Source organism: Tauraco erythrolophus, chromosome 12 (assembly GCF_009769465.1).
Source record: "Tauraco erythrolophus isolate bTauEry1 chromosome 12, bTauEry1.pri, whole genome shotgun sequence".
In the NCBI taxonomy this organism is placed as follows: Eukaryota; Metazoa; Chordata; class Aves; order Musophagiformes; family Musophagidae; genus Tauraco; species Tauraco erythrolophus.
In genome coordinates, this window is record NC_141476.1 from 24,413,739 (window position 1) to 24,479,441 (window position 65,703).

Here is a 65,703-nt window from a genome sequence, read left to right on the forward strand (position 1 = left end):
TCAACTACATCAGGTTGCTCAGAGCCCCATCCAGCTTGACCTTGAACATTTCCAGGGATAGGGCATCTGCAACCTCTCTGGGCAACCTGTTCCAAACTTTCACCACCCTCAGTGTAAAAAGCATCTTCCTTATAGCTAGACTGAATCTACTCTCTTTTAGTTTAAAACCATTACCCCTGTCCTATCACTCCATGCCCTTGTAAAATGTCCCTCTCCAGCTTTCTTATAAGCTTCCTTTAAGTATTGAAAGACTGCAGTAAGGTCTCCCTGGAGCCTTCTCTTCTCCATGCTCAACAACCCCAACTCTCTCAGCCTTTCTTCATGGGAGAGCTGTTCCATCCCTCTGATCATGCTTGCGGCCCTGCTCTGGACCCGCTCCAACAGCTCCATGGCCTTCCTGTGCTGAGGACCTCAGAGCTGAATGTGGTACTGCAGATGGGGTCTCACCAGAGAGAAGCAGAGGGGCAGAATCCCCTCTCTGGACCTGCTGGCCGCGCTGCTCAGGATATGGTTGACTTTCTGGACTGCCAGCACACATTGCTAGCTCATGTCCAGCTTTTCATCCATCAGTATTCCCAAGTTCTTCTCCTCAGGGCTGCTTTCAATCCCCTCATTTCCCAGCCTGTGTTGACACCAGGGATTGCCCCACCCATGTGCAGACCTTGCACTTGGCCTTGTTGAACTTCGTGAGGTTCACATGAGCCCACTTCTTGTGCTTGTCCAGGTCCCTCTGGATGGCATCCCATCCCTCAGGCATGTCAACCACACCACACAACTTGGTGTCATCTGCCAACTTGCTAAGGGTGCACTCGGTCTCACTGTCTATGTCATTGAAGAAGATATTAAACAGTCCTGGTCCCAATGCGGACTCCTGAGGGACCCTAGTCATCACTGATCTCCATCTGGATATTGAGCCATTGACTACTACTCTCTGGATGTGACCATCCAAACAATTCCTTATCCACCGAACAGTCCACTCATCAAATCCATCTCTCTCCAGTTTAGAGAGAAGGATGTTGTGGGGGATCATGTCAAAGGCCTTACAGAATCTAGATAGACATCTGTAGCTCTTCCCTAGTTCATTGATGTAGTCACTCCATCATAGAAGGCCACTATGTGGCTCAGGCAAGACTTGCCCTTGGTGAAGCCATGCTGACTGTCTCGAATCACCTCTTCCATATGCCTTAGTATAGCTTCTAGGAGGATCTGTTCCGTGATCTTCCCAAGCACAGAGATGAGGCTGACAGGTCAGTAGTTCCCAGGTTCCTCCTTTCTACCCTTTTAAAAAATGAATTAGTGACCTCCACACCTAAAAAATGTGATAGATTAATTACAACTCCAACTGTAGAGGCTCTGTATCTTAAGGATCTATTACTGATTAGGCCACAAGGAGCATAATAGGCTACAACATCTCCAAAGAAGGTCATGTAATGCTGTGATACTTTCAAAATTACAAAGTTGAATGGTACCAGAGCACCTTCTAAGTCATAGGGTCTGCATTAAACAAGCAAGTCATATTGGTCCCATTGTATAAGCTGGTGAAGCCAAACACAGGAAGCATTTTTAAAAAGCCAAACCCCTGAATGCCACTTGGCAGCTGTAATAGACTAATCTCACTGGCATGTTTTATTGGACACTAGATGATAGACAAACCATTGCATGTAGTTGAATGATTCCCAGTGCACAAACATCCCCTACCTATAATCCCATACAAGGGAATCACAGGGACTGAGGAAGGATTCTCTCCAAAGCTGTTAATCTTGATGTTTTCTATATGTGGTTGATAGTTGCACTACATTGAGCGAAGGGGGGAGAAAAGACCACAGATAATCAAGGCTCGTACTTGGCTACCTCAAATAATTAGAAGGCTGGCTGTGATTTACCCTGGTACAGGCAAATCCAGGCAACAGGACCCCTGAGCTGACTTGGCAGATGGTATGGAAGCAGAGTGCTTTGCAGACTGTGGGGCAGATGACACACATACGGTCTGGCAACTCCTCGTTTGCAATCTCTATTAACTCTGACAGCTCTTGACAGCAGGCCGTGACCAATAGGGCCAAAAAATAAAAGTCTAACTCTAATGGGACATAACTCAGATACATGATCTGAGCACATGCAGAGTGAAATACAGACAACAATAGAAATATTTAGAGGCCATAATACTTTGTTCTTCTACTACAGTGTACTAGGTACCCACAAAGTTAGGAACTGTCTCAAGGAAGCCTTGGCACATCACAATTTGATTCGCATGTACATAGAAAGTAAGACCCCATCAAAGATAATCCCTTTGACAGTTTCCCATCAAAGGGTTCTGTTTTTGCTGAAGAATTCCTGAGAGAGGGAAACTTGCCTGAGAAAGGAAAGCCTTATCAGGTCTCCCTTTTCAGTACACACAACCTACACAGGACTTCCAATCAAGGCTTGATTAATGCAGCACATCCCACTTTCTACTTAAGGACATAAAAAGATAAGAGGCTTGTTTTTATTTTTAGTTGGTGACTCATTCTTACCTTGCATTTATTTAGAAATATGGAAAGAGAAACAAACTGCTCAGATGTCTTTTTTTGGTTTTCAAAACTAGAAACAATTGATATTGAATCATCACGCCAATTCACACTTGGTCTTACTCTGGTTCTTTTTTTATGAAATGGGTCTTACGAACTCCATCTCAAATACCCTGAGAGCATCTACACCCCTTACCTTTTTTTTCTTTTGATTTGACTTGTTAATTTCCCTGGAAATAACCCAAGTCCTAGAGCACTGCACTGCAGCTCCTTTAGCGCACTGTGTGTGTGTTAACTGAGGGTTGCGCTGCTTCTCTCCCACCCCAGGGGCTGGCGTGCTGGAGGGAAGGCTCAGCTCCACACCATCCCAGCAAATCCATTTCAGGGAACAAGGTACAGTCAGCCAAGAGCAAAACGGGCTCCTAAAATCCTCCCATGGGTAAAACAAAACAGCAGGCATTTTACCATTTCAAAAGTGTTCCTTTTTTGGGTGAAATTAGCACTGCCAGCTCTGTTTCACTACACTTTTCCTAAAAAGCCTCCTGCCTTTTTGCAGAATCAATGCAAACATGAGGGCAAGGGATGCAGGGGCAAACAATTACTGGGTTTCTCTACACCATGTTGGCCATTTCTTCTCTCTGCAGGGCTGTCGATGCAGTTGAAAAAAACGCTAACAAACAACTGCCTGAATAGTCACCACCTCCACACTGGTGACAGACCCCAGGCACTATTATGAGTTATGAACTTTGTGAAGATGGAGATAGTGTCACTGGAAATCCGGACAGAAACTCTCTAACGCATTTTGCAGTGTTGGAAAGCGGCATTGATTCATTGCGGCGCCGGGTGCACGGGGGTGTCTCCTCCTGGTTGCACCCCGGCCCCTGAACACAACCTTAGTTATACACCGAAATCATGCATATTCATGGCATGTTTACATATTCATTGTTATTCTCCTAAACAATTGGTTAATTTTCTCTCACTTTACATGTAAATTCCTTGGAAAGGTTAGTTCTCTTCCTCCGCCCCTTTCTTTTGGGTCTGGGGTATGTTTAGGGCAGGTGGTCCCTGAGTCGGTGGTGGCGATCTCTCCCTGCTGGCATTACCTTTTCCCCAAGTCACTGCTGCGCATGCTCACAATTCAGAAAAACGATATCAAAGTTGATACATTTTCTGGGATGTTCCCTTCAAGGACAGCCAGTTCTGGATAAAAAGTCTCCCTCCTAATCACTTCTGGCAGCTTCAAGGATGCTCATCTTGTTTTGTTCCTTAGGTGTGTGCAAACAGCTGCTAAACCCTTCATGAAATTCTCACACAAAAAATTTAACCCCTTCATTGTTGGATAACAATATTGCAAAGAGGAAACAGGGCCTTGGCTTCAGAGTGCTCCAGCAATGCTGTCTGAAACTTTGGAGTACTTTGTAATGAACCTCTGCACTGAGTCTTCATCTTCACCCCTGTTTAATCAGCATCCCTTACTAGCACTCTAATATTATAGCTTCTTAGTATTGATTTAAACTGTACTTCCATTTGGGCCCTTTAGTGCAGGCTTTTGGACAAGTTTCAGTGCTTACCTGCTGCCTGGAACAAACAGAAAGAGTCTCACCAAGAGACGTAAACGATCACAGAAGTCGTTTTGGCTCAAAGTACCTTTCTGGCTTCACACAGGGAGTCTTACAGTTCTGTTCCTACTGTGTGGGTACACAGGCACCGAAAGATACCACCACATCTGTTCGGAAGCAGCTAAAAGGCTAATAAGCTGTTCCTACATCTGGCGCCCATGTTGTTACCTGACTCCCTTCCAGTGCCTACAGTTCACTAAGGTGAATGAGGTGCCCAACATGCCATGGCAATGTTTCTCATCAGTTTTTGCTTCTCAATGATGGAGGTGGCAGTGCTTCTCGAGCTCCTTGACTGAGTGCTGGTTCTGAGCCATGGGGGCATTCTGGATGTAAGTTTTTGATGTCCATTTCCTTGCAGGAATAAACACTGACTATGTGGCAAGAATTTATCCATATGCAATTTTACTTAAGGTGCTGTCAAGGTTGATGGCTTCCCAACTTCTTGGCCTTGAGCCTCAGGGCTATCTATGTCAGGGGAAGGAATGAACATTTACTTTTTAATCTTCTTTCCATGTGAAATGCAAGTCACTCCTTTCGTGGCCAATGTACAGACACAGAGAAGGGCAGAAGGGGAACAGATCAGGCTCAGTGATGTGCCCGGGATACTTTGCCTTGCCGAGCTGTCTTTGCCAGTCCCTCCAAGCCTGAGCTACTACTGGTGCCAGCTGCCAAGGCAGCGGGCTTTTCGGGCTTGAGTTTAGAGCTGGTGTGAGCTCCAGGGACTACTTTCTCTGCGTGGTTCGTTTCATTCCAGCATGGTGCCACTGCAGGCATGCGGTAACCCTTTGCCCCATGCTCCTGAGTGGAAGGGAGAGACGAATGCCACGGAGTAATCCCGCCTCTGGATGGCACTCCATGCCACTCCTATCTCAAGGAGTATCTTGAACGGTGGGAGCTGTTCTGTCCTGTCCTGTGCTTCTTTGCAGCCGTGCCTGTTGGTGAAGGTGATCCAGCCTCCTGGCTGGGTTCCACGACCGAGCCTCTAGGAGATGGTGTGGGTACATCATGGCTTTTTCCTCCCTTTGATACTGCCAGCTCGATGCCCAAAGGTCAGCCAGCTGGGAGCCTCTCCCTTAGAGATGTGCTCGTAGGGAGGACTTCTCCAGCTCCTCAGCTGGACACTGCACCACAGCCCGGCTGACGTCGCAGGGGTGAGTAGTTGTCTCTGCTGAACTCACGGGCTGAGCACTGGTTTTCTGTAACCTGTTCACGTCAAACTCAACCAACTACTTTCTGTTAAGGTCCTCCAAGAGGAACGTACCAAGCTGAAAGAGGCAAAAAGTCCCTGGAGCCATCTGAAGTCCTCAGGCAAATCCTGGAGGCATGGCAGAGACAACACCATGGGTATGGTTCACTCTGCCTTAGCCGTGAGACTTGGCAGCCGGAGGTTTTAGACCCACCTCTGGACAGGCAGTAGCCTGCACAGCAGGAAGGGACCGATCGAAGGGAGCCTCGCAGCAGCGATGCTGGGTTTCAGGCCTTGCAGGGGCTGGTGCAGAGCCTCTGCTGCCAGTTGTGGCTCAAGCTGAGTGCCAGGGGCAGCTGCTGCCCCAGGTTGACCACTGTGGCTCAGAGCTGGTTCCTGCAGATGTTGGTCAGCAGGTTGGGGGGCCTGGCGCGTGCTGAACTTGTGTTCTGCTCATGTGCAACACTGCTTGCCCGCAGCGCCAGTTCCAGGCGGGAGCAAGGTCCCAAGCCACGCTGGCTGCCCTTTCCTAGTGCTGGAAGTCGGGTGGAGGTGCTGATGCAGCAGGCTTTTTTGGGTGTGCTCAATTTCCCATCTGCAGACCGAGACCTGGGATGGGACGAATGTGACCGTTGCTGGTGCTTAGAGGAAAGGGCATGAGGGCCTTGCGGAGGAGCCCTTCTCCGAAGGGCTGTTTCCTCAGCTGGTCTGGCTGCAGCTTCTTCCCGTCCTCTTTGAAGGAAGGCATTTAGCATCACCCGGCAGGTGGCCCAAAGCGCACGGTGGGCACTGCAAACTCGAAGATTGCATGTGATTTCCTGGGCTCCCAGCAGCACAGATGTGGCTGCTGTTTCGAGCAGTGGCTAGGCACAGCCCCAAAAGCTCAGCTGTTTTTTTCTAAACCTCATCAATGTCTTTGAAAAGTGTTGACTCCTGAAGATGCCATCTCCCTGAGGGGGAACGCTTCCATCTGACCCAACTGTCCCGCTTGCTTTCTCAAGAGATGGACCAGGAGGCTGTGTAGAACGAGGCGTTTGCAGAAGAAGCAGGGGCTCACTGCCAGCCTCGTGTGTAGAAACGGAGGCGACGCAAGCCACCGGCACGCCAGGTAATTGCTGTCCCATGGCCAGCCGCTGTCCCCCGTCAGGATGGCTGTGTGTCATCTGGCTCTTCCCCCAGTGCCCGCTCTTGCACGTCACGTCAGCAGCCAAAGCTGAAACGGTTAGTGCAGGGTGAGTGTTGCCAAAGGAGCCAGGAGTGGCTGAGGATGTCTGTTAGCTCTGTGCTGTGGATGTTATAGCCAGCGGTGTCCCAGAGAGGCGCTTGTAAACCTCTGTGGATGTGGTGAGTTATTGCTCATCTCTCACCACACCCAACTGCCAGGAATTTTGGAAATTTGTCCTCTTGGGAACGAGGCATCTGGGCCATGTTCCGCAGAGGATGGGAAACATGGGAGTTCTGGTTTCTCTGCTGCTTGGGACACCATTGTGCTGTGTAGTGGGCTGACAGAGGAGGAAGAGAAAAGAGTCAGTCTCTGCCTTCCCCACCATTGTTTTCTTAGATGGCTGCTTGGAGCCGCAGAGCATTTCTAGTCTAGAGAGTCCCTGTGTTCCATCTGCAGCCGAGGGCCTCAGCAGCCTCCTTTCTCCACAGGTGTCTCTCCATGGCTCCAGTAGCCCTGACTGACTGCAGTGGCTGCCCCTCGCGCCTGGACAGCTGGACCAACCACCCTGGCGCACCCAACAGCCCGACTTGACACCACACCTGGAAAACCAGCACACCCTGCCTCTCCCTGGCCCAGCCCTGGCTGCCCGGTGACTGCAGGCCCAGTCCAGCATCCTTCATCCCCAACATAAACAGCCCCCATCTCCTGCACCCACTGCCCCAGCTTCCTGAGAGAGGGACAGGCTGGGCATGCAGTGACGGAAACCCCACTGACAGCTTCAGGGATCAGCCATTTCTCTCCAAATAAAGACAAAGTGCCACTCAAGACTGTGTGACACTGTGACACAGAGCCATCACACAAGTGTCTGGGTGCTATCAACAGCAAACCCCGCCAGGCACCAGCACTGCCTGAGCTCCACGCCTGGGCACAGCCATGGATGCTCATAGTGTCAGCAGGCAGGAGTCAGGCCCGGGGTTTCTCTGACCAGCAGCGGGGCTCCAGAGGGCTGGGGAAGCCCATGGCCATGGCTGGTGACAGACAGTGATGCTGACCTGACTGATGCACGGTGCGGGAGGTGACGGGAGCCTGACCCAGCCAGTCGCACAGATGGGGAGGGTCCGTGGAGTGAGGGAACGTTTCTTGCAGTGGGATCAGGATGCTCTGGCCATGGAGCTCCTCAACTGGGATACCCGAGAAGAGAGGGAAGCCATCAAGAGCATCTCCAGGGACACAAGCCTGACAAGCAAATGTGATGTAGACAGGAGAAACAAAGGTCCTCACTCGAACTAACTAATTGGCCCTTGATGGGTCCTAATTGATGGGCACTCACCAACTGAGGGTGCTGTAAAGTGTCTCCACACCTGGATGCTGAGCTTCGTCTTAAAATGCTCCCTAAACTAGGCTTTTGCTGCATTTTTCACAGCATAGTTTAGATAAAAGCTGCACACATAAGCAAAGCAAAATAAGGAATTAATTCACTACTTCCTATCGACAGGCAAACATTCAGCCATGTCCAAGAAAGCAGGACTCCGTCACACCTAACGGTTACTTGAGAAGACAAACACCATAACTCTCAACATCATCTGGTGCGGGACATCCCTTTGGTCAGCTGGGATCAGCTGTCCCAGATGTGTCTCCCCTCAACTTCTTGTGCACCCTCAGCCCACTGTTCAGTGGGCCAGCATGAGGAGCAGAAAAGGTCTTGATGCTGTGTAAGCACTGTTCAGCAACAGCTGAATTAGCCCTGAGGAGAAGCGCATGGACAATGTGTCATGACTGTAATTGAGAAGCAATTTAATGAAGGTATGATAGAGGTTGCTCTTGTTGCTCTGGCTTCTCAGTTGGTCCCCTAGCATAACGTTCAGATGACTGAAAACAGAGGGCAGTGAGCAGTTCATTAAGCCCATGGCCTCACTGATGCCGAGACTGGACTCATCACGTTTTTCAATCTTGCAGCACTGAGGCACCAGGCTGTTGTTCAGACGTACATGATATTCCCCATTCCTCGCCGTTTTAAGATCTGGCCTTGTTTTCTTTTTTCTCCTCTCAAGTAACCGGTTTCGTTCCCTTATGTCTCCTGTTAAGTAACTGTTAATAAATTGTTTCGTTTTATGAAGAAAGCCTCAGTCATGTTTTGCCCGGGACCATGGTTGGTGGGTGCTCCCTCTTGGTTCTTGTCTCGACCCTCAGTCCAAAAACCACGACACTCGCCATGAAAAAGTGCAGCGGTGCAGAATCTGCAATAGCAGAAAGTGAAGGCACCTCAATAAACAGGCTTTTCTCAGTGCTGCTCTGTGCTGGGACACCTCACACAAATCCCGCTGGGATTTGGTACATTATTCTGAGGAGTGAGGAGCGACAGCCATCCTTTTTCAAATAGATTTCATTTTCTAGTGGTAAAACATGACCTTTTTCTCTGAGTATTCTGTTTCTTACTGTTATTTTTCTTCCTCTTGAGGGTGGGACATGGCTCTCTTTCTTTTTCTTTGAATATAAGCAAGAGCTAAGCTCTCCTCATCTGATGACGTTTCCAACTTATCCATGATGCCCTTGGAAACATAGCCAAACATCTTTTTTTTTCTAAACAATTTCCAACCCCTTTTCAAAAATGGGATGGCCTTTCCGAAGAGAGGACAACACCCATCACCCCACGTCACAGGAACACCTTGAAAACCAGGAAGACCAATGCCAGCCTGGGCCTCATGTACAAGCACAGGTGTCCATAGCTTTACTCCACTACCATTTTGGTGTGGTTTCTTAAAATATATGAGGTTTATTGAGCCAAAGAGGCACCTTCACAGCCACATTACTAAAGCAAAAGCAGACATGCTTGTTCTGGTCAGTCTTTATTTCAATGCTGATTGTGTGGCTTATTAGATCTTGTTGTTATTACTGCTGGTTGGAACACAGTACAATAAAGGAAGTGTAAAGGCCCTGACAAACTGATGCTCTTTGAGGTTGAGGTAGCAGCAGAGTGAGTTAAACCTTCCTGTGATGTCCACCACTGAGACATTTTTTTGCAGCAACACCTGGAGGAAGCTCCCAAAATATGTGCCAGATCCCCAGTTGTAGAAAAAGTGTAAGACTTTTCATCCATTTTGCACTGTTTTCCATAGCTTGTTCATGTTCTTGTGATGTCACAGGTTCCTGAGTAGATGATAGGGCAGGAACAGGCACCTGATTTGTGCAGGTGGTTGTGATGTCTCTGATAGCTGACTACATGATAGGGTAGGATCAGATGGCAAAACTGGCCTTTTTATCTTCATGGAGGTGGTCATGATGCAGGGGATAGTCTGACCTGACCTTGGTGACTCCTCTAGCGTAGATGAGGATGTGACTTCTCCTCATCATGTCCCTGTCCTTACAATTCCAGAGCCTCGTATCTGTTGCATAAGGGCACCTGAGAAGGCAAGGTAGGCGAGAAGCTTTTGCCACTGCCCTGCACAGAGAATTTTTTCCATTCACTGCTGTCCCTAAAGTGATGGCTTTCTGCCTGATGGAGTGTAGGATCCCCCCTTGTCATGTGTTGTGCCTAGTTGACATTCTCTTCCTATGAGGGCAGAGTATGGTTCCACCAGTCGACCTCCTTGGACTCCTGGATGCTCCTCAACCTGTCCGCTTCCTCCCAAAGCTCAGCCACCAAGCTGAGCAGTTCTTCTACATGGGTGCATATCTCCCACAGACATTCTTGCTACTTCCCAGTTTCTACACCAGTAGAAACCTTGGACACACTCTGCAGCTGGAGATCTGGGTGGCTGCATGTTCCCTTGAGAGCTCTGTCTGGGTAGCTGCACCGGACCCAGCTGGTGCTAATACCACAGAGGATGCAGAGGACACAGCTTTCTGCCAGGTGGTCACCATTGTTTGAGTTCCCTGGGGAGAGAGGAGGAATTATGACCAGTGATGAGGGCCTAAGGGAGGGTCGTCTGGTTGGTGAAGCTGCAGTCCTGCACAATCTTGGTGTCCTCCAGCAGATGGTCATTCTTACTGTCACCTGTTCCCTCCCCACTCACACAGCCCAAGGATTTCAGGGGCCCAGAAACTCTCTCAGACCTTACAAGCCTTGCATTCCTCTCAGCACATGTCAACTGCTGTTGGTGCTGCTAGTGTCGGATTTCCATGGTTCCAGATTTCCAACTGGCTGCTGATAGCTCAGGAGGAAAAACCTATCTTGTGCAGGTCCTCATGATGTCCATGGTGGCTGAGTAGCTGATTGGGCAGGAGCAGGCACCTTGTTGTTGTGGAGGCTTGTCATAGAATCACAGAATATCCTGAGTTGGAAGAGAGTCATGAGGATCATCAAGTTCAACTCCTGACTCCACACAGGGCAACTTAAAAGTTATACCATATATCTAAGAGTGTTGTGCAAACACTTCTTGAACACCAACAGGCTAGAGGCCATGATCACTTCCCTGGAGAGCTTGTTCCAGTGCTTGACCACCCTCTCAGTGAAGAACTTTTTCCGGAGAGCCAATCTGAACTTCCCTGACGCAGTTTTAAGCCACTCCCTTGTGTCCTAGAGAGAAGACATCAGCGTGTCCCTCTCTGTTCTCCTTCATGAGGAAGTTGTAGACAGCAATGAGATCATCTATCAGTCTCCTCTGCTCTGTGATGAACAACTTATTATTCTCAACAACCCTAGTTGCCCTCTGGTCCACTCACTGTCTTTGTTGCACTCCTTTGGACACATTCTAATATTTTTATATCCTTCTGATATTGTGGAGCCCCAAAACTGCTCACAGTACTCAAGCTGAGGCTGCATCAATGCTGAGTAGAGTGGGACAATCACTTCTTTCAACCGGTTAGCTGTGCTGTGCTTAATGCACCACAAGACAGAGTTCACCCCTTTGGCTGCCAGGGCACATGGTTGACTCATACAGAGCTTAGTATCAATCAAAACCCCCAGTCTCCTTTCTGCAGGGCTGCAGTCCAGCCTCTTCTATACGTACATCCAGGATCATACCATCTCAGGTGCAGAATCCAGCATTTGTCCTTGTTAAATTTCATACGGTTGATGATTGCTCAGTGCTCTAATCTATCAAGATCTCTCCATAAGGCCTCTCTACCCTTGCTACCTGAAGGCAGCGGTCATACCTGCAAGAGTCCCAGCTAAAAGAACTCTTCAAACTAGTAGCTATGTTACAAAAGGAGCCCAACTGGCAGCGCAGTGTCTGGAAATGTGAGGAGGAGATCGATATGAGGTACTGTGCACTCTCCCAGGCTGAGTGACAGCCCTGCCTTAAGGCTGTGCAAGGTGAAGTTAAGCTTGAATTAATCTCAAGCTGACTGACACAAGTAACCCATGAGATGAAGGAGAAGGGACCCTTGTTTCTGCTCAGGGCAGAAAGACCCTTCTCCCTTCCCCTGAAGTGTCCCTACCTAACAGACAGGATGCTCTCGGGCTGGAGAATGAAGAGCACAATAGTAACGGACAGGATCCAGGAAATGCTGACCATACAAAGTTGATCCAACTTGATCATTCACTCCTACTATTCCATATAGGGTTTAATAACACTGCAACAAGGCAACTTAGATTCAGCAAAAGAGACTTTATGTCCCTCAGAGCAACATTAAAAGGATCAGGAGCATAGGTAGTATTCTCTGTCCTCCTAGTCTGAGTAAGGGGATCAGGAAGGAAGGAAGGAAGGAGGGAGGGAGGAAGGAAGGAAGGAAGGAAGGGAGGAAGGGAGGAAGGAAAGGAGGGAGAGAAGACAGGAAGGAGGAGAAGAGGACTGAAAGTTTGAAGGAATGAAGGGGTCTGCAACAGTGTCTGAATGTGCAGTGGTATATGCTACGATATATGCACCTGGAATATACGTGCTTGTGTCTGTGTTGAGAACTTGTATCTGTAATTGTATGTATAATATATTTATATCTGTAATTGCATCTGCAATTGTATAGGTGATGGTGTCTGTGAAAAATGTTCATTTGATTCATGTCAATAAGGGACAATGGATGTGCAAATAGGTGGCGAGGAGCAGGGTGTGCCTATTCAAGATAAGTGATTGTCTTAGTTCAAGATCTCTGGGAAATGCAAAAACGTGAACCTGCGAAATGCCTCGTGATGCTGCCGACCACCAGAGTGACACGCAGGATGCTCTGTCACTGCAGATTAGAGAACTCTGGTGACAGTTCATCATGATGCAAAACAAGAAAAAAGGAAATGGTGAAAAGTAGAAAAGGATGGAGAGCATAGATGTTGGGAAGCACTCTTTAGATGGTCACCCTCCACTTCAGGATTTTTCAGTCATTTAGAACATCCTGTTATAATACTGTTAATAGCTACAGCTGCTTTAATATTGTCACTAACACTGCTGTACATATGGGTTTGGTGCATGTTTAAGAGGGTATCTTCAGTGCACAAAGTGTTATATCAATCAGGAAACTTACGCAAGTAAAAGAATTTACTTGATTTAATAAAAAGGGGAAACTGATAGAAGGAATATAGGAGTAGATATAAAATCACATAAGAGGATATATATATTAGTTATTGTTTAAATATTAAATAATAACAAGTTATTGTCTAAATATTAAATACTAACTGCTACATTAACTATTATATGAATTATTGATTGCCTTTATTGAGTTGTGAAGTCATAGTCCCTGCTGGCTGCCCAGGAAGGAGGCTGGTGAGAGAAATAAGGCAAATACCAGCAAAATTGTAACTCAGGACCCACACATTTGTAAAGAGGAAGAAAAAACAAAAACTAGCCCATGTAGGCAAGATAAGAACTAACAAAAACTAACATTTGTCTTCAGACAGTGACAGGAAAGAAACAACCAGATGTCCACTCAAGGATAGGCTAGGCTGGAACCAGTTTGGCTTTGCGAACACAGCCAAATAATTTTAGGGAAGAGGTGAAAAGTGCACAGTGAGGAAGTCCTCCGGCCTTCATCCTGAAGACCCCTGCCCACGATCACCAGATGGTGTGTCAAGGAGGAGCCTGAGGCAGGGACTATGGAAATGATTTCCTGCGAGAGACTGACCTTTTGGGGGGGCTATGAGTGTGTTTGTATAAATACAAGAAAAACTGCCACGGCGGGTGTGCGTCTTGGTGGAGCGGAGACTCCCGGCGCACCCAGTGCTGTTTGCTTGCTTTTATTTGCCTAATAAATGGTAAACTTTAATTGGAGTTCTGTTTGGGACTCACTCATTTATCACAGTGTCTGTGACTGTATGTGTATCTGTATTAGCATGTTTATTTTTTTCTTTATCTTTAATTGTGTCTGCAATTGTACATATTTTATGCCTTTGCAATTTGCAATTGCGTATTTGCAATCATATCTGCAACTGAGTGTATATATGTGTCTGAAATTATATCAGTTTCTCTGATGGTATCTGTGATGGTACCAGTCTCTGTGTTCGTGATGGTACCTCTGTCTCTAATGGTATCTGTGTCTGTATTGGTAATAGTGTTTGTATCTGCACATGTGTTTATATTTGGTTTCTAGATGTGTACATGCAATTTTATCTCTACCTGTAATAGCATCTGCAAGGGTACCTCTCATGGTACCAGTATTGACATGACTATCTGCGATGGCATCACAATCTGTACTGGTGCTGGCACTGGTATCTATAACGATATTGGTATCTGCATGGCTATGTGTATCAGCATGTGAAGTGTATCAACTGTATCAATAGCTACAACAGTATCAACGTCTGTGATGGCATCTGCAATGATACCTGCATCTGCAAAGGAATTTGCAGTGGCTGTTGGCAGCTGAAATGGTATCTGCATCTGTGATTTTGTCTGCACTGGTATCTACATTTCCAGTGATATCTGCATCTGCTGTGGTGTCTGAAGTGGCATCTAGTAATGGTATCTGCAGTGGCACCTGGAAGGGTATTTGCATCTGCAATTGTATCTGCTATGGTGTCTGCATCTCCAATGGCATCTCTGTCCCCTTTTGCATATGAAATTATATCTGTATTTGCAATGGCCTCTGCACTGGTACGTGTATCTGAGATGGTATCTTCAGTGGCATCTGCATTGGTCTCTTCATTGGCATTTGTAATAGTATTTGCAATGGTGACCCCATCTGTCTGCAACAGTAGCTACATCTGTAACAGTATCTACATCTGTAACAGCACCTGCATCTCCAGCGTTATCTGCAACTGTATCTGCCTTTGTTTTCATCCCTGCATCTGCAATGGCACCTACATCTGCACAGTCATCTGCAATGCAGTGTGCATCTGCTATTGTATCTGCAATGACACCAGCTTCTGCAATGGCATCTGTGATTGTATCTGCATCTGCAACGGCACCTGCAATGGCATCTGCAATGAAATTTGCACCTTCAAAGGTATCTATCTACACCTGCAATAACATCTGCTTTGGCATTGGTATCTGCAATTACATCTGTAGTATTGTCTGCAGTGGTATTTACCTCTTCAGTGGCCTCTACATCTGCAATGACATCTGCAATATTATCTCAAATAATTTTGTCAGCCAGCCACGCTGATTAGAAAAGATGCAGAGGTGCAGCAGGAACTCCACTAAGATGGTAGTAGCAGTGTTAAAGGGTGTATTACTGATGACCTCCTGAAAGGCACTTACCTTGAGTACCACAGGATGATTCCTAGGACAATACAAGGTTCCCAGAAAATACCGAGGGGAGATTTCATTGAATACTAAGACATTTATGTGGAGAAACATTAAACTGAGCAGGAAAGTGATACTGAAGTTAGGATGAGTGGAACAGCTGCCTCACTCCATGGTTGAGAAGCAGTCTTCAAGCCACTAGAGATTTGAAATAGCATTGATTTTTTTTTTTTTTTTGATAATACAGGACTTAGATGGTACACGACAAAGTGGAGAAATTTTAATGGTAAGAGAAAAAAAAAAAAAAGAAAAGAAATAAAACACAACCTCTTTCAGGGTGGCCCATTAGTAGCTTTTGTTCTCTTGCCTCAGACTTTGTACGAGTCTCCTAGTACAGACAAGACCTAGGTGAGAACCTGGAGATCTCATTGCCCACAGGGCCCCATAATGTCCCAGTTCATCCAAGTGAAGCAAGTTCACCCTGGACCGAAGTACTCAAGCCCATGGACCACAGGTAGAACAAGGATCAGCATGGTGTGCAGCACATTTAAGACTCCAATGGCAAAATCAGCTACAAAGCCACTTCTGTTTTCTCCAAACCAGGAGGAACAGTACTGTGGATACAAAAAGGCTAGAAGCAGAAATTTTCCAGCTACTGCAGCGTCCCGTGGAAGTTCTTTTTCCCACGCAGGCTGGCTGAGAAACAGTTTGAGGTTTTTGTAAACTAAGACTTTATCTTGCACCTGTAGCTTGTTATGCAGTCTTGTTTATGGCACACTGGGAAAGTTGTTTTGAAATGGGTGTTGTAGCATTCAGCCCATCACTCTGGGAGGTGGATGGTCAAGTGACCAATTGCCTTGGCCATCCTTGTGAACCATGTTATATATATATACGGATTTGTAATTAATAAACGGCTGATGCTGCTGCTGCCGCTGCTGATACTGCTGCTGCTGCTCCTGCTGTTGGCGTTGGCATTTTCTCCTGCACCTGAATTCTGTGTCGTTCTTCTCTCCGTCCCCGAGGCGGCAGCGACACAGTACAGTGTCTGTACTCCCAGGTACAGCAGGGAGTGGGAGAAGGCGGCTTATGCTGCTAACGCTGCTCAGGATAATGCAGGTCAGAGCGGCCTGATCCTGCTGAACACAGGATTGCTCTCATACCTCAGCTGCCCCTTAGCACTTTGCTACTTCAAAATGCCGCTGCTGCATCCAGGCTTGGTAGTTTGCCTGCTAAGTGCTCGGGACAGATGCACCAAGAGAACTCGGAAATGTCTCAGCTCAGTTCTGCTGTGAGGAGCTGGGGTCAGCCTTGGTGTTCAGGATCAAAAGCAGTTACTCTCCAGACAGCTGAAGACAGGACTGACTGTGTACCTTCCTTGCATGTGAAATTGCACAAAAGCATTTACAGGAGGAAGCTTGTCTTGCATCTTTGCACTTGACTTGTTGCTCCCACCTCATCATTTCTTCCCTTGCCAGGGATCAGGTTAGGAAAGCTAAAGCCCTGATAGAATTAAATCTGGCCAGGGACCTCAAGGGCAACATGAAAAGCTTCTATGGTATGTCAGCGATAAAAACAGAACTAGAGAAAATGTGGGCCATGTCCAGAAGGAAACAGAAGACCTGACTATCTGAGATATGAGGAAGGCTGAGGTACTCAATGACTTTTTTGCCTCGGTCTTCACTGGCAATTGCTCTAGCCACACTGTCCGAGTCACAGAAGGCGAAGGCAGGGACTGGGAGAATGAAGAATCACTTGCTGTCAGAGAAGATCAGGTTCGAGACCATCTGAGGAACTTGAAGAAGCACAAGTTTGTGGGACCTGATAAGATGCATCCGTGGGTCCTGAGGGAGCTGGCAGATGAAGTTGCTAAGCCATTATTCATCCTATTGGGGAAGACATGGCAGTCCAGTGAAGTTCCCACCAACTGGAAAAGGGGAAACATAGCCCCCATTCTTAAAAAGGGAAAAAGGAAGACCCGGGGAACTACAGGCTAGTCAGTCTCACCTCTGTGCCTGGCAAGATCATGAAGCAGATCCTCCTGGAAACTATACTAAGACACATGGGAAATAAAGAGGTAATTGGTGACAGCCAACATGGCTTCACTAAGGGCAATTTGAGCCTGACAGATTTGGTGGCCTTCTACAACAGGGTTAGAGCACTGGTGGATAAGGGAAGAGCAACTGACATGATCTACTTGGACTTGTGCAGAGCACTTGACACTGTCCCACACGACATCCTTGTCTCTAAATTGGAGAGACATGGGTTTGATGGATGGATCAATTGGTGGATAAGGAATTGGCTGGATTGTCGCACTCAAAGAGTTGCGGTCAAGAGCTCAGTGCCCAAGTGGAGGCCAGTGACGAGTAGTGTTCCTCAGGGGTCAGTACTGGGGTTGGTGCTATTTAATATCTTTGTCAGTGACATGGACAGTGGGATCGAGTGCACCCTCAGCAAGTTTGCTGATGAGACCAAGCTGTGTGGTGTGGTCAACATGCTGGCAGGAAGGGGTGCCATCCAGAGGGACCTTGAAAGGCTGGAGAGGTGGGCCTGTGCAAATCTCATAAAGTTCAACAAGGCCAAGTGCAAGGTCCTGCACATGATTCCGGGCAATCCCATGCACAAATACAGACTCGACGGAGAATGGATTGAGCGCAGCCCTGAGAAAAAGGACTTGGGAGTGCTGGTGGATGAGAAGCTCAACATGACCTGTCAATGCATACTTTCAGCCCAGAAAGCCAACCGTACGCTGGGCTGCATCCAAAGCAGTGTGGGCAGCAGATCGAGGGAGGGGCTTCTGCACCTCTGCTCTCATGAGACCCCACCTGGAATACTGCATTCAGCTCTGGGGTCCCCAGCATCAGAAGGACATGGAGCTATTGGAGCAGGTCCAGAGGAGGGCCACAAAGATGATCTGAGGGCTGGAGCACCTGTCCCATGAAGACAGGCTCAGAGAGTCAGGGTTGTTCAGCCTGGAGAAGAGAAGGCTCCAGGGTGATCTTGTAGCAGCTTTCCAGTACCTAAAGGGAGCCTACAAGAAAGCTGGAGAGGGACTTTTTACAAGGGTATGTGGTGATAGAACACGGGGCAACGGATTTAAACTGAAAGAGGGGAGATTTTGATTAGATATAAGGAGGAAATTCTTTACATTGAGGGTGGCGAGGCACTGGAAGAGATTGCACAGAGAAGTTGTGGCTGCCCCATCCCTGGAAGTGTTCAAGGCCAGGTTGGATGAGGCTTTGAGCAATTTAATCTAGGGCAAAGTGTCTCTGTCCATGGCAGGGGGGTTGGAACTAGATGATCTTTAAGGTCCCTTCCAATCCAAACCATTCTATGATTCTATGATTCTTCCCTGTAATAGCAGTAATTTTCAATTTCTTGGCTACGTATTATTAAATTGCTTTCATTACACATATGGAACCTACAATGTATAAACATAATACATATGCTGACCTGACCCACTTACCTGGACCTCCCTGGGGTCCAGGTTAAAGATGTGGTGATAACACTTCCTGCTCTGGTACAGTCCTCAATTATCCATTGTTGTTCTTTCATGTAGACAGCAATGAAGCTGCATAAGAAGTCCAAGGGCAATTAAAAGAGACTTCAGAGCTTTGGAATGATTGGCTAAGGGATCAGGAGCACAGGTAGTGTTTTCCTTTCTCCTTCCATTTGCAGGGAATGGTGAGGAAAGAAGCAAGAAGACCCAGCTGATTAATGCCTGGCTCCTTGACTGGTTGTCGTGGTTTTAGGCTGATCCAGCAACTAAAACTCACACAGTCTCTCCTTCTCCAGTAAAGTGGAGAGGAGAAAAATAGAATAAAGGGACTGAGGGTTGAGACAAGAACAGAGGGAGCACCCACTGACCATGGTCCCGGGCAGAACAGACTTGGCTTTCTTAAAAGCAAAACAATTTATTGACAGTTGCTTAAAAGGACAAAGGGAAACAAAACCAGTTACTTGAGAGGATAAAAAGAAACAAAACCAGATCTTAAAACTGACACCTTCCTCCCCCCACCCCCTTTCCTTTTCCTCCCGGCTCTACCTCCTCCCCCCGGCAGCACAGGGGGCAGGGACTGGGGGAGTGCAGGTCAGTTCATTCCATGCTGTTACTGCTGCTTCTTTCTTAAAGGAGAAGGAGTCCTTACACCCTTTTCCCCTGCTCCAGTGGATCCCCTGCCCACTAGGAAAAATCCATGAACTTCTCCAGCGTGAGTCCAGCCCACAGGAAACAATCCTTCCCCATCGGATTTGCCCCAGTGTGGGCTTTACCACAGTCTCGGGTACTTAGGGAGCTGTAGCCACTCGCTCCGGCGTGGGTCGTCACGCAGACTCCAGATGCCTCTCTGCCTTGTCGTGCACCCCAACATGACCATCCTCAGGCTCAGGCATCTTCTCCCCACGGGCTGCGAGTGGGTCTCTGCTCCACCGAGGCCGTCCTGGTTGCAGGGGGGCCGCCTGCTATCTCACCACCAGCTGCAGGGGAAACTCGGCTCCGGCACACCTCCTCCCGCTCCATCCTCACTGACCTGCTGTCGATGCAGCTGTTTCTCTCAGATCTCAGTCCTCTCCAGGTGAACTCAGCCCAGTGGGCACCCCAGGAGTGGGGTGCCCCCGAGTTCCCCAGCTGGCTCCGCCGCCGCCATTCTCCGTGGGCAGCGCCGGCCCGACGCAGGCAGCTGCCTGGCCGGGAGCCAGGGAGCGGGGGCAGTGCCCTCCTCCCTTCTCTGCTCGATCCTGGGCGAAGCACCTTTTCCGGTTCCTTTGTCCTGACTTAAATAGGGCAATTCGCAGAGGCACTGATTGGCTCAACCCCGAGGGGGATGGCAGTCCGATCTGGTGGCCAGAACCAAGTCTAACCCAGTTCCAAAACCAGGGAGGTCACAGGGAGCAAAGCCCCTCTCCTGCTACCAGAACCCCCACCCATCAAGCCATGACACTGGTGTCACCAACAGACTTTTGGGTTTTTTTTATCATGGGTCAGTTTATGCAACACCAGGCCTGCAGGCGACAGACAAGGTACACCTTTCTTAGTGGGGGAAACGGATCTTTGCATGAGATTTAGCAGGGCTCATTGAAAGAGCTTTAAACTACATTTGAAGGAGGGAAGGGATAAAACCAGGCTCACTAGAGATAAGCCTGGAGGTGATACACCAATGTTTGAGGGACAGTGTGAGGCTAGTGAGGTCCTTCAGCCTACTCCACAATGAGTGTACTGGAGCTCATTTGAAATGCGTGCAGTATGAGGAATAAACAAGAGGAGTGAACAGTGTTGACCCAGTTACAGATCTATGACATCATTGGCAAAGAATTAAGGGATATCTCTAGATCAGCTAGATCAGCCCTTGTCCTATGGGTGATTTTAACTTCCTAGACATCAACTGGGAATATCACACAGTGGACGCAAACAGGTCCAGGAAATTCCTGAAGCATGCTGAAGATAACTTCTTGGTGCAGATACTAAGGGAGCTGGCTAGGAAAGGTGGTCTCCTAGATTTATTTTTTGTAAACAGAGAGGGATCCTTGGGCAAAGTGGTGATTGGTGGCTGTCTTGGTCACAGTGATCACAAAGCAGTCGAGTTTCAAATCATAAAAAAACTTCAGCCTTGTGGCTCCTCTTTCTGGTTTGTACATGTGGGGGTGCTGCTGTAGCTCCATCACAGCTCGACTCCATACGTCAGCCCTTTGACTGAGGCAGGGGCTGCAGGAAAAGGCTCAAAGAAGCACTTCAGTCTTGGGAGAGAATTTATTTTTAAAGTCTTGCCTTTTTCCGGGATACTTTTTTCATCATGTGACAGCAAGAGAGGTGAATTCCTAGGACAGCCTTTTTGGAAACACTGGAGGACCTTGTGCTGGGCAAGAACAAGAAGCTTAAGTTTAAATTATCACATATTGATTAGGAAGGCACACACAATCTGTCCAAAGGTTTGCTTGAAGACGCAAATTCTATTGGTGAATGGGCCGTAGCGCGGCCAATGACACCGTGGGGAGGGCGGGGGCAGGGGCACCACTGCCGTGCCGGGTGGTGGGAAGGGCCCGGGATCTACATGGCGCCTGGTGATGTCATGTGCAGCACGGGTCGCCATTGGTGAGGTGCTCCGGCGTGGTAAGGCCGGGGCAGGTGTCAGACCACTGCCGGGGACCCTGGGCCTGGCACGGTCTGGGGGGCAGCGTGATGGGGTGTGCGGGGGGCAGGAAGGGGTCCGCGGGGACTGAGCGGGGACAGTGGGCCTGTGGAAGCCCACTCCCATCCCTAGAAGTGTTCAAGGCCAGGTTGGATGAGGCTTTGAGCAACCTGGTGTAGTGGAGGGTGTCCCTGCCCATGGCAGGGGGGTTGGAACTGGATGATCTTTGAGATCGCTTCCAACCCAAACCGTTCTGTGATTCCATGATTCTATGATAAGGGGAACAGGGAACGGGGAGTTGAGGATGAGGAGGTGGGCCGGTGGCAGGGCTGGGGATGTGTAGGGAGAGGGAGAGGCGATAGGGATGGGGTAGGGAAGCAGTGGGAAGGGGGATGAGGAGGGGTGCAAGGGCGAGTGCCTGGGTGGGTGGATAAGGGAGCGCCCCCTACCCACGGTCACTCAGGAGAATGGGCAGGCAGGGCTGGGGCACCCTGGCCGGTGGCCGTGAGTGCTGGGGGAATTCGGGTGGGAGCACGGCCATCCCCCTGGCTGCAGGTGGGCCCCCATGGCCACGGTGGCACCGTGACACCTGGAGCAGTGTGGGAAACCTGTCCACTCTTTCCAAACCCTGGCTGTGGGCTGCGTCCTCTGTCCCTGTTGGGAATGTCCTTCGTGGCTGCTTGTGCACGGCACAGACGTCTCTGTCCCCTCTGTGCCGCTGCCCCCAGCACTGAACCAGGCGGGTTTGCCCCAGTGTGGCTGTGTTTCCCACGGGCCAGGTGAACTCTGTTCCCACAGCTGGCCACGTGTCGGGGCTCCCTGTGCCCCTGAGCTGTGTGCTGGCCCCGCGCCTGTTTGTCACCATCCCCTGGTCTCAGAGACCGGGATCTGGTGCAGAGGTGCCGATGTGGCCCCAGAAGGGTGGGTGGGGGGAAGATGGTCCTCCCTTGCCCTGTCGCATCACTGTCTCAGCCTGTGTTGACACTGGCTTGAGTCCTGCTCTTTTACTGGTGTCCCCCAGGACTAGGGGCTAGGGCCAGGGACACTCCGTTGGTGTTGGGGAGCTGTCCCGGCGTTTCACCCTGGTATGAGGCATGCCCCTGTGCCACACCAGGGGTCTTCCCATCTGTCCTGGGGTGGGCAGGAGCCGCATGATGCCATGTTCTTGTGGGTACTGGGCATGGCACACCAGGAGTTCCCACATGTGTAGGGGATGTTAATTTGTAGTTTATTATGAGGGAGATGTTGGGGGCCAAAGTGGCTCCGGGGCATCCGCGGCATGGTGTGTCCGGTGCTCTCAGCTCCTACAGGAGAGGAAGAGATTAATGAAGCTGGACAAGGGGAGGCAGCCCTGGCCAGGCAGCTGCCACCCGCCATGGCCTGAAGCCAATGAGGCTGGTGCAGCTAGGTGAGAAGGAGACCTCACCTGCGCCTGTAACACCAGATGGCCCCAGTGAGGGCTGCAGCCATGGTCATCAGCACTGCAATGGTGATACCAACGCCAAGAGCTACCTTGGAGCTGTCTGGAGGAGAGAGAAGAGAGAGGGTTGTGGGTGCACAGGAGGCCTTGGCCAGAGCTGCCAACGAAGCTCGACCCACTATCTTCCAGGGGCTTGCATGGAGCCAGGGTCCTCTGCCCACACCTTGTGCCCCATCCCCACAGGTGGCACCTACCCCACGGGACGAGGAGGCTGCGAGTGCCCAGGCTGCGGTGGCGCACGCGGCAGGCGTAGCTGTGCCCGTCGCGGGGGGCCACGGCCAGGACGCTGCGTAGCTGATAGGTGAGGTCGGCGCTGGGCAGGATGGCGCTGGTGTTGGGCGCTGGGCCCGGTGGCACCTCCTGGCCATCCCGCAGCCAGACCACGCTGATGGGCCGCGGGTAGAAGCCTGTGACACGGCAAACCAGCAGGAGCTGGGCTGGGCTGGGTGTGCGGGCGAAGACCGTGGCCAAGGGCAGCTCTGGGGGGCAACAGCCAAGGGTTGAGGGGAGCCCTGGTGAGGCACTGCTTGGCCCCAGTGTGGGGGGCTGTGGGGTGGCCATGCCAGGGTTGGGGTGGTCTCACCTTGTCTCTCCAGAGCTGACTTCCCATACCTGATGAATTTCTTCATGTGGTCAACACAGGTGACATTGAGAAGGTGCTGCAGGTTCGCAGAAAAGTCAGTGAAGGTGGTGAACTGCCTCTCAACTTGTGCCGCCAGCTCACTCTCCTGCCGCCTCTCCCAGCGGCTGTTGTCCACGTCGAAGCGAAGGAAGTCCTTGCCATTGTAGGCGAGGTGGTAGAATTTGGTATAGGAGCCATTGGGGTACAAGTCGCAGCCAGCCGCGCCCTGGAACACGAAGGGATCTGGAGGGAATGATGGCCATCATGAGTGCAGCTGGAGCTGGAGCCTGAAATTGCACTCACTGCTTTGGGCACAGCCCTTTCCCCTTCCTCCTGCACGCCAAGTCATTCTTCCCCAGGGAGAAGACAGGGAGAAGGGCCAAAGCTCGATTAGAGTTGAAGCTGGCCAGTGTTGCGTCAGACAACAAGAAAGGCTTTTTAACGTATATTGATAGCAAGAGAAGGTCTAAAGAAAACATTGGACTGATACTTGTTGAAGATGGTCGCGTGAACAATAGGGATGAAGAAGAAGCAGAGGCATTCAGTGCTTTTTCTGCCTCTGTCCTTAACAATACTTGTAGACCTTGGGCTGCCCAGTTCTCCGAGTCAGAGGTCCATGACTTCAAGAACACTGGCTTTCCATTCGTGGACAATGAAATTGTAAGGGACCAGCTGTATCAACTGAATGTTCACAAGTTCATGGGGCCTGATGGGATTCATCCCAGCGTACTGAAGGAGCTAGTGGATGTTATGGCAGGACACCTCTCGACCATCTCCCAAAGGTCTTGGTAGTCTGGAGAGGTCCTCACTGAGTGCAAGCTAGCTAACGTTATTCCAATTTACAAGAAGAGTGTGAGGGAAGACCCAGGAAACTACAGACCTGTCAGTCTAGCCTCAGTACCTGGAAAATTATGGAGACCGTACTGGGTGCTACTGAAGAGAGCTTTCAAAGGACAACGCAATCATCAGGCACAGTCAACATGAGTTCACAAATGGAAAGTCTGTAAATAATTCGATATCCTTCTATGATAAAGTCACCCACCTAGTGGGTGAAGGGAAGGCAGTGGATGCAGTTTTCCTGGATTTTAGTAAGGCTTTTGGTACTGTCTCTCACAGCATCCTTCTGGACAAGTTGTCCAGCTGTGGAGTGAGTGGGTTCACCGTGTGCTGGGTGAAGAACTAGCCGAAGGGCAGGGCTCAAAGTGTTGTAGAGAATGGGGCTGCATCTGGCTGGTGACCAGTCACCAGCAGCGTTCCTCAGGGCTTAATCCTATGGCCAATGCTGTTCAATATTTTGGTCAATGATCTGGATGCAGGAGTGGAATGCACCATTAACGAGTTAGCTGATAATACAAACCTGAGATGTGCCATTGAGTCTTTTGAGGTACAAGAGGCCTTGCAGAGGGATCTTGACAGGTGGGAGCATCGGGAAATCATCAACGGCATGAAATTTAACAAAGGCCAGAGCCTGCACCTGGGACAGATAACACTGGACACAAATGTAAACAGGGAGAGAAATGGCTGGAGAGCAGCCCTGCAGAACGGCATCTGGAGGTGCTAGTCAGCAGCAGGTTCAATAGGAGTCATCAGTGTGCCCTGGCAGCCAAGAGGGCAACCCACCTCCTGGGGTGCATCAAGCACGGCATAAGCAGCTGGTCAAGAGAGGTGTTTATCCTGCTGTATTTAGCACTGGTGTGGCCTCACCTTGAGTACTGTGTGCAGTTCTGGGCCCCACCGTTTAAGAAGGACGTGAAGGTACTAGAATGTGTCCAGAGGAGGGCAACAAAGCTGGTAAAGGGTCTAGAAGGTATGTCCTATGAGGAGCAGGGGAGGACTCTGGGCTTGTCTAGTTGGCAGAAAAGGATGAGGCCTATTCCTTGCCCTGATTTGGCAAAGCTGTTGGTGGTGGCTCTGAGCTCCTTCTCACAGCTCCCTGCCTTGAGCTAGGAGGTGCTGAGCACTTGGTACTCACTGGATGTCTGGTACAGCCTGGCATCATCAGACAGGGACAGGACGAAGTTGTGCAAGTAGATCCTGAACAGGTTTTGCAAGTTCTCCCACTCTTCTGCAGGCAGGGCTGGGTAGACCCATGGCTGGAGGTAGACGATGTTCAATGTGTCTTTCTGCATGGCAACAATGATGATGTCCTCCAAGGTGGCCCAGGCCGAAATGTCCTCAAAGGTGGTGTTGTGGAAGACAGAGGTTCGGAAAAGGTGGAGTTTACAAGAGCCTGTGGGGAGAAGGGAGAGAGGAAGCTGTGTTGGTGTGCACGAGGATGGAGGAGGACAGGTGCATGAGGTCAGGGGACTGCCAGCTCCAGTGCTGGAGGGAGAGTGGCTTGCAGCATCCCTGGGGACAGGCAGCGCAAAGTGGGGCAGACGGGCAGGGTGGGGAAATCCCCTGGTTTCACTCAGTTTGCAGTTTCCTTCCACAGCCTCTCTAAGCCTCTCCCTGCTTCTCCTCTAATTTCCTTTTTCAGCCAACCACCTCCCCAGTGTGACCTTCTGGGTCACACTTTTGTCACTTAGCCGTGTGGAAGGGATGGCAGGGGGAGCTGGGTGCTGGTTTGGGGTGATGCTTCCCCCAGCAAGGAGCATCCGTGCCGGGACCCAGGTTCACTAGAGACCTGCACACAGTACAGGGGCTGGGGAGGCTGGGAGGGAGGGGCATTTCACCCCAGTTTAGGGACTCCGGGGCACTGCTCGAGACTGAAGCCTAACAGGAGGCAGGAGACTGAGTTTGGTGCTGCAGCACTGAAAGAGGGTCCAGTAGCAAGCAGGGCAGAGTGAAGCCTGTTTTGGAGCAGTGGGTGCCCCCTGGCCAGGGCGCAGTGAGCGCCTGCCCCCAGAACGGGAAACACAGGCTGGGGCTGCAGGTGAAGGCTTGTTGCAGCTGCAGGAGGAATCTTTGAGCGTTGTTTCACGGGGGAGCATGCAGAGGATCCAAGGACCCATCAATTGCAAGAGAAATGATTTGGCAGGCTGAGGGCAGTGCCCAGGACCTGCTCAAGGGGTTGGAGCCCAGTGTAGAGCTGTTGTGCCATGAGGGTCTGAGAACTGCTGGTGTCCGCAGGTTCCCTGCAGGAGGAAGGCATCTTTAGGAGCACCTGGATGAGGAACCTCTTGCCCCTTGGCTGCTAAGGCACCTGAATCCCAGCGCCAGTGGTGCTGTGCTGGGCAGGATGGTGTTAGGCAGGGAACCCCGAGCAGGTGTGCAGGGATGGGGCACCTTTAGGTGCTGTGGGATGAAGGGTGGCACCTTGGTGGTGATGGCCGTGTCTGTGCCCACCCCCTGCCACCTCTGTGGAGTCTCGCAGTGCAAGGAAGGGAGCAGATGGGGGTGAGCGAGGGCTCCCACTTACCCTCTGGCTCTGCCCACGTCCCAGGGAGGAGAAGGAGGAGAAGGAAGAGGAGGAGGCGGTGGTGGTGAGAGGGTTGCATGTTGCCAGCGGGAAGTGTGCAGGAGCAAGTGTCGCAGGAGGAGGAAGGGGCCACACTTCTCCCCAGGGCTGCTGGTGGTTCCAGTGTCATGGGGTGATCTCGGCAGCCAATGAGGCTGGTGCTGAGGTTTTGGGGAGGGCCTGGCCAATTGTGTTCCCCAGGGGGAGGTGGTGTGGCTTGTGGAGGGCTGGGCTGGGACGCTTTGGCCGGGGACTGTGAGTGCCAGGAGAATTTGGATGGGTGCAAAGTCACCCCTCCAGGCTGTGGAGGGCATCCCTCTGGACTGCAGAAGCACCCTGACACCCAAGGAGATGTAGGCTGAGCCCGGCCCGTGGTGACCTTCTCCTCCTCACGTGGTAACCCCAAGGGATTTACCCTGTAGACTCCTGGCAGAGAATATTGGGTTTACATGGTAAGGTTTCAGTAGCAGGAGGCCTGCAGGGGTGGCTTCTGTGAGAACATGCCAGAAGCTGCTCCCATGCCCAACAGAGCCAGTTCCAGCCAGGTCCAAGACAGACTCACTGCTGGCCAAAGCTGAACCAGTCGGTGATGTTGGCAATGCCTCTGTGATAACATATTTAAGAAGGGCTAAAAACTGCTGTGCAACAGCAGCAGGGCGAGAGGAGTGAGAATATGCAAGGGAAGCAACTATAGAGACACCGAAGTCGGTGAAGATGGAGAAGGAGATGCTCCAGGCACTGAAGCAGAGACGGTGCCTGTGCAGCCAGTGGTGAAGGATCATGGTGCAGCAGATACCTACTTGCAGCCCATGGAAGACCCCACGTAAGAGCAAGAGGGTGTGCCTGAAGGAGGCTGTGACCCTGTGGAGAGCCCACGCTGGAGAAGGCTCCTGGCAGGACCTGTGACCCCATGGAGAGGGGCCCGCACTGGAGCAGGTCTTCTGGCAGGACCTGTGACCCAGCAGGGCTCTTGTGCTGTGTTGAAAGTACACATGCTGGAGCAGCTTGTGAAGAACTGCAGTCCATGGGAAGGACTCATGCTGGAGAAGTTCATGAAGAACTGTCTCCTGTGGGTGGGACCCCATGCTGGAACAGAGTGAGGAGGAAGGGGAAGCAGAAACAATGCATAATAAACTGATGGCATTCCCCATTCCCCATCCTACTGTGAAACTTGGGAGGAGGAGGTAGAGAAGTCAAGAGTGAAGTGGAGCCCAGGAAGAGGGGTGAGAGGAAGATGTTTTTAGGTTTGTTCTTCTTTCTCATGATCCTACTCTGATTTTGATTGGCAATAAATCAAATTAAATTAATTTCCCCAAGCTGAGTCTGTTTTGCCTGTGACGGTAATTGCTGAGTGATCTCCCTGTCCTTATCTCGACCCATGAGCCTTTTGTCATCTTTTCTCCCTCTTGTCCAGTTGAGGAGGGGGAGTGGTAGAGCAACTTGGTGGGCACCTGGTGGCCAGCCAAAGTCAACCCACCACACCACCCTTCTCGGGGGCATGTCGCTTAAAGACAGAGTCCCCCCAGAGCCCCAGCATGGCTCTCTCATGGCTGTCAGGTATATTGGGAGGGTGACTATCCCACATCCCTCCAGTTTTGCAGGAGCAGGAGTCAGACATGGGGGCAGGAGTCAGGAGTAGAGGAGAACTCAACACCAAAGCATCCCAGAGAGATGGTGAGATCAGCACTGGGACTGGAGCACGTTCACACCTGCTCAAAACATTTCCCTGCATCAGGGCATTGGAGATGTCCCTTGGATCCTCCCTTCCCCTTCTCTTCCCAGAAAAACAGCTCAAATCCTTCCTTCTCTCCCTGGTTTATGACCTGCTCCGTCCCTCATCCCACTCAGCACGCCCGTGCTGGTCTGGCCCCAGGTTGTCGCTGCCCTTCTGCCAGGGACAGACACTGCCCATGGAGATTCTGAGATGTGGGAGTGGTTGGCAGAGGAATCACTTTTCCTGACATGCCAAGGGAGATCAGCCAGTGCCCAGGAAGAGGGAGAGTCTTCCTGGCCACAATGTTCAGTCTCAGCGGCACACTGATGGTTTTCCTGGGAGAACACTGTGAGGGGGAAGGAGGGCGAGAGCCACAAGAGCCACATGCAGCTGGGGAAGTTTGTAGCTGTTTAATGTGGTGTTTTTTCGGAGCAAACCTGCCGGTGCTGATGGGTCAGGGTTAGGAGATGAAACGAGCAGGGAGAGCTGGTGTAACTGGGAGGGCAGCCAGGCCTCAAACGAGGGATTGCCGAGTGTCCTGTGTGGCCTCATCACTTCTCCTGCAAGGGGGGAACACTGTGAGAGTGCCGAAGAGTTCATCCCTGCAGAGCGGCTGCTGCTGCGACCCCTGGCCCGACCCATCTGCCCATGCACCTGCGAGCAGTCGGTGGGAGGGAGAACTTACCTGTGCTGCCACCACCAGAATCCCCCGACAGAGACGGCAGCCACAAGGAGCAGCACTGCGATGGCAACGCTGATGGTTGGAGCTGCGCTGTGGTTTTCTGGGACAGGGATGGAAAAGGGTGTCAGGGACAGTGGCTGCCGCCTGCACACTGCACCCCGTCCCCACGGGGGGCACCTACCCCATGGGACGAGGAGGCTGCGGGTGCCCAGGCTGCGGTGACGCACACGGCAGGCGTAGCTGTGCCCGTCGCGGGGGGCCACGGCCAGGACGCTGCGTAGCTGATAGGTGAGGTCGGCGTTGGGCAGGATGGCGCTGGTGTTGAGTGCTGGGCCCGGTGGCACCTCCTGGCCATCCCGCAGCCAGGCCACGCTGATGGGCTGCGGGTAGAAGCTGGTGACGCGGCAAACCAGCAGGAGCTGTGCTGGGCTGGGTGTGCGGGCGAAGACCGTGGCCACAGGCAGCTCTGGGAGGCAAGAGCCAAGGGTTGAGGGGAGCCCTGGTGAGGCACTGCTTGGCCCCAGTGTGGGGGGCTGTGGGGTGGCCATGCCAGGGTTGGAGTGCTCTTACCTTGTCTCTCCAGATCAGCCTTCCCATACCTGCACAGAGCGAGGATGTAGCTCCGGCAGGTGATGGAGAGGATGTGCTCCAGGAACCCTGAGACAGCCTTCTTGCTGTTGAGGGACTTAGTGACCAGCTCTGCTAGTGGCGATGACTGCTGGAGCTCCCAATGCTGCCTCTCCACCTCGAAAGCTACAAGATCTCTGCCACCCTCCCCGACATCCATGAAGCCCCAGCTTGTCCTGTTGGGGTGCAGCACACAGCCCGCACGGATCTGAAGCACCAAGGGGTCTGCCAAGGGCAGAGCCGGTGGAGAGGTCCTGTGAGTGTGTGGGACCTGGGTGGCACGAGGTGGGATGTGGCTGGGAGGCACATGCAGGGGTGTGATGGGCAGCGGGCTGCGACGGGCAGCGGGATGCAGTGCACGGCAGGGCATGGGGCCATTCTGCAGGAAGTCCTGGGACACCCTGCAAGCCCACTGTCCCCGTGGAAGTTCAAAGTGGATATGGGGCCAGTCAGCACACGACAATTGCTCAAACAGGATGTTGCCTCCTAGAATCTTTGCCCCCAAGTTTCTCTTTCCCTAATCTGTGCTGTGCGGGTCCTGCAGCCCCAGTTAATTTGGTGGCAGCTTCCCAGTGTGCAGAGGGGTCCCTTCATGCCAGATGGCAGGAGCCCTGAGGGATGTTTTCAGTGCGATATCATCCCTGCCCCTGCTAGCCATGTGCCCCATCAGCCGCAGCATTACTCATTCTGCTTTTAGTAGCCGTTGCACCCTATGAGACCCCACGAATGCTCCCGTGGTGGGGAGGGGGGCACAGCTGGAACCAGGGAAAGGGGCTGGGGATCTGGCTGGTGGTGTCCCCATACTCACAGTCCTGTTGCACCCTCTGGATCATTTCGTGCACATATCGGACCAAATTGCGCAGAAAAAGTTTGGATTGGGTCTTGATCATCTCTGCCTCACCCTCGGCTGTGGCTTGACGGGCCCAGGGCCAGTGGAAGTGGATGCTCCAGTTTGCAGGATCCAATGCGAAGACGGGCACATCCCCCAGGAGACCCACTGCAGATATCTCAGCAGAGCTGATGTTGGCAAAGAAGCTGGTATGGAGGAGCTGGAAAACCTGTGTCTCTGCTAGGAAAGAGGATGGGGATGGGAAAGGCTATAGGAAAGAGGAAACTGTAGGAAAGAGGAGATGAGTAAGGAGGCTGGAGGGGAAACAGGAGATTCAGACTAGATATAAGGAAGAAATTTTTTACAATGAGAGTGGTGAAACACTGGACCAGGTTGCCCAGAGGGGTGGTAGATGTCCCATCCTGGAAACATTCAAAGTCAGGGGTTCTGAGCAACCTAGTCTAGTTGAAGATGTCCCTGCTCATTGCTGGGGATTGGACTAGGTGACCTTTAAAGATCCCTTCGAACCTGAACTGTTCTATGCCTCTGTGCTCTTCACCCCACCCCACAGGGACCTGCAGCAGCCCGCACCTGGCCCTGCCTGGGCAAACCCCCAGCCCTGTCTTCACTGGACTCCCACCTCCTCACCCACTCAGGCTTGCTTTCCTGTCTGAACTTCCTCTGCCCCTGCTGCTCTTTTTCCTTCTCTATTTTACCTTTCAACAAGATATTTCTCTCCCATACAGGATTTCAGGCCCCTCATTCCCTTCACGACTCCCTCTATTCCAGTGTCTGCTGTCTGACTGTGCGGAGCAGATGGTGGGGTCACCTCAGCACTTGTTTGAGGAGATTCTTCCCCCAGAAGAAGCACTGGTGCCAGGACCTGCATCAGACCTGCACGTGGGGCAGAGGATGTGAAAGACGGAGGAGGGGAAAGGGTGTTTTGTCCAGATTTGGGGGCTCCTGGGCATTGGGAGCTCAAAGAGACTGAACCCTGACAGGGGCAGGAGGGTAGCCCAGCCCAGAGATCAGTCCCACGTTTCAATGTCCGCTGCTGCCCCCTCCGGAAACGCCTCCAAGGTCTGATGGGGCTGCGGTGAAACGCTCTGTGCGATGGCAGTGCCTGAAACACCCTCTTGCAGGTGCAGCTCAGCAATAAACAAGGGGCTGCTGGAAGGGCCCGTAGCACCACGTGGAGCTGAGACCCCGCTGACACCCACAAGCTCCCTGCAGGAGGAAGGCACTTTTGGGGGAATCCAAGCACCCCAGGCCTGGCTGGGAACCCCTGGCCCCACTTCTTGGGTGCCTGAGCTGCCACGCTGGAGCCGGTGGGCATGAAGCCCCGAGCTGTAGGCAGGGACACAGAGAGCGGGGAGGGGCAGGGCACCTTTGGGTGCTGCGTGGTGGGGGGTGGCCGTGCCTTATCTGAGGAACCTGCGGGGTCCTCTGGCAAGGGGGCGAGAGCGGTTGGGGTGAGCCAGGGCTCCCACTTACCCTCCGGGTCTGCCCACATCCCAGGTAGGAGGAGTGAGAGAAAGAGGAAGAGGAGGAGGTGAGGGGGCTGCATGGTGCGTGCGGCGAGGCTGAAGCAGCAGCAGCAGTGACTGCGGAAGGAGGAAGCGCTTGTGAGGTCCCGCACTTCAGCCCAGCCCAGCAGGCACGGTGGGGGCTCTCGACCAATGGACATGTCGAGGAGGGCCCCAGAGGTCCGGAGCTGGGGGCTGGGAATGTGCGTGAGGGAGGAAAGCTGAAATAAGATTTGGGCATGAAGTGCTGTGACAGCCTGGGACTGGGGAGACCCCGCCAGGAGGAGAGGGCAGGCAAACAGCACTGGGAGAAAACGGGTGCTCGAGGACCCAAGCTGGGTCCCCCTGACTCCCCCTCCTCACCAATGGTACCTCGTCCCATCCTCATTCTTGTGGGACACATCAGCTCTGAAGGAGGTGACGTTGGCTTTTGAGTTTCAGCCGTGACTGGAGAAAGACAGCACTATCTTCTCAGCCCTGCACAGGGAGAGGGCCGCTTTGGGCCCCCTCTGGCACCTCCAGCTCAGGCTCCTCCTGCACCACCTGCCTAACCCTGGGGATGGAGCTCCCCAGGGATGAAGTGACAAGCAGCTCCTTCCTGGCCCATGGCAGCAGGAACAGTGCTGGGAGCTCCAGCTCTTCCGTAAACGCCTCCAGGGGAGGGCCTGAGCTGGGATGCAGCTTGACACTCCCCTTTCCTTCCCACCATCTCCGGTGGGGAGCCCTCTCCTCAAGTGCCCTCTGGCAACAGGAATGGTGGGGGCCATCCCCTTGCTCTGTGCCCATTGTCACCAGTGTCCAGCAATGGAGAGACAATGAGATGACCAGAGCTGGCCTCACCCCCACAACGTCTCCTACCCGCTGCTCCTTCTGGACTGTCCCCTGACACTTCCCCTCACCCTTCAGTTTCTCTTCCCCTTTCCTGGGGGTGCCCTCATTGGGGGCAAAGGCAGAACTGAAACCACAGCCAAGGGGAAGTGTGAGGTGAGACACCCTGATAATGTCCAAACACAACCAGGGCTGAGGCGTCTCCTCTGCAATGTGTCAGGGCACCTTGTGACCTCTCCAAGCACAAGTGGGGTCAGGTGTCCCTGCTCCGTGTCTTCATCTTGGGTATCCCCAGTAGTGGTGGTATCTCAGGGAAAGCCCATATGGGGCTGCTGCGGGCTGAGCTCCAGCACCCCATGGCACTGAGTCAGACATGGGGAGACAAGGACACTGAACCCCTTCCCTTCCATGGAGCTGTCCCACAGAGAAGTGGAGATGCTGCGGTGGCCAGAAATGGCATCAACGGTCCCGCTTCACCAGCAACTCATCTTGGCATCACCCAGGGGATGCCCAGATGTGCCACCACAATATCCACATCCCTCCCAGCAGGGCCACCAGTGCTGGGGTCAGAGGAGAGCGTCTAACTGGTGGGATGGCAATGTGCAGCCATGGGGCGGCCAGTGAGGAAAGGGGCAGGGGGATGTTTGTCCATGCAGTCCTATGAGGTGACCATTTGCCCTCACAGTCCCCCCTAAGGTGAACAATCACTTCTTGCTGAGCAGCTGGTAGGCCATTAGCAGCCCTCTGGCTTGTGCAGGTGCATGTGAGGTCACTGGTGGTGGAGCAGCTGACAGGCAGGAGCAGGCACCTGGCTTTGCGGGTGCTCATGATGTATCAACCCTCTTTCGCTTTTCTCCAAATGTCTCCCACTGTTGCAGTGGACTACAAGTCCTGCATTAGCCCTTCCTCATCTCTATTGAATGTACTTGTGCTCATGTCTTTGTTGGGTTTTTCTGCACTTTCTTGCTTGCTGTAGCAGTGGTCTCAGCTTCTTCCTCCTTGATATTGTCACTTCCTTTGGTCAACAAATGACCAAAGGGGGCAGAGCACTGTTCGTCCACACAGACCATTGTCCCCACAGTCCCCTCAGGTGACATTCGTACTTACAGTCCTCCTAGGTGACCACTGGTCCTCACTGTTCCCCCAGGTGACTGTAGGACTTTGTAGTTACACCTTATATGACCATTGGTCCCTGCATACCCTGCTGGTAACATTGGTCCTTGCAGTGCCCTCAGGTGACCATTGGTCCTAGCAGTCTCCCTGCAGGTGAGGGCTGTAACCCCCCCAAAGCCAGAATGATGCCTTGGTGAGCTGGAGTGGGGTGGGCAGGGCTGCAGTGCCCCTGTGTGCTGCACTGAGTGTGTGGGCACCAGCACTCACTGGGCTGGGCCAAAACACCTGAAGAGACTTCTCGAAACGCCTGGGTGTTTGATGCGTGTTACTGTAGGGTCTTTTGAGGGCTGTGAACAAACACCTGCAGACACCTCCCCAGTACTGGGTGTTCGTGTGTGTGGTGTTATTGTAGGGTCTCTTGGGAGGTCGTGCACATGACCACCTGTCTTACCAGCTTTGCTCACTGGCTGCATCTGCTCTCCAGGTTTGTTGGGTGACCTTCATCCTGCCATGTCCTGTGAGTGCTGCAGGGTGTTTCATTCTGCTTTTGGGAAATGAATTGCCCTGTGTGCCCCGTTGGTGCTGGGGCTGCGGGCTCGCAGCCCAAAGGTGAGCCCTGCCCACAGCTGAAAGTTTCAACTGTCTATCCTAGCTAAGGAAGGGCTGCGAGAGACGCAGCATCCCTCTTCCTGCAGTGAGATCCTTGAGCCTGGCGGTGCTGGCAGGTGACTCTGGCTGGCAGGAAGTTCAGTCCTGGCCACAGCACCGTGGTTCACAGGGTTTGACCAGGGGAGAATCAGCCTGGTGAAGTTGTGGCGGATGTGGCCACAGGCCAGCCGGGTTTTCTTCTGACTCAGCTGGTAGTTGGCTTGCACACAGCTGCCAGAGACTTTTCCCGTGAAACTTTGCCAGGAAGTTGTCTTGTGAAACCAACCCTTTTGAAGCCGCACATTCAAGTATGTGGTTAATTAGGAGCATGAACTAAAGTCCTTCTTATGCCTGTCTGAACTCCACTGTCTCCAATGGGAGACTGGCTTCCTTTTTCTCCTTAATTGGGAGGCTTGGGGACACTTTGCCCCCATATGTAAGAACGTGTTTGTATATGCACGATCACTGTTGTTTTGTTTCCCCCTTGGGTGTCTACTGCAATTAGCACCAATAATTCTGCAGTGTTCCAGCTTCCCTTTGTGGCAAGACAAAACCTCCCCAAGCCCATCCAAATCCAGAGGAAAGGCACGTGTTCTTAGTGAAAACATGAATATTTTAATTTCATTTTATACACGTCTGCAGGTCCCACAGATTACATCAGAGTCTTAGTGTCACTCAGCACTTTGTAAACGTGTTTGTGGCCAAGTGCTGTTAGTCTGTGTGGAACAGTTCAGTCTCAGTACAAATATTTCTGGAATATGGTAATAAAGGCAGCTTTTAGGAAAAAATACTAGAAAGCAACAGCAGAAGGGCACAGCTTACTGCCTACTGCTTAATGTAAATAATAAATGATAAATATTGTGCCAGAACTGGGAGAAATTGCCACTGGGCATTGGGGTGCCCTAAAGAGCCTCATTGGGTGCATGGGACAGTACCACGAGGTGTGATAGTTTGATGTGTGTGTGGGTGTTCTGGCGGCAGGGGAGGGGATTTGCTCCCTGTGCCACCAGATCTGAGTCCCATCCCCCCCGGGGGAGGTTGAGCCAAATCGACTCCTCTGCAAATGGCCCTATTTAAGTTGGGACAAAGGGCCGGGAACGGGGCTTTTTGCTCAGGGGCGAGGAGAGAGCAGGAGGGCGCTGCCCTCGCTCCCGGCTCCCGGCCGGGCGACTGCCCGGGCCCGGGCCGGCGCCATGTGCTCAAGATGGCGCCGGGGGAGCCGCGTGGGGGGCTCGGGAAACACCTCGCTCCCGGGGTGCCCGCCGGGCTGAGCTCCCCCAGAGAGGATTAAGAGCTAAGAGAAGACAACCACGACGACCGGGTCAGCCAAGATGGAGCAGGAGGAGGTGTACTGGAGCTGAGGTTTCCCTTGCAATCGGTGTGAAGATGGCGGGTGGCCCCCCTGCAGCCAGGGTGCACTCGGCGGAGCAGAGACCCACTCGCAGCCCGTGGAGAAACCCACGTCGGGGAAGAGATGCCTGAGCCCAGGAGAGGCCGTGGAGCAGGGGATGCACAACGAGGTGCTGTTAATAATGGGCAGGGGATGCACAACGAGGTCGTGGAGGCATCTGGAATCCGTGGGATGTCCCACGTCGACGCGAGTGGCAGCAGCTCCCTAAGAGGCCGAGACTGGTAAAGCCCGAACTGGTGCGATCCATGGGGAGGATTGCAATCCTGCGGGCAGGACTCATACTGGAAAAGTTTGGGGACTTTTTCTTCGTGAGTAGGGGATCCACCGAAGCAAGGGAAAATGGTGTAAAGACTCCTCCTCCTTTAAGAAAGGAGCGGCAGTAACAACATGGATGAACTGACCTGCACTCCCCATTCCCTGTCCCCCTGCGCCGCCGGGGGGGAGGTTGAGCCAGGAACGAAAGGAAACGGGGTGGGGAGGTGTTGTTTTAAGATCTGGCCTTGTTTTCTCTTTTCTCCTCTCAAGTAACCGGTTTTCATTCCCTTGTGTCTCCTGTTAAGTAACTGTTAATAAATTGTCTTGTTTTATGAAGAAAGCCTGAGTCATGTTTTGCCCGAGACCATGGTTGGTGGGTGCTCCCGCTTGGTTCTTGTCTCGACCCTCAGTCCAAAAACCACGAAACGAGGTAAGAGGTGATCATGTGTAACAAGTGATGAGGTCTCAAACTTGCATCCTGTCTGCTTAGCAAATCAAAGTAGGTCAAAAGCCTCCCAGGTTTCTTCCCTGCATCTCCCAGTTGAGTTGATCTCACACTCAGCAGTGCCTAGAATTTTATCAAGGCAGAAAAAGGTAGCGATTTTGTCCCTGTGAGGGTGCTGGAAGGAAATGGGGGCTGTTGGCTCCCTTCTGGGCTAAGCTTCTCTGCTAAGGATGGAGTTCCTGGACTCTGATTCCTCCACCTGCAGGTGCTTTCTGAAATGAGAAGGAGATGGCTCAAGGATAGTCCATGGAAGAGACCTCACAGGGGTGCAGCCATCAGCCAGTGCAGGTGCAGGAGATTTGCTGCTAAGTGAAAGCCCCTGGGGCATTTCATTTCCTCCCCTGCTCTCACACTACTGCTCCCCAGGGCAGAAAGGGCCTCACCTGCGTCTCCACACCCAAAGAACAGCGATGGCAGCCATAACTACGGCTGCCAGCAGCCCGGCCACGAGCCCTGAGATCAGCACCACCTCTGAGTTCCCTGAGAAATGCAAGCAGAGACTGCCATGAGCTTTCCCGGCTTTGCTCCATCGCGTGGGGCAGTGCAGCTCGGGAGCACCATCGCTCTCCCCACGGGTGGCACCTACCCCACGGGATGAGGAGGCTGCGGGTGCCCAGGCTGCGGTGGCGCACGCGGCAGGCGTAGCTGTGCCCGTCGCGGGGGGCCACGGCCAGGACGCTGCGTAGCTGATAGGTGAGGTCGGCGTTGGGCAGGATGGCGCTGGTGTTGAGCGCTGGGCCCGGTGGCACCTCCTGGCCATCCCGCAGCCAGGCCACGCTGATGGGCCGTGGGTAGAAGCTGGTGACGCGGCAAACCAGCAGGAGCTGGGCTGGGCTGGGTGTGCGGGCGAAGACCGTGGCCACAGGCGGCTCTGGGGGCAAGAGCCAAGGGTTGAGGGGAGCCCTGGTGAGGCACTGCTTGGCCCCAGTGTGGGGGGCTGTGGGGTGTGGGGGCTGTATTGGGTTGGTCTCACCTTGTCTCTCCAGAGCTGACTGACCATAGTGCAGGAGCATCTCCATGTCGTCAACACAGGTATCATTGAAGAGGAATTCCACCATCTCACTGAAGGCAGTATAGTTCCGAAGAACGGCCTGGACGTACCGTGACAGGCTGGTGTCTTGGGAGAGGAGCCAAGTGGCATTGTCTACATTGAGTCTGAGGAAGTCTTGGCCGTTGTAACCCACATAGGCAAAGGCCCGGGAGGTCCTGTTGGGGTAAAGCTCGCAGCCCGCCATGCATTGGGCCACGAAGGGGTCTGGAGGGAGAGAAAGGAGAGAGGTTGCATGAGGGGCTGGGACTGCCTTATGCGGACATGGTCAGCATCTCCAGTGCACCAGCACTGCTGGCTCTTCCCCACTTCCTAGATGCTCTTTGGCGAGAGGAAGCAGAGAAGATCGGTTACTCACAGGACACATTCTTCTGCATGGCACCTTCATTGATCAGGTGGTTGAACGTCTGTAAATAGATCTTGATCATATTCTCAATGGTGTCCCAGTCACTGCGAGGCAGGGCTGGGCGCACCCAGGGCTGGTAGAAGCGAATGGCCCAGGTGTGCTTATCAAGAGAACCGAGCTCGATGTCTTGCAGCAGGCCCAGCCCCTCCGTGTCCACAAAGGAAGTGTTTTGGAAGATGGAGGTCTGAAGCAGCCGGACAGTGAAGCTCCCTACACAAGACAGGGGTCGACAGGAGGCGATGGGAGTTGGACGAGAAGGCTGAGGAAAGTGCAGGGGGTGAGGGACAGGAGCTTGGGGTTGCATGGACCTGCAGGCACCCATAGCCCCCTGCATCCTTGGCAGCCTCAGATCTCACTCCCTGCACCCACCTGGAGTGGCTGCATCCCTGCCAGAGAGGAGGTGTGGAGCCAGGGGACAAGGAGGGGCGAGGAGGCAAGAGCCCAAGGCAAGTAGGGAGCAGGAAGCCCCTCGCCCATGAGGTTTCACAGGGGCAGATGTGGATGAGCCAGGGCTCCCACTTACCCTCCAGGTCTGCCCATGTCCCATAGAGAAGGAGGAGGTAGAGGGGAAGGAGGAGACAGCCGCAAGGGGTCTGCATGGTGCTAGCAGCAAGGCTCGGAGTGTGCAGTAGTGCCTGCAGCAGCGGGAGGAAGGAGTTGTGAGGGAAGTGGCTGTACACTTCTCCTAAGGGAAGCTCTTCCTGGGCAGCTCCTCTGGTGCCAGTGGCCTTGGCAGCCAATGGGGCTGGCACTGAGGTTTCGGGGAGGGTCTTGAGGTTCCTGCTTGGGGCGGGCTGGTCTGGGGCACCCTGAGTATTGTGTGAGTCACCCTGGGGCAGTGAGTGCTGGGGCAGTTTGGGTGGGAGCAAGGCCATCCCACTGGTGGCAGGAGGGGTCCCTCACGGCTATGGCAGCACCTTGACAATCAGAGCAGTGCGAGTGACCCAACCCCTCTTTTCTATCACCATTACAAGTGGAGGTGCCACCTGCCCATGGGCTGCATCCACTGCCCCTGACAGGAATATCCCTCACTGCCACTCGTGCCCAGCAGGTATTGCCCTGTGTAATACAGACATCTCCATCTGCTCTGCGCTGCCTACTTAACTGGACGGGTTGCCTGTGATGTGTCTGTCTTTCCTGCAGAGGCAAACCCTGCTCCCACAGGCTGTCAGCAAGCCTAGGCTCCCCATGGCCCCACACTGTGCACTGATGCCATGCCTCTTGTCACCTCTTGGCCGTCCCGCAGCCAGGCCACACTGATGAGAGCAGGTGGAAGCTGATAACGTGGCAAACCAGCAGGAGCAGAGCTGGGCTGGGCATGCGGGTGAAGACCGTGGCCCTGGATGGCTCTGGGGGGCAAAATTGAGGGGAGTCAGTGATATGCCCTGATCCCTCGTCACTGCTTCTCTGATTCTGGGGAATGGGCTTCCGAGGGAGGAGGTGATGAGTAGTTCCCACCCAGCCCACACCTCTGGGGTCAGAGATGCGTGCAGGCAGGGCTGGAGGAAGTGGCTTCTCCAGGAGCTCTTCTCCAAGTGTGGGAAGTACTAGTGTGACATCCCCCAAGAGGAGAGATGGACTGCGGGGCCTGATAGGGACTGTTTCCCATTGACAATCATAAGAAACTTGGAGCAGCAGCACTTGGCTGTGCAGGATCTCCAAGCTGGGTCAGGGAAGGCACCATGGTCCCCCCACTCCGAGGCCTGTTTCAGGGACTACAGTGATAAAAAGAGATCTAGGGAAAACGTAGGCCTTCTCCGGCGTAGATAGAAACAGGGGACCTGGCTACCCGGGATATGGAGAAGGCTGAGGTTCTCAATGACTTCTTTGCCTCAGTCTTCACTGACAAGAGCTCCAGTGGCACGGCCCAAGTCACGGAAGGCAAAGGCAGGGACTGGGACAATGAAGAACCTCCCACTGCAGGAGAAGATCAGGTTTGAGAGCATCTAAAGAACCTGAAGGTGGACAAGTCCATGGGACCTGATGAGGTGCATCTGCGGGTCCTGAGGGAACTGGTGGATGAATTTGCTAAGCCGCTATCCATCATATTTCAGAAGTTGTGGCAGTCTGGTGAAGTTCCCACAGACTGGAAAAGGGAAACATAGCCCCCATCTTTAAAATGGGAAAAAAAAAAAGAACCAAGGAACTACAGGCCAGTCAGTCTCGCCTCTGTGCCCAGCAAGATCACGGAGCAGATCCTCCTGAAGACTATGCTAAGGCACACGGAAAATAAGGGGGTGATTGGTGACAGCCACCATGGCTTCACTAAGGGCGAATTGTGCCTGACTAATTCCATGGCCTTCTATGATGAGGTTACAGCATTGATGGATAGGGGAAGAGCAACTGACATCATCTACCTGGACTTGTCCAAAGCATTTGACACTGTCCCACATAACATCCTTGTCTCTAAACTGGAGAGACATGGATTTGATGGATGGAGCACTCGGTGGATAAGGAATTGGCTGGATGGTCGCACCCAAAAGAGTTGTGGTCAATGGCTCAATGTCCAATTGGAGACCAGTGACGAGTGGTGTTCCTCAGGGGTCAGTACTGGGGCTGGTGCTGTTGAACATCTTTGTCAGCGACAGGGACAGTGAGATCGAGTGCACCCTCATCAAGTTTGCAGATGACACCAAGTTGTGTGGTGTTGTGGACACGCTGGAGGGAAGGAATGCCATCCAGAGAGACCCTGACAGGCTGGAGAGGTGGACATGTGAGAGCCTCATGAAGTTCAACAAGGCCAAGCGCAAGGTCCTGCACATGGGTCAGGGCAATCCCAAGCGCAAGTACAGGCTGGGTGGAGAATGGATTGAGAGCAGCCCTGAGGGGAAGGACTTGGGAGTGCTGGTGGATGAGAAACTCAACATGAGCCGCCAATGTGCACTGGCAGCCCAGAAAGCCAACCGTGTCCTGGGCTGCATCAAAGCAGCATGGGCAGCAGGTTGAGGGAGGTGATTCTGCCCCTCTGCTCTGCTCTTACGAGACCCTCTCTGTAATACTGCATTCAGCTCTGGAGTCCCCAACTCAAGAAGGACATGGAGCTGTTGGAGCAGGTCCAGAGGAGGGCATGAAGACGATACGAGTGCTGGAGCACCTCTTCTATGAAGACAGGCTGAGAGAGTTGGGGCTGTTCAGCCTGGAGAAGAGAAGACTCCAGGGTGACCTTATAGCAGCCTTCCAGTACTTAAAGAGGGCCTACGAGAAAGCTGGAGAGGGGCTTTTTTACAAGGGTATGTGGTGATAGGACAAGGGGCAATGGACTTAAACTGAAAGGGGAGATTTAGTTTAGATCTAAGGAAGAAATTCTTCAATCTGCAGGTGATGAGGCACTGGAACAGGTTTCCCAGAGAAGCTGTGACTGCCCTGTCCCTGGAAGTATTCATGGCCAGGTTGGATGAGGCTTTTAGCAACCTGGTGTAGTGGAGGGTGTCCCTGCACATGGCAGGGGAGTTAAAACTAAATGATCATTGAAGTCCCTTCCAACCCAAACCATTTGATGATTCTAAGATTCTACTGGATGAACAGCCTCCTCATTTCCTTGGAGCTCCATCAATGCCATGGGGGCTGGGAGCAGCGTCTCTGTTTCCCTGCATCCCACAGTGCTGGGGAGCTCCAGCTCTCCTGTAAATGCCTCCAGGGGAGGGCCTGGGGCTGGGATGCAGCTTGGCACTCCCCTTTCCTTCCCACCATCTTCAGTGAGGAGCCCTGTCCTCAAGTGCCCTCTGGCAACAGGAATGGTGGGGGCCATCCCCTTGCTCTGTGCCCATTGTCACCAGTGTCCAGCAATGGAGAGACAATGAGATGACCAGAGCTGGCCTCACCCCCACAATGTCTCCTACCCGCTGCTCCTTCTGGACTGTCCCCTGACACCTCTCCTCACCCTTCAGTTTCTCTTCCCCTTTCCTGGGGGTGCCCTCATTGGGGGCAAAGGCAGAACTGAAACCACAGCCAAGGGGAAGTGTGAGGTGGGACACCCTGATAATGTCCAAACACAACCGGGGCTGAGGCGTCTCCTCTGCAATGTGTCAGGGCACCTTGTGACCTCTCCAGGCACAAGTGGGGTCAGGTGTCCCTGCTCCGTGTCTTCATCTTGGGTATCCCCAGTAGTGGTGGGATCTCAGGGAAAGCCCATATGGGGCTGCTGTGGGCTGAGCTCCAGCACCCCATGGCACTGAGTCAGACATGGGGAGACAAGGACACTGAACCCCTTCCCTTCCGTGGAGCTGTCCCACAGAGAAGTGGAGATGCTGCGGTGGCCAGAAATGGCATCAACGGTCCCGCTTCACCAGCAACTCATCTTGGCATCACCCAGGGGATGTCCAGCCATGCCACCACAATATCCACATCCCTCCCAGCAGGGCCACCAGTGCTGGGGTCAGAGGAGAGCGTCTGGCTGGTGGGATGGCAATGTGCAGCCATGGGGCGGCCAGTGAGGGAAGGGGCAGGGAGATGTTTGTCCATGCAGTCCTATGAGGTGACCATTTGCCCTCACAGTTCCCTTGCTCTCGTGACACCCCACCTGGAATACTGTGTTCAGCTCTGGAGTCCCCAACACAAGAAGGACATGGAGCTGCTGGAGCGGGTCCAGAGGGGGCCACAAAGATGATCCGAGGGCTGGAGCACCTCTGCTATGGAGACAGGCTGAGAGAGTTGGGGCTGTTCAGCCTGGAGAAGAGAAGGCTCCGGGGTGATCTTATTGCAGCCTTCCAGTACTTAAAGGGGGCCTACAGGAAAGCTGGAGAGGGACTTTTTACAAGGGCATGTAGTGATAGGACACGGGGCAATGGATTTAAATGGAAAGAGGGCAGATTTAGATTAGATATAAGGAAGAAATTTTTCACTCAGAGGGTGGTGAGGCACTTGAACAGGTTTCCCAGAGAAGTTGCAGATGTCCCATCCCTGGAAGTGTTCAAGGCCAGGTTGGACGAGGCTTTGGGCAACCTGGTGTAGTGGCCCATGGCAGGGGTGTTGGAACTTGATGATCTTTGAGGTCCCTTCCAACTCTAACGATTCTATGATTCTACAAGGTGACTGTTGGTCACTTCTTGCTGAGCAGCTGGTAGGCCATTAGCAGCCCTCTGGCTTGTGCAGGTGCATGTGAGGTCACTGACACCTCTCTTCCCACTTTCCAGCCTCTACTACCCTTGTTATCGTCATAGATTACAGTAATTTCATTTGATGCAGTGGCAGTGACATGGGAGGTTGTGTTCAGTGCACAGCCATTTCTTTCAGCCACTCCTTACTCCTGGAACTTTTCTTCTGCTGCTTCTTCCGTTTTGCTTGTTTCTTTTGCTTCAGCATGGGTTCTCTATGGGCCACAGTCCCTTTGGGGAGCACGCACTGTTCCATGGAGCACCTATGGCTCTGCCCTTGCTGTTCCTTTTTCCAGTTGTTTACTTCTCTTTCTCAAATATGTTGTCACTAACTGCCACAAAATCCTCTTGTTCAAAGGTGGTGAGCTGGCTGGAACCAGCCATCATCAGCACAGGGCACTTCATGATCTCCTTCATCAGATTCCATCCTGGTAGCCCTCCCCCTCCACCTCTCAACCAAAACTTTGCCGATTACAACCAACACAATTCTTTACTGCAGTACAGCTACAACGACTTGAACTGGATGAGTATTTGGCTGAGATTTTATTGGGGTTGGTGCATATTCACCACGGCAGGGTTAAAGTTACATTTATGGGGGACTGCAGTGCACTTCAGCCTTTCTAATTTCGCTTAAGGATGGCTTTCTGATAACAGCTGTCATTAAGAGATAAGTAAAATGGTCATAATCCCACCTCTACTTGGGAACTGCTTTTAACTGAGAAGTTTTATCCCTGCCAATATGAGCCCTTGGGATAAACAGTTCATCTCTTACTTTCTGCTTGATATGTCAGAAATATGATTCTTCATAAATTTTAGTCTGGGATTCACCTTATCTAACTTTAGACACCTTCCAAGTAAATACCTACCTGTAGAAAAAGTACCTGAAGAGACGGGCACCTAGGTGTGCCATTCCACTGCCCTGTTTTAAACTACTGCATTTGGCAGGGCAGGTCCTTGACTGATTCTCCTCCAGTTTTGAAGGGAACCAAGGATGAACAGCTGACATGTAGACATGCTGCCTGCATGTCCTAGATGAATTCTCCCCTCTCTTGTAAGCAGTAGGGTAGAACTCCCTTGCCTAAATATAAACATTAAGTATTTTTAAGATGCTCTTGCATATCTGATCTGGTTTCCAGAGGCTGTTTTAGAGCAGTGCAGGCTTCCTGAATGTCTTGTGCCAAACTTGGCACCACAGTGTGGATGTCTGAGAAACTTATGTTCAGTCCTCTGTATCTTTCCTAAACTTACAATGGATCATACCCTAGATTTCTACAATGTGGCCATCTTTCTGTTGCCACACTTTAAGCCACCTTTAATGGCCTGCGGGAAACAGAATATATTTCTAGGGTTTGCGTCTTCTAATTTCATGTTTCCTAGAAAGCAAATTAACATAATCCTGGAAAAGGCCATTTAAATCATCTTGCTAAGTCAAAACCAGGTCTGTTCAGAATTTCTCTCAACAGAGCAGAAATAACTGTTTCCTACAGGTCATGGTGAGGTCTAGTTTTTACAATCTTTGAACAATGGGGTCACAATTTAGAGCACAGTATTATTACAAGGACCAAGGCAGTGTTTTAAGTGTAGATGAAACATCATAGCAACCTTGATTTCAGCAAAACTATACCAGTTTTCCTGGGAAGGAGAAGGTTTGTGATTATGAACATGATACGGCTGGTTTTGTGAGCAATTCTGATCACAATATAATAAATACAGAGATACAATAATTGACACATGACTTTTCCACAAATGCACAGCTGTATAGAAATTCTTATCTTTTTAACAGATGCTTAGTCTACAACACAGAGATTCTCTTTTCTCATGCTATTTTTCCTTGGTTTCTATATAGGTACCTACTATACCCTTCACCTGTTTAAGGCATTGAAATTTAAATATGACTAAATTATCTGGTTTGCTTCAGCATTAAGAAACACAAACGCCCACATTGAATGTCGAAACAAATTTTCTGTGGATTTCTGAAAATCAGAGTGGGACTTAATAGAGACGTAGAACTGAACTGTCTCACCAGTCATCTACCAGATGATGATTTCATCATTAGGATCGATGGCGTCCAGGCCTCTTGCAGGAACTGTGCAGCCACTACCTAATCCATGTTAGGACTCATGCAGATGCCACCTCAACAGGGCTCAGCCCTAAGTTCCTGCTTGAAGAAGACAAGTCACCAATCCACTGAGTAAATAAGCAGTTTATTTATCTGGCATGCAGAGCAGCTTGAGCTGGATGCCTCCAAAGAGAGACCTCTACTGCAGATCACACACTCCAATGATACCCATACTACCCATCACCTGATCCCCAAGCCTAATCACTTAATTCTAATCAGTGGTCTCTTGATTTTTTATTGGTTTTCTTGATCGCTGGGCTTGCCTTCTTCTGAAGTTACTTCATTCTCTTGGAACTGTTTCCTTGGTCCTTTTCTTCTTCATTCTGCTCGCATCTGCCATTTCTGTGTTTGGAGCATTAGTTTAATCAAAAAGTTTACTCTCGGTCAGCTCTTGCAGCCTAAGGCTTTAACTACTTTAGCTTCTAGTGCTAAGCAAGGCTATTAATCCTCACAGTTCTCAACAGTCCTCCCTTTGTTTTTGTAGGCATACCTGCCTTATAAAGGGTCATCAAGAAGAGTATGTCTATACCCTTGCATGCTCCTAAGTATTTGTCAGACAAGTCTGGACACATGGAGAAAAGCAACAGAACAACGAAAGCATAACAACTACAGCAAGTAAAATCTTAATAAGGGTTGCTAACAGGCTTGATAACCAAGAATTAAGTCCACAATGGCTGAAGAGCGTTTCCCACCGGTCCATGCATCCCAACCATGCTTCAGTGAGAATGTTTTTCTCACAGTACTGAATTGGAGATTCTATTCATGTCCCATTGAGAACACTGAAACTGCTATCTAGAAGCAGGAAAAAGTTCAAACCTGTAGAAGAATAGACTGATCAAGGATCCAGTAGAATCTTTTGAGGAGCCTGGGTGTAGAAGGGAAAGTAACAATTATAAGCATTAGAGGAGGAAAAACTGATTTGGTCCACTGTTGCTTATACAGAGGCAATAGCCAAATTAGAGCTAGCTGCTGTACTATCATTAAAAAGTGTTAAACAATAGAAGCAGCATAAGAAATATATGGTTCTTGGGGTTGACCTACTAGAGGCACCACCCATTTTAGAATGATCGTTTTAGTTCTTGATGAATGTAGATATATACAAAGTATTACAAAAAAGGTTCAAGGGATTTCAAGAGTATCAGTACCAAAAGTTCGCACAATTGTAAAAATCTATGATCAACATAACAGCTGTACGATTAGAGATAAACAGACGAAGCAACTACAGATATATGTTGTCGGGGAAGTTTCCCGGCTGCTACATGAGAAGCACCTGTGCCTCATCAAGACAGGTGCTGAGTCACGTTGGTTGGCCGGAGACCACGTGACCTATGGGAAGTTTAAAGGTGGGGCACTCCCAAGAGGGAGTGGGGCATTTCCCTCCTGGAGTTTGGAGAGGTAGGAGCCCTCGGGAGAGCGTGAATTGGAGCTCTCTGTTGGACTAAGATAGCAGTGAGTTTAGAAGAGCCTTCTGATTGTGAGATACCTTGTGGTCGCAACAGTCGGTTGGTTGCGACCCATTGGAAGAAGACACAGGCAGTCCGCGACATCTGGTGACCCCGACGTGATTCGTCGAAACGCGAACTGCCTGGACCGCAGGGTGAGCTGCGGTGGAGATAAAACCCAGTGAAGCTCGAGAGCAGCAGGAGAGCTGTGAATTGATCTGTTTCAACCTAGACGCCTGAAACAAGGTGAGCTGCTGGGAGCTAAAATGGGCCAGAATTTTGTCAAGGAGAATCAGACCTTCACCTTTCTCAAATCTGCAGGGATGGCTGCGGGGCTCAACATAGGTAATGAAGACCTATATAGTTTACTTAACTGGGCAGCGGGGCACGAAGATCTATTCAGCCTTACCTGCACCTTTAACCTAGAACTTTGGAAAAAGCTGGGGGATAAGTTGCTCTATGAAGCCGTGGTTAATCAAAGAGGCCGGACCGACCTTCTGCGTACATGGGAGGCCCTAGATAATATAATTCAAAAGGGGTCAGCAGAAGAGGAGGAAGAGGAATTTACAGATTATGTATCCGCAAGCGAAGGATACGAAGGGGGCAACGAACTGTCTGAGGGAAACAGTGTGGACAATGAACTAGACGTGTCCTCACTGTTCACAGAGGTCAACAAAGTGGCGGGGACTATGCAGGAACTTTGCCCCACCCTCCAGGAGGTACTGGAGCGTCCCCCACCCTTTGCCCCAGCAACCCCCCCTTCCTCCTCAGGAGGTATCGAGCCTACAGCTCCGCCGTTTGATTTAATAACCCCACCCCTGGCAAATTCATATCCGGCGACATACATGGCACAAGTACGAGCAATGCAGCCGTTATTAGTACGACAGGCCATGACAATGCTGCAAGGTATATCCCAGCAGTTAGCAACCGTAGTGAACATGTTGCAGCAGGCCATGACCCCCCCTGCAGTGAAAGAAATTTCAGAAGAAACCCCTAAAGCAAGCGACATTTGACAGTAGACTACGGGCACTGTTGACAAAACAGCTGGCAAAGGACAATGCCAACCCTGATTGTCGGAGAGTCATTGAAGTATTGCCGGGGGACCCCTCTCTAGAAGAAATGGTGATTGCATGTGCCAAAGTCGGGCCCGTAGAAAGCGAGATGACCACATTGGCCACTGCTCTAACTAAACAAAGATGTTATATTTGTGGGAGAATAGGTCATCTCGCCAAAAACTGCAAATCAAACGGCCGGCCGGGAAACAGCAGAAAGAGAAAGCGTGTACAGACGTCTTATGGCCCAGGCAAGCCCTTTGCGGGAACGCTGCAACAACCGCAGACCAGTCCAGAAAAGACCGCAGAGGGAATGCTAAAGCAGCCAGAGCAGCCAGGGTGGATGTATCCATCGTCGTCAGAACAATGGATATATCCACCGCCAACGTGGTATGATAAAAAAATATGAGAACGACTTCCCCATGACCCGGTCCCAAGGTGTTTAACATAACGGCGACGGAAAATGGAACTGAAACGTTGGAAACCCCTAAAGGCTGCGAGGCGATTTTTTTTTAAAAGAAAAGGGGGAATTGTCGGGGAAGTTTCCCGGCTGCTACATGAGAAGCACCTGTGCCTCATCAAGACAGGTGCTGAGTCACGTTGGTTGGCCGGAGACCACGTGACCTATGGGAAGTTTAAAGGTGGGGCACTCCCAAGAGGGAGTGGGGCATTTCCCTCCTGGAGTTTGGAGAGGTAGGAGCCCTCGGGAGAGCGTGAATTGGAGCTCTCTGTTGGACTAAGATAGCAGTGAGTTTAGAAGAGCCTTCTGATTGTGAGATACCTTGTGGTCGCAACAGTCGGTTGGTTGCGACCCATTGGAAGAAGACACAGGCAGTCCGCGACAATATGTAATTCATCATGTTGTTATTCCTAAATTGTTAAGACTCTGTATTGTTGCAAAGCTCTTCTAACCATTCACGGCTGGTGTAGCCTGCACAGCACCAGTTTATGTGTCCAGAAGCACCTTGCCTAGCTCTACTTCCCCAGCTCCAATCCTGTCAACAATGTTCCCAATGACCTTTAAAACAATTATCAGTACACCTTCTAGGATGACATAGACCACAGTTGTTACAGGATAACGAAAGCCAACCATGCTGACAAAACCTGAGCTCTTCTCCTCTTGGGGGGTTGCTTGGATGTATAGCAGCTCTATATGGATTATGAACAAACCAAACAGGACGATGTCCTCTTTTAAAAGTACCCTCTTGGCCATGCAGCAAGAGCCTCTCTGGTCCAGGTAGCTCAAGAAAGGAAACAAAAGCAACATGGTTCCAGAATTCTGTCCTCCTTAGGGAATATGAATGGTCCCAGCTTCAATCTCACCAAAGGATTGGTGGAGTTTTGCGTAGCTGGAGGTTATTCATTTAACTGATGTTCCTTCGGAATTAATTTAACAAGTGAGTGATGAATTGCATTCTCTTTCCCTGCAACTTTTACAGCAAAATAAGAAGTTAATAACATAGTATATGGACCCTCCCATTTTGGGTCCAATTTTGTTTTGGGAGAGTGGATTTTTATCATCACTGTATCCCCAGATTGGATATCATGTGTGGGAAACTGCGGCTGGTCCATGGATCCCAGGAGAGAAGATGAAGAAATTGACCTTGCAAAGATTGCTGCGTACCCCTGAAGATCTGGAAACTCCCTGAACAGAAGTGGAAACAACTTGCAGGCACTGGGAGAGCCAGGGAACAGTAAGATGAGGAGGAACTGTAAGATAAGAAACTGGACTGTGTTTTTGCACTAATTGCATGATGTAATGAATTTGGCTTGGATCATATAGAGCACGTGATCACCAATGATGTATTAGGCTAAGGTGTGCACAGCTGTAGTTAGCCAATCACCCAATCGCTTACGTCATGTGCACTGTTAGAATTAGTATAAAAATATGCTGAAACCTGCAAGGGGATGGAATTAGTTCTATAATAAATGATTGCTACTTGAACCTGTGTATGTCGTGTCCGTCTCAGCAGCGACATACAGCGACAATCATGTACTTGCATTCCTGCTGGTACTGGTTGAAACCATCTTGTTTGTGCTGTGTTTTATTGCAGATGCTTTTGTATCTCCAGTACAAATCTGGTAACTCCTTCATGTCCATCTAAGCAGCTGGTCTTAGTAGAGACAAAGGTCCCAGGTATAGCTAAATGCCTGCGAAACACTGTCTCTGCTGGTAACAACTCTAGAGGTTGGCAAGGAGTGTTTCTAATATCCCATAGCAGGATTCCTAAAACTTCAGGCCATTTCAAACCTACTTTACTATAAGTTTTTCTGTGGAAATCCACTTCAGAGCAGGTAAGACTGCGACTGGGGAGAGCTGCTACAGAAAAAAAGCCGAAGAAAAGCTCTTTTTTGGGGCTCCCTCGAAGCATTTTCTAGCCGGGACCAGATCTGCCGGTGTTGGGGGCGGTGCTGGCGCAGGCGGGTTGCTGGGAGAGCCGGGGCGGAGCCAGCACACCCGCGGGTCACCGGGCTATAAATAGCCTCAGGGAGGCTAGTCCTTGCCCACTGAGTATGAGGCAAGCAAGCCTATTGTTCCTGCCTAATGAGGGGACAACTGCTGCTGCTTACAGCTCGTTGGACGGGATTTGAAGTGCTTCACCTTATTCAGGAGCCATGGTGGCTTCTCGGAGGAGGAGAATTGTGCTTTCAGCACCCACTCGAAGGGATGTGGGTGTTCAGGTCACAGGCTGTGAGGAATGTCACAGCTTATCCTTGGTAGCTGGGAGCAGTCTTGAGGATGGCTGTGTGAGGTGCCAGCAGGTTGATGACCTGCTAAGCCGGGTGGCGCAGCTCCAGGATGAAGTGTTGAAGCTCCAGGGAGGAGGTGAGTAGATTAAGAAAAATTAGGGAAAGTGAGAGGGAAATTGCCAGCTTCCATAATCTGGTTGTGGCAGAGCTGAAAGAAGAAGTGGAGAGGTGAAAGGGGATCAGGGAATGTGAGGAATTAGGGGACAGGGAGCGATGGCACAAGGTCCCTGCTCGGCGTGGCAAGCGCAACTGCCTGGCAATTCCCTCACCCCCCAGGTGTCCTTGCAGAACAGGTACGGTGCTCTGCAAGGGGAACAGGATAACAGTGAGGATGACGGTTCTCCCTGCTTGGAGGTGTCACCAAAGCCTAGTCGGACTGCCGTCGGCATTAAAACCTCATCAGAAGAGGAAAATATAGCTGAGGGCCCACCAGGGGGTTGCCTAAGGTGAGACAGTCTGCCCCACGCATTCTGACTGCCTCTGTTAAAAAAAGAAGGAGGGTAATTGTCATAGGTGATTCCCTTCTGAAGGGAACAAAGGGGCCAATATGTCTACCGGACCCAACCCACAGGGAAGTCTGCTGCCTCCCTGGGGCCCGGGTCAGGGATGTCACTAGGAAACTCCGTGGTCTGGTACAGTCCTCTGATTGTTATCCGTTACTGGTCATGCAGGTCGGAACTGATGAGGTAACAGAGAGGTCCAAAAGCCATCAAAAGGGATTTCAGGGTATTGGGGCGATTGGTTGAAGGGTCAGGAGCGCAGGTGGTGTTCTCCTCAATCCCTTTAGTGGCAGGAAAGAATATAGATAGGAACAGGAAAACACACCTGATTAACAGATGGCTCAGAGGCTGGTGCCACCGACAGAAATTTGGTTTCTTTGATCATGGGGAGGCTTTCACTGAACCGGGTCTGATGGCAACAGATGGATTTCTGCTGTCTCAAAGGGGGAAAAGGATTCTGGCTCATGAGCTGGCGGGGCTCATCGAGAGGGCTTTAAACTGGGTTTGAAGGGGGAGAGGGATATAATGAGGCTCAGTAAACTAGGCCCAGGGAATAAGGCCTCCCACCCCCCCTAGGGTGACATCGGCGTGCTCAGCTGGCTCTGAAATGTCTGTACACCAACGCACTCAGCATGGGGAACAAACAGGAGGAGTTAGAAATCTGTGTTCCATCAGGGGTTATGATCTTGTGGCAGTTACTGAGACTTGGTGGGACAGCTCGCATGACTGGAATGTGGTCATAGATGGCTGTGTCCTCTTCAGGAAAGACAGGCCAGCAAGGCGAGGTGGTGGAGTTGCTCTCTACGTGAGGGAGCAACCAGGGTGCACTGAATTCTGTCCAGGGACGGATCAGGAGCAAGTTGAGAGATTGTGGGTGTGAATTAAAGGACAAACTGGCATGTGTGATACTGTTATTGGTGTCTATCACAGACCACCGTATCAGGATGAGGAGGTTGATGAGGCCTTCTACAGGCAGCTGACAGCAGTCTCGCAAATGCAGGCCCTGGTTGTCATGGGGGACTTCAACTATCCTGATATCTGCTGCAAGGCCTACTTAGCCAGCCATCCACAGTCCAGGAGGTTCCTTCAGTGCATTGATGATAACTTCCTGATGCAAATGGTGGATGAGCCTACTAGGAGAGGAGTGCTGCTGGATCTTATTCTCACTAATAAGGAGGGTCTGGTAGAAGCGCTGAAGGTCAAGGGTAGCCTTGGTTGTAGTGACCATGAAATAGTGGAGTTCAGGATCTCCTCATGTGACAGGAAGAGAATACCTAGCAGAACTAGGTCCCTGGACTTCAGTAGGGTCAACTTTGATCTTTTCAAACAATTGCTAGGAGAAATCCTGTGGGACAGAGTACTGAAAGGTAAAGGGGCTCAAGATAGTTGGTTAGCCTTCAAGGACCACTTCTTCTGAGCTCAAGACCAGGGCATCCCAACAGGTAGGAAGTCAAGAAAGGGCACCAAGAGACCTGCATGGTTAAATAGGGAACTGTTGGGCAAACTCAAGTGGAAAAAGAGAGTATACAGATCATGGAAGGAGGGGCAGGTGACTTGGGAGGAATATAGGTCTGCTGTCAGACAATGTAGGGAGGCAACTAGGAAAGCTAAGACCTCCTTGGAATTAAACCTTGCAAGAAAGGTCAAGGACAACAGAAAGGGCTTCTTCAAATACATTGCAGATAAAACTAACACTAGCGGCAATGTAGGCCCACTGGTGAATGAGGAGGGTGCCCTGGTGACAGAGGATAAGAAGAAGGCTGAGTTACTGAATGCCTTCTTTGCCTCAGTCTGTACTGCTGGAGGCTATCCTCATGAGTCCCGGAGCCCTGAAGCTCCTGAGGAAGTCAGGATAGAGGAGGAGTCTACCCTGGTTGATGAGGACTTGTTTAGGGACCAGTTAAGCAACCTGGCAATCCATAAGTCCATGGGTCCTGATGGGATGCACCCGCGGGTGCTGAGGGCGCTGGCGGATGTCATTGCCAGGCCACTCACCATCATCTTTGCTAAATCGTGGGGAACAAGAGAGGTGGCTGAGGACTGGAAGAAAGCAAATGTCACTCCAGTCTTCAAAAAGGGCAAGAAGGAAGACCCAGGTAACTATAGACCGGTCAGCCTCACCTCCATCCCTGGAAAGATAATGGAACAACTTACCCTTGGTGCTGTCTCCAGGCATATCAAGGATAAGAGGGTCATTAGGGACAGTCAACATGGCTTCGCTAAGGGGAAGTCGTGCTTGACAAACCTGATAGCCTTTTATGAGGATATCACCCAGTGAGTGGATGATGGTAGAGCAGTGGATGTGGTCTATCTTGACTTCAGTAAAGCATTTGACACAGTCTCCCACAGCTAAACTGAGGAAGTGTGGTCTGGATAATCGGGTAGTGAGGTGGATTGTGAACTGGCTGAAGGATAGAAGCCAGAGAGTAGTGGTCAAGGGGACAGAGACCAGTTGGAGGCCTGGCTGAAGGATAGAAGCCAGAGAGTAGTGGTCAAGGGGACAGAGACCAGTTGGAGGCCTGTATCCAGTGGAGTCCCTCAAGGGCCGGTACTGGGACCTGTATTGTTCAACATATTCATCAATGACTTGGATGAGGGAACAGAATGCATGGTCAGCAAGTTTGCTGATGACACTAAACTAGGAGGAGTGGCTGACACACCTGAAGGCTGTGCTGCCATTCAGAGAGACCTGGACAGGCTGGAGAGTTGGGCAGGGAGAAATTTAATGAAATACAACAAGGGCAAGTGTAGAGTCTTGCACTTGAGTAAGAGCAATCCCATGTACCAGTACAAGTTGGGGACTGAACTGTTGGGGAGCAGCACAGGGGAAAGGGACCTGGGGGGTCCTGGTGGACAGCAGGATGACCATGAGCCAGCAATGCGCCCTTGTGGCCAAGAAGGCCAATGGCATTCTGGGATGTATTAGAAGGGGTGTGGTGAGTAGGTCGAGAGAGGTTCTCCTCCCTCTCTACTCTGCCCTGGTGAGGCCGCATCTGGAATATTGTGTCCAATTCTGGGCCCCTCAGTTCAAGAAGGACAAGGAACTGCTTGAGAGAGTCCAGCGCAGGGCCACAAAGATGATTAAGGGAGTGGAGCATCTCCCTTATGAGAAAAGGCTGAGGGAGCTGAGTCTCTTTAGCTTGGAGAAGAGGAGACTGAGAGGGGACCTCATTAATGTTTATAAATATGTAAAGGGTGACTGTCATGAGGATGGAGCCAGGCTCTTCTCAGTGGCATCCAATGATAGGACAAGGGGAAATGGATATAAGCTGGAACATAGGAGGTTCCGCTTAAACATGAGGAAGAACTTCTTCCCAGTAAGGGGAACAGAACACTGGAACAGGCTGCCCAGAGAGGTTGTGGAGTCTCCTTCTCTGGAGATGTTCAAAACCCGCCTGGATGCGTTCTTGTGTGATCTGATCTAGGTGGTTCTGCTCCGGCAGGGGGATTGGACTAGATGACCCTTTGAGGTCCCTTCCAATCCCTGACATTCTGTGATAAGTTTGAGCAATTTTGTTTTTAAGAATCCTGTTAATTCTTTCCACCTGTCCTGAGGACTGATGATGATATGGAACATGGAGCTGTTGCTATATTCCTAAACTTTTATAAATGTTGTTTAGCACTCCCTCTGAAAAAATGAGAACTCCTATCGGATTCTATGGTTTCACATATTCCTTATCTGGAAATGATTTCCTGCAAGAATGCTTTGACCACTTACATAACATCAGCCTTCCCAGTGGGGAAAGCTTCTATCCATGCTGAGTGTTGTTCCATGATTACCATCAGGTGCTTAAGTCGGCTCACAGGAGGCATGTCAACACAATCAATTTGAAATTTTTGAAATGGGAAGTATGGCCATGGTCATCCTCCAGTCTCCTGTTTGGGCTTTGCATTGGAAAACGTCTAATGTGTGGGACCAGAACTCACAATCCTTTTTACTGCCATATGTATTCTGGGGGCTGTCTACATTCTCTCAATCAGATTGGAAATTGCTGCCATCCTTCCATGTGTTTTATCATGAAACCACCTAGCCAAACTCATTAAATATTTTCTTGGTAAAATGAGTTTTCCCTTGACAGTCGAAATTCCAGTTTCATCTTTCACAGTTTCTCAATTTTCCCATCGAGCCTGTTCTTCTTCAATGATCTCTGCATATATTTGGGCTGGATTATTGATATCTGGCCAGTCATTGGTAGAGGCAACCGTTATGGCAGTACTCCCATCTGTAGGTTGACAGACAGCAGCTTTTAGCTGCTCTACCTGCCAGTTCATTATTTCTCTCAGTTTCACTGGATATTTTGATATGTGCTGGATAGCATACTACAGTGATTTCCCTCGGAAACCTTTCCAACAACATTTGGATTTCAGTCTCATTAGAAATATTTTTCCTTGCCAAGGTAAGGAATCATTCTTTCCGTAGCATACTCCTTGCATGACACACTCCAAAGGCATATTTAGAATCAGTATAAGTAGTTACCTGCTGAGTACTTTCCCACCAGGCTGCTCTTGCTAAAGCAGCTAATTCAGCCCCTTGGGCACTCACTGAGGGCTGTAGAAGGTTCTGCTTCAGTACCTCTAAGTTTCTCACCAATGTGTAGCCTAAGTGTCGTTTTCCATTCATGTAGTAAGAAGATCCATCAGTGAAAAGGGTTAGATCCAAGTTCTCTAGAGGTCGATCCCCCAGATCTTCCCATAGGCAGCTGCAGTGAAACACTACCTTAGCACAATCATGATGTGTCTCACCATCAGAGAAAACGGGCAGTAAAGTTGTTGGATTCAAAACATTTTATCTTTTTGAAGTAATGTTATCTGCATTTAAGAACATTAAGTCATAATGATGTGCTCTTTGTAGGGATAATGCTTGTGTAGCACGTTGTTTAAGAATCAGTTTTGCTTCATGCAGAACACACAGTTGTTGGGTGATGCAGAACTAATGGTTTGCTTCTTTCTGTGACAGTCACTGTTGCTGCTATTGCTCTAACACAGGAGTTACATGCTGCTACAGGATCGAGCTGAATTCAGTAATAAGCCACAAGGCAGCAGTGTGGACCTAGATGGTGAGTAAGGACTCTTCTGGCTACTTCTTTCTTCTCATGTTCAAATAGTTCAAACAACTTGGAGTAATCCAGCAATCCCAGTGCCGGAGCAGAAGCTAAAGTGCCTTTTACAGCTTGGAAAGCCATTTTTCTCTCTGGGCCTCAAAATGAAGGCTCCACTTTCTCTGGTTTGGTAGCTTCCGTCAGTGGCTTACTGTGCTGCGTTTATGGGAGGGGCTGCAGAAAAATCTTACTGTGCTGGCTGTACAAGATGGGGTTTGGTAACACGGGACGGGTTGTGGAAACGGCCCCTGTAAGTAGTTGTGAAAAGCTTTCCCTGGCTCCAAATCAGCTCCAAACCTCCAAAGCTTTCCCTCTCCAAACCAGAGGCCAGGTCAGACCCTCCCCATCCCCTCAGGCCAGGGCTGAGCCATCAGCGCCTCAGTGAATGCCCTATTTAAGATGAGGATAAAAAAGCCCGAAGGGAGGCTGGAGCTACACTGAAGAGAGAGGGGAGGCAAGGGTCTGGCCCCTTGGCCTTCCAGGCAGGTGGCTGCCCACTACCTGGCTGGAGATGGCTGCAGCAGCATAGCTTGGAGAGCTCCTGGGATATTCGCTGGGAGGAGTTCACAGGACTGCTAAGGTTCATTGAGAAGACTATCTGAGAGAAATGTCCATGCAGACACCAAGGACAGTGAGGACGGAATGAGAGGAGGTGTGCTGGAGCTAAGATTCCCCTGCAGTTGGTGATGAGATGGCAGGTGGCTCCCCTGCCGCCCATGGAGATAATTGGTGGAGCAGAGATCCGCTCACAGCTCTTAGAGAAGCCCGTGCCAGAGCAGAGATGCCTGTGCCTGACGGGAGTTGTAGAGAATGTTCTCTGTGAGCTGCTGGAGGCTGATGATGAGGCGGAGAGGCATCTGAAGCCCATGGAGTATCCCACGCGAGAGTGGGTGGCAGCTCCTTAACAAGCCGTGACTCTGCAGGGAAGAAGCCTGAGCTGCAGCTATCTGATGGGTAAGGATTGCATCCTGCGAGAAGGACTTACGTTGGAGAAGTCTGCGGACTGTCACGTGAGGAGAGGATCCATTGGAGCAAGGGAAAGGCGTGTAAGGAGTCCTCCTCCTTTGGGAAAGGAGCGACAGAAACAATGTGTGATTAACTGACCTGCAACTCCCCCATTCCTTGTCTGTCTTTGTCACTGGGGAAGGAGGTAGAGCCAGGAAGAAGGGAGAGGTGGGAGGAAGGTGGGTTTTTTTAGATCTGGCTTTGTTTCTTGTTGTCCTCTCTGAATGAGCCATTAATAAATTACATTGATTTGTGTCCTGTCCCCCCCCCCAGATGAGTCTGTTTTGCCTGGAGCTATGGTTGGTGGTTGATCTCTCCCTGTTCTTATCTCAATCCTCAGGCCTTCTGTTGCATTTTTCTTCTCTCCACCTCAATGAGGAAGAAGTGAGCAAGCGACCTCGTGGTGGCTGAGCTGCGGCTGGGCTGAACCACAACACTTGTTTATCTCCTCTAGCCCCGATATCCAGGGTCTGCAGTATCAGTTACTGCACCTAAAAATCCTCCCAGTTGTTTCTTTGTTACTGGTCGAGGTATTTCTGCAGTAGCCTGGATCCATTCTGGGTCTACTAATCTTTGTCTTTCTTTTAGTATAAATCCTAAATATTTTATTTTCTGCTGACACAGCTGAAGCTTAGAAAGGGATGCACAATGACCTTTTTCTGCTAAAGTGGTATATAGACAAATAGTGTCTTTCAAGCAATCTTCATAGGTCTTACTGGCAAGTAACAAATCATCTACGTTTGTAAAAGGATAGAACCTCCAGGTTCTATCTGTAGTAGTATCTTCAAGTCATCTTTAAGCAAATGGAAAAATATTGTAGGAGACCCTGTGAACTCATGGGGCAAGCGGGTCCAAGTTAGTTGTTGGCCTTTCCATGTAAATGCAACAGATGCTGGCTGTCTTCTGCTATAGAAATACTCAAGAATGAAGCTATTAAATCAATTACAGTAAAGTAATTTTCCCAATATGGAATTTGTCCATAGGTTTGAAATTCAAAGGCAAGATAGTGGCTCCTGTGTCCACTACAAATGGTATTTCCTTGTCTTCTATTTTTCCCACAATTTGGCCCTTATGATTCAGTTTAATAGTCTAAAATCCATATACACTCTGAGATTCTTCTGAGTCTCCTTCCTCCTGTCATTGCTGTTCAGCACTATTCATCTGCTCTTTCCCAAATCGTGGTCCGTGGAGCCTCCTCATCCTCATGGGACCTTCTCTTTTCCAGTGTCCTTGCTCTCCACAGTAGTTACAACAGGCATTTCAATCACCAGGTAATCTATCATTTGCTCCTGTCCCCCATCTTTCTGCTAATCTCCCTAGTGGTCTCCGCCCTAGAGACAAAGCTCTGCCTCGGCCTCACCCTCACATTCCTTGAACAATTGCTGCTGCAAGCAGATTAGCCTTTTCTTATCTCTACTTTTGCCTTACCTTCTCTAACTTGTGTTTCTTCTTTTCATCTCTACCATCAAAAATGAATATTGCAATGCTTAGATCATTGCAAGTTTTATTTTTGCCACCCTAGCATGTTATCCTTAAAACAGTTACAGATGTCACAGGTGGCTTGGTCTAAAGTATACTATCAGTCAAGGCATCATTAAAATTCTGTCCCATCATTCCCCTGTGTTTTAGAAAGGTTTGGCTCAGCCTGGTCCAGAATTCACTGGGATGCCCTTCTGATCATCGTCGATATTCTTGCACTTTAGACCAGTTTGTGCCCATTTCCCCACATGCACTGATTGCTTCAAGCCCTCAACACATGGTTTGCCACATTGTGCCATGTCACTTGCTGCATTCTTGTCAGTCTCACCTCTGTGCCTGGCAAGATCATGGAGCAGATCCTCCTGAAGACTATGCTAAGGCACATAGAAAATAAGGGGGTGATTGGTGACAGCCAACATGGCTTCACTAAGGGCAAATCGTGCCTGACTAATTTGGTGCCTTCTATGATGGGGTTACAGCATTGGTGGATAAGGGAAGAGCAACTGACATCGTCTGCCTGGACTTGTCCAAAGCATTTGACACTGTCCCGCACGACATCCTTGTCTCTAAACTGGAGAGACACAAATTTGACAGATGGCGCACTCGGTGGATAAGGAATTGGCTGGATGGTCGCACTCAGAGAGTTGCGGTCAATGGCTCAATGTCCAAGTGGAGACCAGTGACGAGTGGTGTTCCTCAGGGGTCAGTACTGGGGCAGGTGCTGTTGAACATCTTTGTCAGCGACAGGGACAGTGGGATCGAGTGCACCCTCATCAAGTTTGCAGATGACACCAAGTTGTGTGGTGTTGTGGACACGCTGGAGGGAAGGGATGCCATCCAGAGGGACCTTGAAAGGCTGGAGAGGTGGACATGTGAGAGCCTAATGAAATTCAGCAAGGCCAAGTGCAAGGTCCTGCACATGAGTCGGGGCAATCCCAAGCCTAAGTACAGGCTGGGCGGAGAATGGATTGAGAGCAGCCCTGAGGAGAAGGACTTGAGAGTGCTGGTGGATGAGAAGCTCAACATGAGCCGACAATGTGCGCTGGCATGTTACCCAACAATAAAGGGGTTAAAGATTTTGTGTAAAAATTTCATGAAGGGTTTAGTCGGCAGTAGGTGATCCACACACACCTAAAGAAACTAACGAGACGTCCATCCTTAAAGCTATCAGGAGTGATTAAAATGGAGACTCTTTATCAAGAACTGTCTGCCCTTGGAGAGAACATCCCAGAAACTGCATAAACTTTGTTCTCATGTTTTTCTGAACTGTGAACATGCAGTGACTTGGGGGAAAGGTAATTCTGGCAGGGGAAGATCATGACCACCGACTCGCGGACCACCCGCCCTAAGTACACTCCAGACCCAAAAGAAAGGGGCGGAGGAAGAGAACTGAGCATGTGAACTAATTTGCATGTAAAGTGAGAGAAAATTAACCAATTGCTTCAGAATATGTAAATACGTTATGAATTATGCATGATTGTAGTGTATAACTAATTTTCTGTCCAGAAGCTGGGTGTGCATGCTAGGAGGAGAAATCCCCCGTGCACCCAGCACTGCAATAAAGAATACCTGCTTTCTAAAACTCCAAAACGAGTCTTGGAAAGTTCAGTTTCCTTTTCAGGTATCAGGCAGCCCAGAAAGCCAACCGTGTCCTGGGCTGCATCCAAAGCAGTGTAGGCAGCAGGTTGAGGGAGGAGATTCTGCCCCTCTGCTCTGCTCTCGTGAGACCCCACCTGGAATACTGCGTTCAGCTCTGGGTCCCCAACATCAGAAGGACATGGAGCTGTTGAAGTGAGTCCAGAGGAGGCCACAAAGATGATTGAAGGGCTGGGGCACCTCTGCTGTGAAGACAGGCTGAGAGAGTTGGGGCTGTTCAGCCTGGAGAAGAGAAGGCTCCGAGGTGATCTTATTGCAGTCTTCCAGTACCTAAACGGGACCTGAAAGAAAGCTGGAGAGGGACTTTTTACAAGGGTATGTGGTGATAAGACAAGGGCCAATGACTTTAAACTGAAAGAGGGGGGATTTAGATCTAATCTAGTCTGAGGGTGGTGAGGCACTGGACCAGGTTGCCCAGAGAAGTTGTGGCTGCCCCATTCTTGAAAGAGTTTAAGGCCAGGTTGGATGAGGCTTTGAGCAACTTGGTGTAGTGGAGGGTGTCCCTGCCCATGGCAGGCGGCTTAGAACTAGATGATTTTTGAGGTCCCTTCCAACCCAAACCCTTCTATGATTCTGTGATTCTATTATAATCACAATCGTCTCCCTCCAGGTGATAGCGTCAGTTCAGCATCCTTTTCAAATATCCTCTCTCTCATCTGCTCTAAATGACTCTTAAAACAGTAATTGAAAATCAGAATATGAGGGATTGTGCCCCATACAGGTACTGCCACCACCAGAATCCCCCGACAGAGACGGCAGCCACAAGGAGCAGCACTGTGATGGCAACGCGGATGGTTGGAGCTGCGCTCTGGTTTTCTGGGACAGGGATGGAAAAGGGTGTCAGGGACAGTGGCTGCCGCCTGCACACTGCACCCGGACCCCACGGGTGGCACCTACCCCACGGGACGAGGAGGCTGTGAGTGCCCAGGCTGCAGTGGCGCACGCGGCAGGCGTAGCTGTGCCCGTCGCGGGGGGCCACGGCCAGGACACTGCGTAGCTGATAGGTGAGGTCAGCGTTGGGCAGGATGGCGCTGGTGTTGAGTGCCGGGCCCGGCGGCACCTCCTGGCCATCCCGCAGCCAAGCCACGCTGATGGGCTGCGGGTAGAAGCCTGTGACACGGCAAACCAGCAGGATCTGGGCTGGGCTGGGTGTGCGGGCGAAGACCGTGGCCACAGGCGGCTCTGGGGGGCAAGAGCCAAGGGTTGAGGGGAGCCCTGGTGAGGCACTGCTTGGCCCAGTGTGGGGGGCTGTGGGGTGGCCATGCCAGGGTTGGAGTGCTCTTACCTTGTCTCTCCAGATCAGCCTTCCCATACCTGCACAGAGTGAGGATGTAGCTGTGGCAGGAGATGGAGAGGATGTGCTCCAGGAGCCCTGAGACAGCCTTCTTGCTGTTGAGGGACTTACTGACCAGCTCTGCTAGCCGGGATGACTGCTGGAGCTCCCAATGCTGCCTCTTCACCTCGAAAGCTACAAGATCTCTGCCACCCTCCCCGACATCCATGAAGCCCCAGCTTGTCCTGTTGGGGTGCAGCACACAGCCCGCACGGATCTGAAGCACCAAGGGGTCTGCCAAGGGCAGAGCCGGTGGAGAGGTCCTGTGAGTGTGTGGGACCTGGGTGGCACGAGGTGGGATGTGGCTGGGAGGCACATGCAGGGGTGTGATGGGCAGCGGGCTGCGACGGGCAGCGGGATGCAATGCATGGCAGGACATGGGGCCATCCTGCAGGAAGTCCTGGGACACCCTGCAAGCCCTCAGTCCCCTTGGAAGTTCAAAGTGGATATGGGGCCAGTCAGCACACGACAATTGCTCAAACAGGATGTTGCCTCTCAGAATCTTTGCCCCCAAGTTTCTCTTTCCCTAATCTGTGCTGTGCGGGTCCTGCAGCCCCAGTTAATTTGGTGGCAGCTTCCCAGTGTGCAGAGGGGTCCCTTCATGCCAGATGGCAGGAGCCCTGAGGGATGTTTTCAGTGCGATATCATCCCTGCCCCTGCTAGCCATGTGCCCCATCAGCCGCAGCATTTCTCTTCTGCTTTTAGGAGCCGTTGCACCCTATGACACCCCACGAATGCTCCCGTGGTGGGGAGGGGGCACAGCTGGAACCAGGGAAAGGGGCTGGGGATCTGGCTGGTGTTGTCCCCATACTCACAGTCCTGTTGCACCCACTGGATCATTTCGTGCACATATCGGACCAAATTGCGCAGAAAAAGTTTGGATTGGGACTTGATCATCTCTGCCTCACCCTCGACTGTGGCTTGACGGGCCCAGGGCTGGTGGAAGTGGATGCTCCAGTTTGCAGGATCCAATGCGAAGATGGGCACATCCCCCAGGAGAGCCACTCCAGATATCTCAGCAGAGCTGATGTTGGCAAAGAAGCTGGTCTGGAGGAGCTGCAAAACCCGTGTCTCTGCTAGGAGAGAGGATGAGGATGGGAAAGGCTATAGGAAAGAGGAAACTGTAGGAAAGAGGAGATGAGTAAGGAGGCTGGAGGGGAAACAGGAGATTCAGACTAGATATAAGGAAGAAATTTTTTACGATGAGAGTGGTGAAACACTGGACCAGGTTGCCCAGAGGGGTGGTAGATGTCCCATCCTGGAAACATTCAAAGTCAGGGGTTCTGAGCAACCTGGTCTAGTTGAAGATGTCCCTGCTCATTGCTGGGGATTGGACTATGTGACCTTTAAAGATCCCTTTGAACCTGAACTGTTCTATGCCTCTGTGCTCTTCACCCCACCCCACAGGGACCTGCAGCAGCCCGCACCTGGCCCTGCCTGGGCAAACCCCCAGCCCTGTCTTCACTGGACTCCCACCTCCTCACCCACTCAGGCTTGCTGTCCTGTCTGAACTTCCTCTGCCCCTGCTGCTCTTTTTCTTTCTCTATTTTACTTTTCAACAAGATATTTCTCTCCCATACAGGATTTCAGGCCCCTCATTCCCTTCACGACTCCCTCTATTCCAGTGTCTGCTGTCTGACTGTGCGGAGCAGATGGTGGGGTCACCTCAGCACTTGTTTGAGGAGATTCTTCCCCCAGAAGAAGCACTGGTGCCAGGACCTGCATCAGACCTGCACGTGGGGCAGAGGATGTGAAAGACGGAGGAGGGGAAAGGGTGTTTTGTCCAGATTTGGGGGCTCCTGGACATTGGGAGCTCAAAGAGACTGAACCCTGACAGGGGCAGGAGGGTAGCCCAGCCCAGAGATCAGTCCCACGTTTCAATGTCCGCTGCTGCCCCCTCCGGAAACGCCTCCAAGGTCTGATGGGGCTGCGGTGAAACGCTCTGTGCGATGGCAGTGCCTGAAACACCCTCTTGCAGGTGCAGCTCAGCAACAAAGAAGGGGCTGCTGGAAGGGCCCATAGCACCATGTGGAGCTGAGACCCCGCTGACACCCACAAGCTCCCTGCAGGAGGAAGGCACTTTTGGGGGAATCCAAGCACCCCAGGCCTGGCTGGGAACCCCTGGCCCCACTTCTTGGGTGCCTGAGCTGCCACGCTGGAGCCAGTGGGGCATGAAGCCCCGAGCTGTAGGCAGGGACACAGAGAGTGGGGAGGGGCAGGGCACCTTTGGGTGCTGCGTGGTGGGGGGTGGCCGTGCCTTATCTGAGGAACCTGCGGGGTCCTCTGGCAAGGGAGCGAGAGCGGTTGGGGTGAGCCAGGGCTCCCACTTACCCTCCGGGTCTGCCCACATCCCAGGTAGGAGGAGTGAGAGAAAGAGGAAGAGGAGGAGGTGAGGGGGCTGCATGGTGCGTGCGGCGAGGCTGAAGCAGCAGCAGCAGTGACTGCGGAAGGAGGAAGCGCTTGTGAGGTCCCGCACTTCAGCCCAGCCCAGCAGGCACGGTGGGGGCTCTCGACCAATGGACATGTCGAGGAGGGCCCCAGAGGTCCCGAGCCAGGGGCTGGGAATGTGCGTGAGGGAGGAAAGCTGAAATAAGATTTGGGCATGAAGTGCTGTGACAGCCTGGGACTGGGGAGAGCCCCGCCAGGAGGAGTGGGCGGGGGTAGACTAGGCTGCTAATATTTATAGTGTGAAATAATTGGCTGCTGAATTATAATCACTATCGTCTCCCTCCAGGTGATAGCGTCAGTTCAGCATCCTTTTCAAATATCCTCTCTCTCATCTGCTCTAAATGACTCTTAAAACAGTAATTGAAAATCAGAATATGAGGGATTGTGCCCCATACAGGTACTGGAAAAGACCTGAACATGTCACTCAATATGCTCTCAAGATGTGGCATTTCGTTATCCCAAAGTACTAAACTTCCTCGATTCCAGGGTTGCTGAGTGTACACATGCAAGACTGGCACAGGACCAGCTGCATCTGCACCCACGGGGCAGCGGCACCTCCTGCAGCAGCTTGGATGGCAGCTTTAATGGCTGCCGCAGGTTCCCTGGCAGCATGGAATACATTCCTATAGGACAGGGAGGAGGAGGTAGCAGGTGCAAAAGGAGGGGGTTCACAGGGCAGAGCAGCAGAATCCACAGCAATTTAGAAAGCAGAGTACTCATGATCAGATGAGGTTTTGAATTTTTTCACCCTTTTACTTTTTTTCTGAGCTAATGCCCTATTGTCCCAAACATACTAATAGTCCATTTGTCCTGGGAAACGGTCAAGGGGACATCACTGCCCTGCAGCCAGCTGCTATGGAGGGAGAGCTTAAGGTCTCCTTAAGGCTGCTAATATTTATAGTGTGAAATAATTGGCTGCTGGTCAAACCACAAGTATATGCATCCTTTTCTGGACTTGGGGGTCTCTGATAATCTGGTTTAAATCAGTTTCATGCCCTTGTCCATGATCCAGGGGCTGTTGTACCCAGGGGTTCATGTTTGATCATGAGTCCTGTTGTTCCTTAACGAGCCTGAACCAAAGTACAGCCAACTTGATTAAGGAGTTGAGTGTATCCGTCACATCCTCTCGGTTGTACTTGGAACAGTTTCCAAGTTTCTTTCGCATCATGAAGAATAGCATAAGACAACACTCTAGAACCATAGAATCATCTGGTTGGAAGAGACCCTCAAGATCATCGAGTCCAACCATTCGCCCTGCACTGTCAGGGTCACTAAACTGTGTTCCTCAACACCAAATTCACACGGTTTTTAGACACCTCCAGGGATGGAGACTCCACCACCTCCCTGGGCAGCCTGTTCCAATACTTCACAACCCGCTCTGTAAAGAAATTTTTCCCGATATCTAACCTAAATTTCCCCTGGCGTAACTTGAGGCCATTCCCTCTCGTCCTGTCATTCATAACATGGAGAAGAGACCGACCCCCATCTCCCTA

The 65,703-nt window shown here is 51.2% G+C and overlaps 4 protein-coding genes across 4 annotated transcripts; all 4 read right to left on the bottom strand.

The window, feature by feature from the left end:
• Positions 1-22,561: 22,561 nt before the first annotated feature.
• On the bottom strand, positions 22,562-26,771 carry LOC147528025 (antigen-presenting glycoprotein CD1d-like). The gene is made up of 5 exons (XM_086619293.1): positions 26,603-26,771; positions 25,214-25,471; positions 23,203-23,484; positions 22,810-23,098; positions 22,562-22,658 (listed from the first exon to the last, which is right to left on the bottom strand). Exons 1-5 carry the CDS (start codon positions 26,769-26,771, stop codon positions 22,562-22,564), a joined length of 1,095 nt encoding a protein of 364 aa, XP_086475419.1.
• Positions 26,772-28,667: 1,896 nt separating this feature from the next.
• Positions 28,668-32,060, bottom strand: LOC147528026 (antigen-presenting glycoprotein CD1d-like). Its single transcript, XM_086619295.1, has 6 exons — positions 31,988-32,060; positions 30,473-30,733; positions 29,608-29,889; positions 29,219-29,503; positions 29,041-29,137; positions 28,668-28,701 (listed from the first exon to the last, which is right to left on the bottom strand). Exons 1-6 carry the CDS (start codon positions 32,058-32,060, stop codon positions 28,668-28,670), a joined length of 1,032 nt encoding a protein of 343 aa, XP_086475421.1.
• A 4,870-nt stretch (positions 32,061-36,930) lies between these two features.
• LOC147528027 (antigen-presenting glycoprotein CD1d-like) lies at positions 36,931-38,832 on the bottom strand. Its single transcript, XM_086618818.1, has 6 exons — positions 38,757-38,832; positions 38,186-38,443; positions 37,753-38,034; positions 37,366-37,650; positions 37,163-37,259; positions 36,931-36,991 (listed from the first exon to the last, which is right to left on the bottom strand). The coding sequence occupies exons 1-6, from the start codon at positions 38,830-38,832 to the stop codon at positions 36,931-36,933; spliced, it is 1,059 nt and encodes a 352-aa protein (XP_086474944.1).
• Positions 38,833-61,120: 22,288 nt separating this feature from the next.
• On the bottom strand, positions 61,121-64,166 carry LOC147528028 (antigen-presenting glycoprotein CD1d-like). The gene is made up of 5 exons (XM_086619296.1): positions 64,094-64,166; positions 62,578-62,838; positions 61,715-61,996; positions 61,327-61,611; positions 61,121-61,245 (listed from the first exon to the last, which is right to left on the bottom strand). The coding sequence occupies exons 1-5, from the start codon at positions 64,164-64,166 to the stop codon at positions 61,121-61,123; spliced, it is 1,026 nt and encodes a 341-aa protein (XP_086475422.1).
• Positions 64,167-65,703: the final 1,537 nt, after the last annotated feature.

Coding starts and splice junctions, on each gene's coding strand:
- LOC147528025 (XM_086619293.1), bottom strand. CDS start 26,771: ATGACACTGGAACCACCAGCAGCCCTGGGGAGAAGTGTGGCCCCTTCC. Junction 25,472..26,602: donor GACGTGGGCAGAGCCAGAGG/GTAAGTGGGAGC, acceptor TTCTCCCCACAG/GCTCTTGTAAACTCCACCTT. Junction 23,099..23,202: donor GTCAGCTCTGGAGAGACAAG/GTGAGACCACCC, acceptor GTTGCCCCCCAG/AGCTGCCCTTGGCCACGGTC.
- LOC147528028 (XM_086619296.1), bottom strand. CDS start 64,166: ATGCAGCCCCCTCACCTCCTCCTCTTCCTCTTTCTCTCACTCCTCCTA. Junction 62,839..64,093: donor GATGTGGGCAGACCCGGAGG/GTAAGTGGGAGC, acceptor CCTCTCTCCTAG/CAGAGACACGGGTTTTGCAG. Junction 61,246..61,326: donor CAGCCTCCTCGTCCCGTGGG/GTAGGTGCCACC, acceptor TCCCTGTCCCAG/AAAACCAGAGCGCAGCTCCA.
- LOC147528027 (XM_086618818.1), bottom strand. CDS start 38,832: ATGCAGACCCCTTGCGGCTGTCTCCTCCTTCCCCTCTACCTCCTCCTT. Junction 37,651..37,752: donor GTCAGCTCTGGAGAGACAAG/GTGAGACCAACC, acceptor TCTTGCCCCCAG/AGCCGCCTGTGGCCACGGTC. Junction 37,260..37,365: donor CAGCCTCCTCATCCCGTGGG/GTAGGTGCCACC, acceptor TGCATTTCTCAG/GGAACTCAGAGGTGGTGCTG.
- LOC147528026 (XM_086619295.1), bottom strand. CDS start 32,060: ATGCAGCCCCCTCACCTCCTCCTCTTCCTCTTTCTCTCACTCCTCCTA. Junction 30,734..31,987: donor GATGTGGGCAGACCCGGAGG/GTAAGTGGGAGC, acceptor CCTCTTTCCTAG/CAGAGACACAGGTTTTCCAG. Junction 29,138..29,218: donor CAGCCTCCTCGTCCCATGGG/GTAGGTGCCCCC, acceptor TCCCTGTCCCAG/AAAACCACAGCGCAGCTCCA.